Source organism: Ornithorhynchus anatinus, chromosome 1, assembly GCF_004115215.2.
Source record: "Ornithorhynchus anatinus isolate Pmale09 chromosome 1, mOrnAna1.pri.v4, whole genome shotgun sequence".
NCBI lineage: Eukaryota > Metazoa > Chordata > Mammalia > Monotremata > Ornithorhynchidae > Ornithorhynchus > Ornithorhynchus anatinus.
Genome location: NC_041728.1, coordinates 132247337 through 132315879, shown reverse-complemented (window position 1 = coordinate 132315879; position 68543 = coordinate 132247337). Strand labels below are relative to the sequence as shown.

The 68543-nt window shown below is 57.3% G+C and overlaps 3 protein-coding genes and 1 long non-coding RNA gene across 7 annotated transcripts in view; 1 reads left to right on the top strand and 3 right to left on the bottom strand.

The window, feature by feature from the left end:
* The window catches only part of AP2M1 (adaptor related protein complex 2 subunit mu 1), a 10768-nt gene extending 5309 nt beyond the window's left edge, over positions 1–5459 (bottom strand). The window contains exons 1-3 of one of the 3 annotated variants that reach the window (XM_029071996.1): positions 5355–5459; positions 1586–1706; positions 136–141 (exon numbers count right to left, since the gene is read on the bottom strand). In XM_029071996.1, coding sequence (XP_028927829.1) covers positions 136–141; positions 1586–1659 — 80 coding nt within the window. In that variant the 5' untranslated portion in view covers positions 1660–1706; positions 5355–5459. Of the gene's footprint in view, positions 1–135; positions 142–1585; positions 1707–2540; positions 2645–5354 lie in introns of those variants that run through there. The other 2 variants (XM_029072005.2, XM_029072013.2) reach the window with 2 other exon arrangements.
* Positions 5460–16659: 11200 nt separating this feature from the next.
* DVL3 (dishevelled segment polarity protein 3) lies at positions 16660–48429 on the bottom strand. 2 transcript variants are annotated; one of them, XM_029061871.2, is made up of 16 exons: positions 47965–48429; positions 38628–38697; positions 38219–38340; positions 38019–38125; positions 37734–37869; positions 37506–37599; positions 36649–36718; positions 36081–36220; positions 35465–35541; positions 35159–35226; positions 34625–34774; positions 34176–34307; positions 33848–34015; positions 18670–18885; positions 18157–18573; positions 16660–16956 (listed from the first exon to the last, which is right to left on the bottom strand). In XM_029061871.2, exons 1-16 carry the CDS (start codon positions 48123–48125, stop codon positions 16925–16927), a joined length of 2160 nt encoding a protein of 719 aa, XP_028917704.1. In that variant the 5' UTR covers positions 48126–48429; the 3' UTR covers positions 16660–16924. The 2 variants fall into 2 exon arrangements, with proteins under 2 accessions (XP_028917704.1, XP_028917705.1); XM_029061872.2 differs by having other exon boundaries at positions 37524–37599.
* LOC114811012 lies at positions 47991–53257 on the top strand. The gene is made up of 2 exons (XR_003758697.1): positions 47991–48074; positions 52989–53257. It is a non-coding gene; the product is annotated as an uncharacterized LOC114811012 (long non-coding RNA).
* Positions 53214–68342, bottom strand: EIF2B5 (eukaryotic translation initiation factor 2B subunit epsilon). The gene is made up of 16 exons (XM_029061873.1): positions 68019–68342; positions 64667–64791; positions 63239–63424; positions 62966–63143; positions 62432–62512; positions 61562–61639; positions 60611–60923; positions 59356–59498; positions 58526–58667; positions 58067–58168; positions 57594–57701; positions 56605–56695; positions 55988–56111; positions 54615–54740; positions 53883–53993; positions 53214–53724 (listed from the first exon to the last, which is right to left on the bottom strand). The coding sequence occupies exons 1-16, from the start codon at positions 68190–68192 to the stop codon at positions 53659–53661; spliced, it is 2148 nt and encodes a 715-aa protein (XP_028917706.1). The 5' UTR covers positions 68193–68342; the 3' UTR covers positions 53214–53658.
* Between the last annotated feature and the right edge of the window lie 201 nt (positions 68343–68543).

The window sequence follows — 68543 nt, the reverse complement described above, 5'->3', positions numbered from 1 at the left end:
CCCCCTCTCACCACGCTCACCCGGGAGCCGGATGGGGAAGGGGGCGGGGGGCGAGAGGGGAGAGACAGAAGAGGGTCGGGGGCCTTCCCCCGCCCACCTGTCCGGGCCCCGGGCGGCAGCTGCCAGGCCGCTTACCTATTGCTATGGCAGCCAATGAGATGGGATGAGAGAAATGGCGTCAGCGAGGAAAGGAGGAGAGTGACAGCAACAAGAGAAAGGGTTAAACACGTAGAGGAGGCACACACCATGAGTCAGAGAGACAGACAGACAGACAGGCCCCGGGCCGGCCAGAAGACGAGGCCCAGCGACATGCAACGGGCGCAGCCGTCGGGGGTGGCCCCTGCGTCCGACCCCTCCCCCGGCCGAGCCCGTCGGCCCAGACGGCGCCCTCGGGAGCGCAGAGCGCCGCTCGGGCGAGGCCGGGGGACCGCCGTCCTTCCGGCCCCTCGGCCCCCCGCACGGACGCCGTACTGGAGGGAGGGTTCATGCGATCTGCAGGAAGCTGCATTCGGGCGGCAGTGGGCCGGAGGCGGCCATGCCCCGCGGCCCTGCCCCGACAAGCTTCGGTTAAGGAGGAACGAGATGGCGGGGGCGGGAAGCCACGGGAAAGTCCGGCTCGGACGCCGGTATCGGCACGGTTCAGCTCAGGGGGCGGAAGGCAGTGCCGCTCGGGGTGAAAGAAAGAGAGGGGGGATCGGGGGAGAAGGGTGAGGACAGGTCGGGTTCCCTCCCCGGCCCTGCGCCCCTAGTGAAGGCAGTGGGAGACGGTGAGGATGGGGAACCCAGGTCCTCTTTCCTCCTGCTCTCCTGTCAATTTTCCCAGGCGGGAGTGGTCCCGCTCACCCCCTCCCCACCAGGAAGCCTCTCCATTCCCTTCTGCCCCACAGTGACTTCGGGCCGGGCTCACCGGTAAGCTCCAGTCCCGGCAGAGAGACCCAGAGAGCAGAAAGCCTTTGGGCCAGCGACCCCTCCGAGGACCAGGTGAGGCAGCTACGGGGGCGCGCGGGGCGGCCGGACAACTGGGATGCTCCCCGTTCGGAGGTTCCCGGGGGGAGCCCATCCCCTCGGAAACGCCAAGAGAGGAAAAGGGCGCACACGGCCTCTGGAGAGGCCCTCTTCTTCCTCCCCCTCCTCCTAGTGCCCTGCCGCCCAGTCATCCGGGTGGGTGGATTAGCGGGCCACCAGCCGTTTGGTTTCTCCTTCCCCAACGGGTAAAGCCTCTCCGGGTCATCAGGAGAGGGGCGGGCCGAGGCCCAAATTCCACGGTCGACCCGGTCTGGGACCTGGTTCCCCGTGGCGACAGTGCCGAACTCCCGACCGTCCGAGGGGGCGAAGGTCAAGGTAGCGAGGAGCCGGTGGAGAGGCAGTTCCCACATAAATCGTTCAACCAGCCAGAGGCCCAGCCGCGTGACGGCCGAGTCGCGGGGGGAAGGGGGTCCCGGGCTCCCTGGGCCACACGAGGCGGGACCGGGGGCCGGGGGGGGGTCTCCGCGAAGGAGGCAGGGGCCGGGGGAGCTCCCGATAGGCACGGGGGTGCGGTCCGGCCCCTCATGCAGGGGGCGGAGGCCACCGGGGGAGGACTCACCCGATGTCATCCCGGTAGACGCGGGAGATGAGCACCTCCCCCTTGTGATTGTAGATGAACAGCCCTCCGATCATGGTGGCGGCTCAGCGTCCTCTGCCCATGGCGTGCCTGGAGATGAGACCTGGGGGGTGGGGAGGCGGAGAGAGAGGACAGGTCAGGGGGGCGGCTCCCAACCGGGGACACGGGGCCGCCCCGGCGTCGATACGGCAGAAGTCGCTCCGGGGTGGGCGGCGGCAAGGGGTCTCGTCGTCCCCGGCCCCCCGCCCGGGCCCCGTGGGGGACCCCGGACTCTAGATTAGTTCGTGAGCTTGCACGGCTCCTCTCCGCCTAACCCTCCCCCACAGCCGGGGCTCCAGTTCCTGTTTATCCCGTGGGGGGAACGGGGAAGAGGGAGGGAGGGAAGGAGGGGGAGACGAGAGGAAGGGAGGAGGGGGTGGGGGGCCTCGCGGAGACTCCGGATTCCAGGCCCGGGGTCAACCCTCCTTCCCGCGAGAGACGGGGTCCGGCGGCTGCAGCCGACCCTCCGGAGGGGTGGGGAGGGGCAGGGCGCGGACCCCCGTCCCGGCTCCCTCCTCCTCCGGCCAGCGACTCACTTGGTTCCCCGCCGGCACGGGGAACACGGTCGTTTTGGGTGCAGGGGCCCAGGGGGAGGGACCCTCACCCCCCACCGCCTCTCCGGGATCTCCCCTCCCGGCAGCGGTGTGGCCCGGAGACCAGGACGGCCCGGGGGGCAGCTTAATTCGCGTCTCCCTTAAGGACGCCCCTTCCCTGACCCCGGGCAAAGCCAGGGGAAAGACCGAGGGCCCGAGGAGGCGGCGGCCTCCGGGACGCCACCCCGAACGAGGCGTCCTCCAGCCGATAACACCAGCCCTGCGAGGCAGATTAGAGAGGCCTCGAGGGAGAGGGAAGTTGAGGCCCCGGGAGTCCTCCCCCGGTCCCCGGACGCCTCACTGACTTAACGTTCCTGTGGTTCGTGGTTCACACGGGAAGGGTCCCCGGCCCCCATCTCTTCGTTCGGACTAGAAAACGCCCACCATTGCGGGGCAGAACAACGGGCCGGGGAACAGCTGTGCGTGTCTGTTGTGTGTGTCTTCCGGGGGCGGCTGACTGCTGCGGCTGAGAGCGAGGATGGCTGTACGGTAGGCCGTTGACAATAATAAGAATAACACTATTAACTGTAACAACATGAAAAGAGAAGCGGCGTGGCCTAGTGGACAGAGCACAATCCCGGGACTCAGAAGGACCTGAGTTCTGATCCCGTCCCAGGACTCGGAAGGACCTGCGTTCTGATCCCGTCCCAGGACTCGGAAGGACCTGCGGTCTGATCCCGTCCCAGGACTCGGAAGGACCTGCGGTCTGATCCCGTCCCAGGACTCGGAAGGACCTGAGTTCTAATCCAGGCTCCACCACTCATCTACTGTGTGACCTTGGGCGAGTTATTTCACCTGGTCACGGTTACCTCATCTGTACGATGGGGATTAAGAGTGTGAACCAGTGGGACAGTGACTGGGTCCGACCTGATTAAACTGTATCTAACCTAGTGCTTAGAAAGGGGCTTGGCATGCAGTAAGCGCTTAATAAGTGCCATAATCATTATATTATTATTATGTCACGACTTATCTCTGCCCCAGTTCCTTCTCTGCAAAATGGTGATGTAGACTGTGAGGCCCATATGGGACATGGACGGTATCCAATCTGATTAGCTCATATCTACCTCGGCACTTAGTTCTGTGCCTGGCACACAGTAAGCACTTAAATACCATGACTGAAAATAATAAATAACAGTTCAGCGCTCACTTTGTGCCGAGGATTGTGCTAAGCCACCGGGATGACCCTGGAGTCCACCCGGCCAAGCGTGAAAGGGAGAAATGCCGACCACAGTCGCACGGTGTAGATTTCCCTCGCCTCCCTTCCACCACCTGGGATGATTTAACCGAGGTTTAGGGAGCTAAGAGAGGCAGCTTTGAACCCTGGGCCGGCAGAATTCCACCGCAGGGGCTTCAAATCTGAAGTCCAGTAAGGTATAAAAACCCAAGGGGAGGCCCAAGAGCAGGGGAAATAAGAATAATGATGATGATGATGATGATATGGAAAGAGCCCGGGCTTGGTAGTCAGAGGTTGTGGGTTCTAATCCCCCTCCGCCGCTTGTCAGCTGTGTGACTCTGGGCAAGTCACTTCGCTTCTCTGGGCCTCAGTTTCCTCATCTGTCAAATGGGGATTATGGCTGTGAGCCCCGCGTGGGACAACCTGATCACCTGGTCTCCTCCCAGCGCTTAGAACGGCGCTTTGCACATAACATGCGCTTCACAAACACCATCATCATCATTAATAACAATGCTACGGCATTTCACTTCTCTGTGCCTCAGCTCCCTCATCTGTAAAATGGGGATGCAGACTATGAGCCCTAGGTGGGACAACCTGATGACCTTGTCCCTACCCCAGTACTTAGAAGAGTGCTTGGCCCATAGTAAGCGCTTCGCAAATGTCATCATCATTATGATTAATAATCATGCTAACTGTGGTATTTGTTAAACGCTTACTGTGTGCCGGGCACTGTCCTAAGCGCTGACCACCCGGGCGACGACCGACAGGCCCCCGGAGGAGCTGACACGGGGACCAACGAGAGGAAGGAAGGGAAATGCAGCTGGGAAAGGGAAGGGAAATGCAGCTGGGAAAGGGAAGGGAAATGCAGCTGGGGAAGGGAAGGAAATGCAGCTGGGGGAGGGAAGGGAAGGAAATGCAGCAGGAAAAAATGGAGGCAGGGCCCAGGCTTCAACCCCGGGGGACGGCAGGGAGGAGGCGGCCTGGGACCAGCAACTCACAGAGGGGCTGCTGATGGGAATGGAAAAAACAAAAACAGGAAGAAAAAGGGGAGAGGACATCCCGGGGAGGAATGCCCGACGTTCCCGGGGGGAAAGGGGTAACCCCCTCGACTGTCAACTCATTCACTCAATAGCATTTATTGAGCGCTTACTCTGTGCAGAGCACTGTACTAAGCGCTTGGGATGGCCAACAGATAGAGACCATCCCTGCCCACTGACGGCTCGCAGTCTCAGCGGGGGAGACAGCAGAGCAAAACAGAACAGGATCATCAAGATAAATGGAATCATAGACATATGCACGTCATTAACAAAATAAATAGGATACTAAATTATACAAACCTGCACAGTGCTGAGGGGAGGAGGAGCAGAGGGAAGGGGGGGGGGGGCTCAGTCTGGAAAGGCCTCCTGGAGGAGGTGAGCTCTCAGTAGGGCTCTCAGTTTACTGCTGCACTGCCCTCTCCCCAGCGCTTAGGGCAGCGCTCTGCACCCCTTAAGGGCTCAATAAATAGGCCTGAAGACACACCGTCCACACTGCAAACCCGTCGCTGGGCAGGGCTCATCTCCGTTGCCGAATTCAACCGCGTTTATTGAATCGCATTGACTATGTGCAGCGCATCCCCTCCTTCAGCAGTATTTCCATCCCAAGCGCTTAGTGCAGAGCCCCTAGGAAGCGCTCAAAATCAATACCCCTGAATGCACGCGTATTTCCTGAGCGCTCGCTTAACAAATGCCATCGTGACGATTCCCCGTGCAGAGCACTGTACCCAGGCGCTCAGCTCAGTGCCAACTGCAAAGGGGGGGGGGGGGAGGTCAAGAAATGCTCCCGCACCCAGGCTCGGCACGACGCCCTGCACCCGCCCAACCCATCAGGAGGAGGGGGGTGAGGTGCAGGAGGGGTCAGTCAGGGTGGCAGAGGCCCTGGGGTCAAGGGTCAGGGGGGTCCTCACCTCGGCCCGGCCGGCGCCGCCACGGCCGCTCCCAAAATGTCCGTCCGTCCGCCCCTCCCCCGTCCTTCGCTTTCACTGCAGTGCCGGGCTCCGCCCCGCCGCGCACTGCGCAGGCGCAGCCCTGGCCCTGGACTACAATTCCCAGCAGGCCCTGCGCCCCCGCCGGCCTACATCTCCCGGCAGCCCCCTCGCTCCGGCGGAGAACTACATATCCCAGCATGCTCCGCTCGCCCGGGGAGGGGGGGGGCCGCCTGCCGCGGAGCATTGTGGGAAAGAAGTAGTAATCACAGTCATGGTGGCCTTTGCTCAGCCCTTAGTGATCACGAAGCTGGGGCTTGTTAAGCGCTTACTATGTGCCAAGCACTGGTCTGAGCGCTGGGGAGGTCAGCAGGTTGTCCCCACAGTTTCAATCCCCATTTGACAGAGGAGGGGACTGAGGCCCAGAGGAAGTGGATAATACTGTTGGTGCTTGTTAAGCGCTTGCTATGTTCTAAGCGCTGGGGGAGATCCAGGGTCATCAGGTGGTCCCACGTGAGGCTCACAGTTCATCCCCCGTTTTACAGAGGAGGCAACTGAGGCCCAGAGAAGTGAAATAGTAATAATAAAGCCGGTACTTGTTAAGCGCTTACTATGTGCCAAGGACTGTTCTAAGCGCTGGCGGGGATAGAAGGTCATCAGGTTGTCCCCACATGAGGCTCCCAGTCTTCATCCCCATTTTACAGATGGGGGAACTGAGGCCCTGAGAAGTGAAGTAGTAATAATAATGCCGGTACTTGTTAAGCGCTTACTATGTGCCAAGCATTGTTCTAAGCTCTGGGGAGGGATACGAGGTCATCAGGTTGTCCCATGTGGGGCTCATCCCCATTTTACAGGTAGGGGAACTGAGGCCCAGAGAAGTGAAATAATAATAATGCCAGTACTTGTTAAGCGCTTACTATGTGCCAAGCACTGTTCTGAGCTCTGGGGAGGGATATGAGGTCATCAGGTTGTCCCATGTGGGGCTCACAGTCTTCAACCCCCATTTTACAGATGGGGGAAGTGAGGCCCAGAGAAGTGAAGTAATAATAACGCCAGTACTTGCTAAGCGCTTACTATGTGCCAAGCACTGTTCTAAGCTCTGGGCAAGGATATGAGGTCATCAGGTTGTCCCATGTGGGGCTCACAATCTTCAACCCCCATTTTACAGATGGGGGAACTGAGGCCCAGAGAAGTGAAGTAATAATAACGCCAGTACTTGCTAAGCGCTTATTATGTGCCAAGCACTGTTCTAAGCTCTGGGCAAGGATATGAGGTCATCAGGTTGTCCCATGTGGGGCTCACAGTCTTCAACCCCCATTTTACAGATGGGGGAACTGAGGCCCAGAGAAGTGAAGTAATAATAACGCCAGTACTTGCTAAGCGCTTATTATGTGCCAAGCACTGTTCTAAGCTCTGGGCAAGGATATGAGGTCATCAGGTTGTCCCATGTGGGGCTCACAGTCTTCAACCCCCATTTTACAGATGGGGGAACTGAGGCCCAGAGAAGTGAAATAATAATAATAATGCCGGTACTTGTTAAGCGCTTACTATGTGGTTGGTATTTGTATTTGTTAAGCGCTTACTATGTGCAGAGCACTGTTGTAAGCGCTGGGGTAAACAGAGGGGAATCAGGCTGTCCCACGTGGGGCTCACAATCTTAATCCCCATTTTACAGATGGGGGAACTGAGGCCCAGAGAAGTGAAATAATAATAATAATAATGCCGGTACTTGTTAAGCGCTTACTATGTGCCAAGCACTGTTCTAAGCTCTGGGGAGGGATACGAGGTCATCAGGTTATCCCCACATGGGGCTCACAGTCTTCAATCCCCATTTTACAGAGGAAGGAACTGAGACCCAGAGGAGTGAAGTAATAATAATGCTGGTACTTGTTAAGCGCTTACTATGTGCCAAGCACTGTTCTAAGCACTGGGGGGATACGAGGTCATCAGGTTGTCCCACATAGGGTTCACGGTCTTCATCCCCATTTTACAGATGAGGGAACTGAGGCCCAGAGAAGTGAAGGGACTTGCTCAAAGTCGCACAGCTGATAGGTGGCGGAGCCGGGATTAGAACCCATGACCTCTGACTCCTAAACCTGGGCTCTTTCCACTGAGCCACGCTGCTTCTCTAATTATGCGCACAGGACTATACTAAGTGCTTGGGAGGGTACATTCAACCCTGATTCGGACACAAAACAGAAAACAGCGCTCTTAAAACGTGGGGGGCATGCACGTTGAGCATGCTCGTAGGTTGGCCAACGCGCCACATACCATGTGTACAGCGACTTCTTCCCACATATTCTTTCCAGGTAGTTGCAACTTGTGAGAAAGATGTTCCCACCTGGTCCAGTGGGAAGAGCGAGAAGCAGTGTGGCCTGGTGGATAGAGCACGCGTCTGGGACCTGGGTTCTAATACCAGCTCTGCCATTTGTCTATAATGTATAATGTATATATTTTCATGACCCTATTTATTTTGTTAATGAAATGTACATCGCCTCGATTCTATTTATTCGCTATTGTTTAAATGAGATGTTCATCCCCTCGATGCTATTTATTGCTATCGTTCTCGTCTGTCCGTCTCCCCCGATTAGACCGTGCGCCCGTCAGAGGGCAGGGACTGTCCCTATCTGTTACCGAATTGTCCATTCCAAGCGCTTAGTACAGTGCTCTGCACATAGTAAGCACTCAATAAATACTATGGAATGAATGAATGAATTTGTCTGCTGCATGACCTTGGGCCAGTCACTTCTAGGCCTCAGTTTCCTCGTCTGTAAAATGGGGATTAAGACTGTGAGCCCCATTAGGGACACGGACTCTGTCCAACCTGATTATCTTTTACCTAATCCAGTGCTTAGTACATTGGCTAGCCCCAAGTGGGACAACCTGATTATCCTGTATCTACCCCAGGGCTTAAAACAGTGCTTGGCACATAGTAAACACTTAACAAATACCATAATAATTATTATTATTATCATCCTAAGGATTTAACAGATACCATCAAAAATTTAAAAAGCATGGGATTCCAGGGATTCCAGTCCTGGTTCTGCCGTTTGTTTGCAGTGTGATCTTGTGCCAGTTATTTAACCTCTCTATACCTCAGTTTCCTCACTTTAAAAATGGGGATAAAAAATTGCATCTTGGAGCAGAAACTGGGTCCAGTCGGATGACCTTGTATCCTTCTGGAGTGTAAGATCTTGGTGGGCAGGGAATGTGCCTACCAACTCTGTTAGATTGTTCGCTCCTAACCATTTAATAATAATAATAATAATGTTGGTATTTATTAAGCGCTTACTATGTGCAGAGCACTGTTCTAAGTGCTCTGGCAGATTCAGGGTAATCAGGTTGTCCTACATAAGGCTCACAGTCTTAATCCCCATTTTACAGTGAAGTGACTTGCCCCCAGTCACACAGCTGACAAGTGGCAGAGCCGGGATTTGAACCCATGACCTCTGACTCCCAAGCCCGGGCTCTTTCCACTGAGCCACGCTACTTCTCTTAATAATAACGATGATAATGATGGTGGTATTTGTTAAGCACTTACTCTGTGTCAAATACTGTTCTAAGCACGGGGGTAGATACAAGATCACCAAGCTGGACACAGTCCCTGACTACAAGGGGCTCACGATCTTAGTCCCCATTTTACAGAGGAGGTCACTGAGGCATGGAAAAGTAAAGTGACTTGTCCAAGTCACAGAGCAGACAAGTGGCAGAGCCAGGATTAGAACCCAGGGCCTTCTGACTCCCAAGCCTGTTCTCTATCCACCTGGCCATGCTGCTTCCATGGGTGCAGATCCATGTAGTTGTTTAGCAAAAACATGCTACAACCTGGTCGTCAAAACACGGAAGGACCGCGTGTACCCTCCTTTGCTGCCCCTTCTGAGCATGAGCCTCAAGCATCCCCTCCCCTCAACACTGTGCTCATTTGTATATATTATCTATTACCCTATTTATTTTGTTATTAATGAGGTGTCCATCCCCTCGATTCTATTTATTGCGATTAAGTTGTCTTGTTTATGTCCGTCTGTCATCCCCCGATTAGACCTTGAGCCCGTCGATGGACAGGGATCGTCTCTATCTGTTGCCGAATTGTCCATTCCAAGCGCTTAGTCCAGTGCTCTGCACACAGCAAGCGCTCGATAAATACTATTGAATGAATGAATGAGCCACGGGGAGCCATGGGCCCGCCTGTAGCTTTCCAAGGCTGCCGCGATTCAACCAAGTCCACCAATCTATAAGCAACTCTCCTTCCCCTTCCCCCTGCCTCTCCCACTCCATTTCCCCTTTGTTTCCCTCATTTCCTCCTGCCAGAATGCTCTCCCCTCTCAGTTCAATATAATTAATAATAATTATGGTACTTATTAAGCGATTACTATCTGCCAAGGTAGTCGGGTTGGATCCGGTTCCTGTCCCACATGAGGCTCGCACTCTTAAACCCCATTTCCCAGATGAGGCAACTGAGGCCCAGAGAAGCAAAGTGACTTGCCCAAGGTCACACAGCAGACGAGTGGCGGAGCCGGGATTAGAATCCACGACCTCTGACTCCCCAGCCTGTGCTCTTACCACTAGGCCATTCCGCTTCCCAGTTTCACCCAAGGGCCCTCCGAAGTCACCTCCGCCCCCCACCATCCCAGCTGTCATTCCCTGTTTAATCCCCCTCGCTTCCTGGCCAGCTCATCTCCTCCGTCTGCTCGGTATCCCTTCGTTTATTCACTTACATCTATTATTTAATAATTACGGTATTTGTTAAGTGCTTTTAGTATGTATCAGGCGCCGCTCTAAATGCAGGGGAAGATATCAGTTAATTGGGTTGGACACAGTTCCTGTTCCACGTGGCCTGCGACCTAAGCAGGAAGGATAACAAGTATTTAATCTCCAATTTACAGATGAGGAAACTGAGGCCCAGAGTAGTGAAATGATTGGCCCGAGATCTCACAGCAGGCGAGTGGTGGAACTGGGATTAAAACCCAGGTCCTCTGATTCCCAGGGCGGAGCTCTTTCCACTAGGACCACGCCGCTTCTCTGTTATCTAATCCATTCGATCCTATTTATTGAGCGTTTACCGTGTGCAGAGCACTGTACTAAGCGCTTGGAGAGTTCAATTCGGCAACAGATAGAGACAATCCCTACCCAATAAGGTCTCTTCCCACTCAATTTCTGTATATTTGTTGATTTCCTACCTGTAATTTATATAATGATGATGTTGGTATTTGTTAAGCGCTTACTACGTGCCGAGCACTGTTCTAAGCGCTGGGGTAGACACAGGGGAATCAGGTTGTCCCACGTGGGGCTCACGGTCTTAATCCCCATTTTACAGATGAGGTCACTGAGGCCCAGAGAAGTGAAGTGACTCGCCCAAAGTCACACAGCTGACAAGTGGCCGAGCCGGGATTCGAACCCATGAACTCTGACTCCAAAGCCCGTGCTCTTTCCACTGAGCCACGCTGTTTTTGCTCACCCCCAGTAGGCTGTAAACTCTTTGTAAGCAGGGATCAAAGCTACCGACTCTCTTACACTGTACTCTTCCGAGGGCTTTGTACAGTGCTCTGCACACAGTAAGCATTCTATAAATCAATCAGAGGTTACATACTGTACTGTAGAGCACTGTACTAAGTGTTTGGGGGAGTACAACAGAGTCGGTAGATATGTTCCCGGATTGATTGGATGATAGATCTATCACCCATTATTATCATTCATTCAATAGTATTTATTGAGCGCTTACTATGTGCAGAGCACTGTACTAAGCGCTCGGAATGGACAATTCGGCAACAGATAGAAACAATCCCTGCCCACTGACGGGCTTACAGTCTGTCGGGGGAGACAGACAAAAACAATATCATCATCATCTTCCATCATTAGAGAAGCAGCGTGGCTCAGTGGAAAGAGCCCGGGCTTGGGAATCAGAGGTCACGGGTTCTAATCCCACCTCCGCCACGTGTCAGCTGTGTGACCTTGGGCAAGTCACTTCACTTCTCTGTGCCTGAGTTACCTCATCTGGGGTTGGAGACTGTGAGTCCTACGTGAGTCCTACCTTATACCCCCCCAGCGCTTAGAACAGTGCTTGGCAAATAGTCAGCGCTTAACCAGTGCCATCGTTATTATCATCTATGTCCGGGGCTGGGATTGGGTCTTATTTTCTATGCTCTTCCAAGCTCCTAGTAGAGTGCTCTGCTAAGTAGTGCTCAGTAAATGCTGTTAATAATGATACTGAATCAAACCCTGTCCGAATAGTTAACCAATGAATGGTATTTATTGAGCATTTACTAGGTACAGAGCACTATAATAAGCCTGTGAGCGAGCAAGATAGGCTCCGCCTCAAGGAGTTGACAGTCTAATGGGGGAGACAGACGCTTAAAATGAATTACAAGTCTGGGGAAGCAACAGAGCTCCACTGGAACCACAGCTCCGCGAGGCCTTCCCTCATTTCTCTTTCTCCCTCTCCCTTCTGCACTGTCTTACGCTTGGATCTGTATTCTTCAAGCACTGTGAATCCCTTTTTTTAATTATATCTGTCATGCACTTACTACGTGCCCAGGCACTGTTCTAAGCGCTGAGGTCAACACAACTAATCAGTCCGTTTCTCCACCTGGAGGATTTAATCCCCGTTTTACAGATGAAACAATTGAGGCGCAGAGCAGTTAAGTGACTTGCCCAAGGTCACACAGAAGACGGAGCGATGGAGTTGGGATTAGAACCCTGTCTGTAAGTGTGTCTCTCGCCTGCTAGAACTACGAGCTTCTCGAGGGCAGGGATCGTGCCGTCTCTTTTTTTGTCCCCCCCCAAGTGCTTAGTTCAGTGCTCTGCCCGGAGTAGACGCTCAACAAATGCTCCTGACACTGATCGGGAAACCGAGATTCGCCAGGGCCCCGGGGGCCAAAGGGAGAAAGTGCCTGGCAACCAGCAAAGCCCAGAGCTCCGGTTTTCCATCCCACCTTTCCACCCGGCCACTTCCAGGGTCCAGAGAAGCCTCCGTCCGGCCCATCCCGCAGTCAGGCAGGGGCAAGAACTCTTTGAGTTCTAGGACCAGGTAGCCACACCACTTGCCGACAAAGAGCCCCAAACTTCTAGCCCCCAATGGTTCCCAAAGGTGGGGCGGACTAACCTCTCTCCCTCCCCTTAGGGAAGCTGCGTGGCTCAGTGGAAAGAGCCTGGGCTTCGGAGTCAGAGGTCACGGGTCCGACTCCCGGCTCTGCCACTTGTCAGCTGTGTGACTGCGGGCGAGTCACTTCACTTCTCTGTGCCTCAGTTACCTCATCTGTCAAATGGGGATTAACTGTGAGCCTCACGTGGGACCAGCTGATGACCCTGTATCTCCCCCAGCGCTTAGAACAGTGCTCTGCACATAGTAGGCGCTTAACAAATACCAACGTTATTATTATAACTTCCACCGACCTTGGTTTCACTGACCCTGGTCTCCTGGTTCCCTTCCTAGCCGTCTGCCTGCTCCTTCTCCGCCTTCTCCCTTTTATAGTGTGCGTGAGCATTGTCCTCTTCTGGGTTCTCTACTCCTGCTCTCCGCCCACTCTCTGGGGAAGATCACTGCTCACCGACTGTAAGCTCGCTGTGGGCAGGGAACATGTCTACCGACTCTGGGGGTCGGAAGGAGCTGACCAAAGCTACACACCCTCTGCTCTCCCCCCTTCCCCTCCCCTCAGCACTGTGCTCATTTGTATGTATTATTTATTACCCTATTTATTTTGTTAATAAGGTGCATATCTCCTTGATTCTATTTATCTTGACGATGGTGCCTTGTTTTTGTTTTGCTCTGCTGTCTCCCCTGTTTAGACCGTCACTGGGGAGGGATTGTCTCTATCTCTGGCCGAACTGTACATTCCAAGCGCTTAGTACTGTACTGTGCACATAATAGGCGCTCAATAAATACTATTGAATGAAAAATACTATTCAACAGCAGGCACGCGATGGATCCAGATTTAGAACCCAGGTCCTCATGCCTCCCAGGGCCATGCTCTATCCTCTAGGCCACACTATTTCTTGCTATTCTCCCTCCTACTTCCACCGTGTGGGGCGGGGACTGTGTCCAACCTGATGATCTGGTATCTACCCCAGCACATAGTAGTGTTTGGCACATAGTAAGCATTTTACAAATACCGCAATTATTATCAGCTGCTAGGCTTTCCAGCTCCCAGCCCTGGGTGCCTTTCTCCTTCTCCCATCTGAGCTGTAGGGTCTTTACTTACTGCATCTCTCTGCCAGTGTCACGTCACCCAGGTGACAAAATGTAGCAATCCTCATTTTGTTGCTCTAGAACAACTATAAACTCGTTGTGGCCGGGAATGTGTCTACCAACTGTGTTGTACTGTATTCTCCCAGGTGCTTAGTAGAGTGCTCTGCACACAGTAAGTGCTAAACACGTTATCCAATCTTGGCTTCAGTGACTCCGTCCACTCCTCTCCTGGTTCTCCTCATCTCTCTGGCCGTTGGTTCTCGGTCTCCTTCGTGGATTCTTCCTCCCCCTCCCATCCTCTAACTGTAGGTGTCAGTTTTTGGTCCCCTTCTGTTCTCCATCTACACTCACTCCCTTGGTGAACTCATTCGCTCCACGGCTTCAACTGTCATCTCTACGCGGATGACCCCCAAATCGACATCTCCTCTCCTGTTCTCTCTCCCTCCCTCCAGGCTCAAATCTCCTCCTGCCTTCAGGACGTCTCCACCTGGATGTCCGCCCGCCACCTAAAACCCAACATGTCCTATACTGAGCTCCTTATCTTCCCTCCCAAACCGTGTCCTCTCCCGGACTTTCCTGTCCCTGTAGAAGGCATCATCATCCTTCCCGTCTCACAGGCCCGCAACTTTGCTGTCATCCTTGACTCTGTTCTCTCATTCACCCCACACATCCAATCCGTCACCAAAACCTGTCTCACCTTCACAACATCACCAAGATCCACCCTTCCCTCTCCATCCAAACGGCTACCACGCCAGTACAGTCACTCATCCTTTCCCGACTGGATGACTGCATCAGCCTCCTTCCTGACCTCCCAACCTCCCGCCTCTCCCCACTCCAATCCATACTTCACTCCGCTGCCCGGGTTATTTTTCTACAGAAACGTTCAGGGCATGTCACCTCACTCCTCAAAAATCTCCCTTGGTTGCCTATTCAACTCTGTATCAAACAAAAACTCCTCACCCTTGGCTTCAAAGGTGCCCATCACCTTGCTCCCTCTTACCTCACCTCCCTTCTCTTCTCCTCCAACCCTGCTCGCACACTCCGCTCCTCTACTGCCGCTAACCTCCTCACTGTGCCTCGTTCTCGCCTGTCCCACCGTCGACCCCTGGCCCACGTCCTACCTCTGGCCTGGATCACCCTCCTTCCTCAAATCCTCCAGATAATGACTCTTCCCCCCTTCAAAGCCCTATTGAAGGCACACCTCCTCCAAGAGGCCTTCCCAGACTAAGCCCCGCTTTTCCTCAGCTCCCTCTCCCTTCCACGTCACCATGACTCGCTCCCCTTGCTCTTCCGCCCTTCTCCCTGCCCCTCTTAAGTATATATGTACATAGCTATAATTCTATTTATATTAATGCCTGTTTACTTTTTTTGATAGGTATATATCTATAATTTTATTTATTTATATTGATGTTATTGATGCCTGTTTACTTGTTTTGATGTGTCTCCCCCGTTCTAGACTGTAAGGCTGTGGTGGACAGGGATTGACTCTCTTTATTGCTGAATCGTACCTTCCAAGTGCTTAAGTACAGTGCTGCGCACACAGTAAGCGCTCAATAAATACGATTGAATGAATGAGTATATAATATGATTGATCGATGTGCATAAATATCTGAGGAGGGCAGGTGGGGTAGGGGGAGTTGAGCATTCAAGAGCTTAGGTGATGCCAAAGTGCCGAAGCGGCAGTAACGGTGTGGCGGAGGATAGGGTGCAGAAATGAAAAGATGGAAAGCCGGGAACACTTCCTGGAGGAGACACGATCACAGAAGGGCTTTGAAGGGGAGACCAGCAGCCGGGGGGATGTGAAATAACCAGCCCCCACTGCATCCTATTCGGCTCCTCCCTAGGCCTGGAGCTCTTAAATCTCTTCAATCTAGATTTCTGCCCATTTCTGAGGCTCTACGCTCCAGCACTGTGAAGCGGCGCCGACCGAGCCTCTTCCAGATGCCTCGGTAAACCTGTTTGGCCCATCAGCCCTGGGAAATCAGGAAAGGAGAGCTGATGGCACGCACCCCACGCACCACACACCCCAAAACCAGCAGAATGAGACTCCTCGCCAGACCAGTTGGTCCCAAAGAGCCCCCCACTGAATTTTCTGGACACGGCCGTCCCTCAGCCAGCACGCTGGGCTCCTCCGTGGGATCGGGCAGCCACTTCCCCATTACCGGACCTGCCCGTCTCTCCTTTCCGACGCTTCCTTCGCTCTGGCCGCTCCCCGGGTGACGTCCGGCTTCTCGACGACCTCCTCCCTCCCGACCTTTGCCCGAGGAAATCCCCCTCCCCGCAAACAACGCCTAGGAAGAGGAGTCCCCAACTGCGTTCCCATTCCCCTCGCCTTTCCGTGTGGTTCCCGGGTGTTTATTGTAGAGAAAATAGTTGTAGTTTGCATACATTGGGGGATTAAAGTTGGGTACGAACCAAAGCAGAGAGTCCAAGGAGTGGGAGAGAGACAGGAACCCCAAGCGGCTCCTTTTGCCCCACCTGCCAGTACCAGTAAGGGGGATCCTGTCTCGTGTCTCCAGCGTTCCTCTCATTAAAGCTCAGTGCGCCCAAGGGTCCTGAGCAGGAGGGCTGGGGCTCGGTACCCTTCCCCCCAGGAGGCCGGGGCTCCTCCCTCTCAGCTGGGTTGGAGTACCAGGGGCAAGCCCAGGCTGGCCGGGCTTCCTGAGAGCAGAGCCCAGCTTGGAGGCCGGAGAAGGCCAGAGCCTTTAGGTTGGGGCGGACAAGCTTCAGGGCAACGGTGGGGAAGAGGAGGGTGCCTTTCCAGAGGATGCGGGGACTTGGCATCCTCTCCTTCCCTGGATGGGGAGGGGCAGGGCCAAGGACTGCAGAGAAACAGCAGAGTTAGGGCAGGGGAAGAATGTAGAAAGTGTAAAAGGGACCGGCCCCTTAGGCTGAGGACAGGGAGAGGAGGCTCAGGAGAGAGGGGCCCAGCCCCACAAGTGGCCATCAGGAGCGAAAGACCAGCCTTGCCCCTGACATGAGTCTGCCTAGGAGAGGTCTGGGAGAGAGAGAGAGGGAGGGACGGATGGAGGATGGAGGAGGGAAAGAGAGAGAGAGACGGAGAGAGGGCGGGGGGGAGAGGGGAAGGCAGAGACAGAGAGAGAGGGGAAAAAAAGAGAAAGACAGGGAAGAAGGAGAGATTCGGCTCAGAACAACGAAGGGAACTGAGGAAAAAGTGGAAAGATGAGAGGTGTCAGAAGGGTGGATTCTCTCCAAGGCGGATGGGTGGGTGGGAGTTGGAGGTCCCCCCCCGGGGACTCTGCCGAAAGCCACCGAGGGCATCTTCGGGGAGCACGGAGGGGGCCCCAGTGTGGTGGCTGCGGCGGGGGCTCCTGGTCTCCTCTGGGGCCACGCTCCCCACGCCGGGGGCTCACAGAAAGTCAAAGAGCCCAAAATTCTTGGCTGCTCCAGGCCCAGGGGAGGTTGGGGAGGAAAAGAGAAAGAAAAGAGACATTTAGGCCACGGGGAGAGAGAGAGGAGGCTCACCGGTTAGTGAGGTTAGGGGGATGGCGAGACAACCGGCACACGGGACCGAGCAATAGGGAGGCGGGGCGGTGGGGATGGGGGAAGAGGAGGAGGGGCGGCCAGTAGAACAGGCTCATTACTCAGCAGGCAGGTGGGCGGGCGGGCCCCGGGCACCTCCGCCCGGCGGCTCTCCGGGGCCAGGCTCCGGCAGGAGGCCCCGAGGGGTTGGCGGGGACCACTCCGACTCCGGGAGGCGCGACGGGCCGGGGCGACAGGCGGCCTGACGCTTCCCGGGGGCTCTCACCGCTCTGAAGAGGCCAGAGGGGCGCAGAGAGATCCCGGAGCTGAGGCTGCCGGGCGGAGGGGTGGGAGGGCGGGGAGGGCCGCGGTCTGCCGGGCCCAGAAAGCCGGGGCGAGGGGGTGGCGGCTGCTGCTGCGGCTACCCTGGGAGGAGTCGGGCCGAGGAGGCCAGAGAGGGTGTCCGGAGGGGCCGGCCAGAAGGGTTCGGTCGGAGGGAGGGGAAAGGGCAGGACCACCGGGGAGGCGGGCGAAGCGGGCAGGGACGGGGCCGCGGCTTGGCCTCAGGTCGCTCGGGGGAGAGGAGGCCGCCTCCACGGGTGTAGGCTGCGGGCCGGGGAGAAGGAGGGGATCCCGGCTGTCCCGGGGAGCCGGGGGGGGGACCCCGGCGAGGACGAGTCAGGGGGCGAGGGACCTCTAGTCCAGAGTGAGGATGCCGGGGAGGCCGGGACGGCCCCGGGGTCGCGGCCGGGAGTCGGGACGGAAGGGAAGGAAGGAACGTCGGGTCGCGAGAGGCGGGTTAGGGGGCGGGGGCGGCAGCTCCGCGGAAGCACCCTCCCGGGGCCCCCTCCCTCCTCACGAGCGGTTAGCCTTTGTGTTTAGTTCAGTTTATTTTCCCTCGGTTTAGTCGTCAGACAGAGTAAAAAGAGACACGGAGGGCGGCGCGGGTCGCGGGCCGACCCGGGGGCCGGAGCCGGGGGGCGGTGGGGAGGCGGGACGGGCGAGGAGGAGGAGGACGACGGACAGGAGGAGGAGGAGGAGGAGGACGGAGGGGGGACGAGGAGGCGGAGGAGGAGGAGGGAGGAGAGCCTGCTCACATCACATCCACAAAGAACTCACTGGGGTTTCCCATGGCCATGCGGAAGGACTGTCTGCTGGCGGTCAGTTCCGGGGGCACCGAGGCCAGGTCGCGGCCCGGGGGCGCCCCGGGGGGGCCCATGGAGGCCGGCGGCGGGGGCGGCATCACGAGCACGGGCGGGCCGTAGAGCGGGGGCAGCCCCGGGGGCCCGTAGGACTGGTGCGTGTGGTGGCTGCGGAGGCTGTGGGCCAGCGAGTGGTGGCTGCGGTGGCTGTGGTGGCTGTGCTCGCTGGGGGGGGCCGAGCGCTCGCTGGGGGCGGCCCGCTCCCGCCTCAGCCCGCCGCGGGTCGTGTGGTCCGACTCGCTGCCGCTGCCGCCCGACTTGGAGTCCCCGGCCTTCGGGTCCTTCTCCTTCCGCCGGTCGCTGCCGCTGCGGTTCGACCCGCTGCTCCGACTGCCTGCGGGGAGGGCACCGGGCCCGGCTCAGCCCCCCGGCCCGGACCCGACGGGCCCGGCGCCTCCCCCGTCCCCACCGGCCGGGGCCCGTTACTCACCCTCGCTGTGCTGGCTGCCCGCGCTGCCCCCGCCGTAGCTGTAGCCCGGCTCGGGGAAGCCCGGGTGCGGGTTGTAGGGGTGCGGGGGCGGCGGATACTGGTACGGGAAGGCCACGGGCCACGGGGCGGCCCCCGGGTGAGGGAGGGGGGCCAGCGTGTCCTGGTCCGAGGCGCCGCTGGATCCGTCGTGGTCGTGCAGGGAGAGGTTGGCCATGTCTGTGGGGGCGGGGCAAAACGCCACGGTTATCATCATCATCATCATCATCGATAAGACTAATGTTGGTATTTGTTAAGCGCTTACTAGGTGCCAAGCACTGTTCTGAGCGCTGGGGGGATACCAGGTGATCAGGTTGTCCCACGTGGGGCTCACAGTCTTCATCCCCATTTTCCAGACGAGGTCGCTGAGGCCCAGAGAAGTGAGGCGACTCGCCCCAAGTCACACGGCTGACAAGCGGCGGAGCCGGGATTAGAACCCATGACCTCTGACTCCCAAGCCCGGGCTCTTTCCACTGAGCCACGCTGCTTTATTAGATCGGGTCCAAGCCAGAAGCCGCACGGCCCCACCCAACTCGGGGAACCCTCTTCCCGTGACCCTGGGCAAGTCACTTCACATCTCCGGGCCTCAGTTACCTCATCCGGAAAATGGGGATTAAGACCGTGGGCCCCACGTGGGACAGTGACCGCGTTCGACCCAGTTTACTCGTGCCACCCCAGCGCTTGACACGGTGCCCGACACGTAGCCGGCGCTTCGCGAATATCACAGTTATTATCCTCGTTACTATTATCCTGACTCTCGCTCCCAAAAGCCTCCTTTCCCGAAGGCTCGGAGGGGGCCGGGGGGCCCGCTGTGAATCCTGGGCATCAAGGAGAGGGACCAGAGGGTGAAGTGGGGGGAAAAAAATGAGAGCTGGAGCTGGAGGAAAGGGAGGTGCTTCTTCAGCCACAGTATTTCCAAAACCCACCCCTTCCTTTCCTTCCAATCACCCCCCTAGTTCGGGCGACTGCCTTATCTCAGCCTCTTCACCCATCACCCTGCCGCTGGTCTCCCCGCCTCCTCCAGTCCACGCTTAAAACTAAACGCTGAGGTAGATACAGAATAATCACGTTGGACGCAGTCCCCGTCCTGCCCGAGGACTCGCAGTCTATAAGGGAGGGAGAACAGGTACTGAGTCTCCATTTTATGGTTGAGGAAACTGAGGCACAGGGACATTCAGTGACTTGCTCGAGGTCACACAGCAGGCAAGAGGCGGAGCTGGAATTAGGTCCCAGGTCCTCCGGCTCCCAGGCCCGGGGTCTTTCCACTAGGCCGTGCTGCTTCTCAAGTAATCTAGGCCTTCCCCAAGTAATCTCTCATCTCCCCTTCCTAATACTCCTTTTATATCCCCTAACTGCCACTTCAGACCTTCAAGAAACATAAGCACTTAAGTTTCCCCAATCCTTGCAGTCCTTAGAAATGTATCTTTCAGTCTCTATTACAGGGACTCTATCTTCAGACTCTGTAAAATACCGTACCATAATCATTATTAGTATTATTATTATCCTGACTCTTGCTCCCAGAAGCCTCCTTTCCCTGCCCCTCAACGGATAATAATCACGGCATTTGTTAATCGTTTATTATGACACACGTCTCCGTTCTAAGAGCCGGAATAGATACAAGCCCGGAATAGATACAAGTTAATCAGGTTGGACACAGTCCAAGTCCCACATGGAGAATTTAATGCCCATTTTACAGATGAGGTAACTGAGGCACAGAGAAGTCAAGGGACTTGCCTTAGTTCACACAGAAGGCAAAGCGACAGAGCCAGGATTGGAGCCCTATCTTTACCGTCTGTCTCTCCAGCGGACAACGAGCTCCTTGCGAGCACGGATCGCACCACCTCACGTTTCTGTACCCTCCCCAAGTGCTAAGTCGAGTGCTTTGCACAGAGTAGGTGCTGAACAAAGGCTCCTGATTGACTGATTGGAAAACTGCGATTCCCCAGGGCCCAGACGCCAAACGGAGGGAGTGCCTGGCACCCAGCAAGGCCCCGAACTCCGGTTTCCCATCCCTCCTTCGCTTTTGGACAGGCCAACTGGAGAGGCAGCATGGCCTAGCGGACACAGTACCTGTCTGGGAGTCAGAAGGTCATGAGTTCTAATCCCCGCCCCATCGTTTGTCTGCTGTGGGACCTTGGCAAGTCCCTTCACTTCTCTATGCCTCAGTTCCTTCTATAAACTGGGTATTGAGACTGTGAGCCCCACACGGGACCGGGACCGTGTCCGACTCGATTTGCCTCTAGTCGCCCAAGAGCTTAGTACAGTGCCCGGCACATAGTGAGCGCTTAACAAACGCCACCATTACATTTCCTGGGGCCAGAGAAGTCTCCGGCCCATCCCGGAGTCTGGCGGAGGCAAGAGGAAACCCTTTTGGGTTCGAGGTAGCCACACAATTTGCCAACAGAGGAACCCAAACAGGGCCACCCTCTCGTCTCTATTACTAGCCCCATCTGGCTCCAAAAGGTGGGGCAGGCTAGCCGCTGGGGCCTTGAACATGGCGGAGATCCCTCTCCCTCCCTTTAGAAACTCCCGTTGACCGTGGCTCTGCCGGCCTACTGGTCTCCTGGTTCTCGTCCTGCTCCCTCTCAGCCCTCTCGCTTTCACGACGTGCCGGGCGGTGGTCGGTCTCCCAGTTCTGTTCCGGGTTCTCTGCGCTCCTTGCTCTCCGCCCACTCTCTGGGGAAGATCCCTGCCCAGGGACCGAGAGCTCGCTGTGGGCGCGGAACGTGTCTACCGACTCTGGGAGTCAGAAGGAGCTGGGTTCTAATCCGGGCTCAGCTGCTTGTCTCTGTTTTACTTCCCACACTGCCGGTCCTCCCTCGACAATATTTCATGGATCCTCCTGCTTCTCTCCGCCCTACGGCCACCACCCTGGTCCAAGCCGTCACCGCCTTCTGGCTGGCTGGCTTTTTTTCTTTTCCGATGGTATTTGGTAAGTGCTTACTATAATAATAATAATGATGGTATTTGTTAAGCGCTTACTATGGGCCAAGCACTGGGAAAGACACGAGATAATCAGGTTGGGCACAGTCCCTGTCCCACAAGGGGCTCACAGTTTCAACCCCCATTCTTCAGATGAGGTAACTGAGGCGCAGAGAAGTTAGGGTACATGCCCAAGGTCACACAATTGGGTGAGCCACGATTAGAACCCAGATCCTCTGACTCTCAGGCCTGGTCTCTTTTCCATTAGGCCACACTGCTTCTCGATGCCTCTGTTTTTTTACTGGTCTCTACTTGTCAGCTGTGTGACTGTGGGCAAGTCACTTAACTTCTCTGGGCCTCAGTTACCTCATCTGTAAAATGGGGATTAAGATTGTGAGCCCCATGTGGGACAACCTGATTCCCCCGTGTCTCCCCCAGCGCTTAGAACAGTGCTCTGCACATAGTAAGCGCTTAACAAATACCAACATTATTATTATTATTATTATTATAAGTTGTTTCCTCCTACGGTCTCGTCTACAAACCTGATGTCTCTCAGGAAGCATCAACCCCTCCCATCAATCATCTGTATTTACTGAGCGCTTACTGCACACAGACCACGGAATTAGGCGCTCGGGAGAGTACAGAGCCAGCAGACGTGTTCCCTGCCCACAACAAGCTTTCGAGTCACCCGTTTCCCTCCGCGTTAAACCAAAACTCCTAACCGTTTGGATTTCATTCGTTCATTCGATCGTATTTATTGAGCGCTTTCTGGGGATTTAGGGCTCTCCGCCTGCTGTTCCCTTCCTGCTTTTCTGCTGTCATTATTTTATTCACATTTGCTATGTGCTTACTCTGTGCCGATCACGAGACTAAGCTACAAAGACGTCGATTCGGACTCACCCTTGACCTACGGGGCTCATGTCCACAAGTGGGGAAAGGAGGCAGGTGAACTGGTGATATTTAGCCAAAAAATAAAATAGGCAAAATAAGAAATGATAACAAGGAGCGGCTGAACATCACTAACTCTTAAAGGGAATCGTCTTTAGGCTCCTCGATCAACGAATCGATCAATGGCATTTATTAAACACTTGCTGTTTGCAGGGCACTGTACTAAGCGCTCGGGAGAGAAAACGGTAAAGTCACGTTCTCTGCCTGCAAGGTGCTTACAGTCGAAAGATGCTATTTCTAATCCAACAGCCCCAAACTTTCCAATGCCGGTTTCCCCTCGCTCGCCTCTCTTTGCTCCCCAAAACAAATTTTTTTTTGGTTGTGCTTGTTTCGCTTCTCTTTTAAATGATGTTTGTTTAAGCACTTACTACGTGCCATGCACTGGGATAGATACAAAGTAATCAGATCACACAGAGTCCCTGTCCCACATGGGGCTCACCGTCTAAGAGGAAGGGAGGACAGGTACTGAATCCCCATTTTACAGTTGAGGAAACTGAGACCCAGAGAAGTTAAGTGACTTGTCTAAGGGCACACATCAGGGATCAGAAAATCTTCACTACTTTCTCCAAGTTCTAACGGTTTCCCTCTCACAACTCGCCACTGTTTCCTATCAATCAATCAATGGTATTTATTGAGTAATGTGTGCTGAGCACTGTACTAAGCGCTCAGTACCAGCTCTGTCAGCACAAGGAACTCCCTTCTCAAATTTACCAAATCACACTCCCTTAACCCCATCTCCTTCAAATCCCCCCTAAAAAAGCTACTCCTCCAAGAAGCGAGGCCTACGCCTGATGACTTCACCCCTCCCTTTTCGTGTCATCCCGGTCCCGACGGCCACCCTCCGCGCTCGGGGGGCTAACCAGTAGGAAGAGAAGTTGTCCTATCTACTGAGCGCCCACCTGGGGGAGGTGCGCTCTACTAACCGCTTGGGAAGTACAAAATTAAGATGTAACCCATTCACTGCCCATGCAAACAGCTTACAACCCTTACTGGGGGAGGTAAAATTATTTAATGAAATAGTCAAAAAAAAAAAAGCTTGGTGTAGTGGATAGAGCCGGGCCTGGGAGTCAGAAGGTCCTGGGTTCTAACCCCACCTCCACCACTTGTCTGCTGCGTGACCTTGGGCAAGTCACTTTACTTCTCTGGGCCTCAGTTCCCTCATCTGTAAAATGGGGATTAAGACTGTGAGCCCCACGTGGGACAATGTTATGACCCTGTATCTATCCCAGCGCTCAGAACAGCGGTGGACACATAGTAAGCGCTTAACAAATACCATCATTATTATTATTATGAGTACAACCCCCCCTCCCATCACATCCACTAGCATATTGAGAATGCGTACAAAATGAGTTCATAAGGGGTAGAGGTGGTTCATCATTTTAGAAAGCATAAGATGCTAGGAAATTAACTGGGGGAAGGCTTGTGGAGGATAAAGGATTTTAGGAGGGCTTTGGATGCGGGAGAGCTTTTGTTTTTCTTGTTTTTATCATCACTATTAATGCTTACTCTTTCACCTGTTGTGCCTACTTGTCTCCTCCATTAGACAGGAAGTTCCCTGAGGGCAAGAACTGTGTCTTTTACTCTTTTAAAAATGTTATTAAGCGCTCACAATAAATAAATGTTCTTCATTAAGCATCGTGCCAGGTCCTGTATTAAGCGCTGGGGTAGATATAAGCTACTTGGGATGGGCCCAGTCAATGTCCCAGATGGGGCTCATGGTCTTAATCCCCATTATATGGATGAGGTAACTGAGGCACAGAGACTAATAATGATGGTATTTGTCAAGTGCTTACTATGTGCCATGCACTGTTCTAAGCGCTGGAGTAGATACAAGGTCATCAAGTTGTCCCAAGTGGGGCTCACAGTCTTAATCCCTATTTTACAGATGAGAGAACTGAGGCACAGAGAAGTGAAGTGACTTGCCCCAAGTCACACAGCTGACGAGAGGCGGAGCTGGGATTAGAACCCGTGACCTTTGACTCCGAAGTGAAGCGACTTGCCCGAGGCCCCACAGCAGACGCGTGGCGGAGTCGGGATTAGAACCCAGGTCCTCAGCCTCGCAGGCTGTACTCTTTCCACTAGACCATGCTGCTTTTCCCTTTCACTTCTTTTGGATGTTCCTAAGGAGCTGGTTCAGAGCACCGCACCCAATATGAGAAGCAGCACGGCTCAGTGGAAACAGCCCAGGCTTGGGAGTCAGAGGTCATGAGTTCGAACCCCAGCTCTGCCGCTTGTCAGCTGTGTGACTGTGGGCAAGTCACTTCACTTTTCTGTGCCTCAGTTCCCTCATCTGGAAAATGGGGATTAAGACTGTGAGCCTCATGTGGGACAACCTGATGACCCTGTATCTCCCCCAGCGCTTAGAACAGTGCTCTGCACACAGTAAGCGCTTAGCAAATACCAACATTATTATAAGCACTCAGCAAATACTGCTGCCTACGTCCTGCCAAAAAACAGCAGGGCTTAAGCTGTGATCTCTGCTCCCAGAATGGGATAGGGACTGTGTCCAGCCTGATCCACCCCGGCGCTTAGTACACTGCCTGGCATAGAGTAAGCGCTTGACAAATATCCCAATTATTATTATTACGGGGTGACGGTCCTCCTCACTGTCATGGCACCGGAGCCCCTGAACGAGTCAGCCCGCCAAGCTGGGGCCTGATGGTGTGGTGAGTATAAGGACAGCGGATGGACGACCTGGTAGCTTTTTGGTTGGGGGAGAGAGGTATTATAATAATAATAATAATAATAATAATGGTATTTGTTAAGCGCTTACCATGTGCCGAGCACTGTTCTGACAGCTGGGGTAGATACAAGGTAATCAGGTTGTCCCACGTGGGGGCTCACCGTCTTCATCCCTATTTTACAGATGAGGTAACTGAGGCCCAGAGAAGTGACTTGCCCAAAGTCACACAGCTGACAGGTGGCGGAGCCCGGATTAGAACCCACGACCGCTGACTCCCAAGCCTCTGCTCTTTCCACTGAGTCACGTCGCTTCTCTGGGAAGCTGTGGGATCTAGTGGAAAGAGCATAGCCGTGGGAGTCAGAACACCGGGGTCTAATCCCGGCTCCGCCCCCTGCCTGCCGTGTGACCTCGGGCAAGTCGCTTCACATCTCTGTGCTTCAGTTTCCTCATCTGCTAAATGGGGATTAAATACCTCTTCGTTTTTCTGGCATTTGTTAAGCGCTTCCTATGTGCCGGGCACTGTACTAAGCACTGGGGTAGATACAAGCTAATCAGGTTGGACAGAGTCCATGTACCACCTGGAGCTTACAGTCTGAATCCCCATTTTCCAGACGAGGTAACTGAGGCAGACAAGCGAAGTGACTTGCCCACGGCCACATGGCAGACACGCAGCCAAGCCACAATTAGAACCCAGGTCCTCACGACTCCCAGGCCCTTGCACTATCCGCTACGCACCCTACCTGTCCTCCCTCCTACCAAAACCGTACGGGGTGGGGACTCTATCTGATAACGTGACTATCTGGTATCTACCCCAGCGCAGAGTACAGTGTTTGGCACATAGTAAGCACTTCACAAGCACCGTAATTATTATGGGCTGGCTTGGTTTCCCTGCTGCTAGGCTTTCCGGCTCCGGGTACCTTCTCCTTCTTCCACCTGAGCTCTAGGGTCTTCCCCTACTGCCTCTCTCTGCCACAGTATCTTGTCACCCAAAATGTGCGACAAGTTGTGGCAATCCTACCACTCACGACCCCTCTTCCCACACGATTCATTCAGTCGTATTTATTGAGCGCTTACTATGTGTAGAGCACTGTCGTTGGGGGGTTCTTCCCACATCCCTGTGCTGCGCGCTCCCCTTCTTTCCGCTGGAGGAGAGCATCCGCGGGAGCCCGGACAACCTCATCTGCCCCGCTCCTGGCGGCAAGGGGCCTGGGAGTCGGAGGGATCTGGGTTCTAATCCCAGCTCTATCACTTGTCTGCTGTGTGACCTTGGACAAGTCACTTCACTTGCCCGGGCCTCAGTCAGCTCATTATGATCACGATGATGATGGCTGCGGGCATTAAGTGCTCGCTATGTGCCAAGCGCTATTTTAAGTGCTGGCGGAGATACAAGGCAACCAGGTTGGACACAATCCCCGTCCCACATGAGGCTCACAGTCTTAGTAGGAGGGGGAACAGGTATTTAATCCCCATTTTACAGTTGAGGAAACTGAGGCCCAGAGAAGTAAAGTGACTTGCCCAAGGTCGCCCAGCAGGCTACTGGCAGAGGCAGGATCAGAATCCAGGTCCTCTGACACCCAGGCCCATGTTCTTTCCACTAGGCCATCTGTAAAATGGGAATTAAGACGGTGAGCCCCACGTGATGCCTGAATTGTGTCCTACCTGACTGGCTGTATCAACCCCAGAGGTTAATACAGTGCTTGGCATATAGTAGACGCTTAACAAATACCATTAAAAAAGCCAATAAATCTTACTGACACTGACACCCCCACCCAGGCCCCCCGGAAGTACTTCTCTCCCTTACCCGAGGGTAGGAACCATGCCTCCTAACTTCTTTGTACTCTCCCAAGAGCTTAGCACAGTGCTCTGCGCACATCTTTTTCCAATGGAATTTGTTAAGCACTTACTATGTGCCAGGCATTGCACTAAGCACTGGGGTAAGATACACGGTAATCAGGTTGGACACAGTCCCGAGCCTACATTGATTATCCTGTATCTACCCCAGCTGATGACCCTGTATCTACCCCAGCGCTTAGAACAGTGCTCTGCACATAGCAGGCGCTTAACAAATACCAACATTGTTATTATTACATTGGGCTCAGAGTCTTAATCCCCATTTTACAGATGAGGCACTGAGAAGTGAAGTGACTTACTCAAGGTCACACAGCCGGCACCTGGCAGTGCCTGGATTAAAACCCAGGTCCTCCCTACTCTTTCAACGAGGCTACACTGGTTCTCAACACTCCGGGCACTCGATAAATAACGCATTATCCGGGGCGGGGATTTTCCATGCCCTTGGCCCCCGTCCCTCCCGAGGCAGCCGGCTCCCTCTGGCCACATCCCAACCTATTAGTACGTCCTGGAAGAGAAGAAACCCCATCTTGTTCCCCGTTAGCAGATGACTAAAGCGAAAAGACCGAGTGGGGAACGAGGGGGAAACTCTTCGCTATAATGGCTAAGGATCCTCCAGAGTTGGCTGCCTTTTCTGCCTATCCGGGCAACTTCCATCCCACCCACCGACACGAGTGCCTTTCCAGGAACAAAAGCCGGCACTGAGCCAGCGTACTATTCTAACGGCAGGTGACAAAAACCAGGCATTCCCGAAGACCCTAGTTCCCCTGGAGACACGACGGTCATTTTGAGGGAGGGCTTCGGGCTTTGACGCGCCTTTTTCGTCTCTGAGCCGTTCCTCAATATGTGGTACTTACTGAGCGCCCAGGGTCAGAGTTTGGGAGTGCAGTACTGGCCTTAGTTTTTAATGGTCTTTGCTGAGCGCTTAGTACGTGCCTCGTACTTTAAGCCCTGGGGTAGACCCACGCTAACGGGGTCGGACGCAGCCCGCGTCTCACGTGGGGAGTCACAGCCTTAATCCCCATTTTACAGATGAGGGAACTGAGGCACAGAGAAGTGAAGCGTGTTCCCCGATGTCACCCAGAAGACAGGTGGCAGCGTCAGAATTAGAACTCAGGTCCCTCTGACTCCCAGGCCCACGCTCTATCCACCACGCCACGCCTGTGTCCTCCAAGAGGCCTTCCCTAACTAAGCCCTCATTTCCTCTTCTCCCTATCCCTTCTGCAACCCCCTTCCACTTGGACTTGAACCCTTTATTCACCCCTCCCTCGGCCTCCCGGCTTACATCCGTATCTGTAATTTATTATTATATCGGTAATTTACCGATTTATTAATTGTAATTTATTAATGTCTGTCTCCCCCTCTAGACTGTAAGCTCATTGTGGGCAGGGAACGTGACTCCTAACGCTGCCGTATGGGAGTCTCGCAAGTGCTTAGGACAGTGCTCTGCATCCACTAAGCGCTCAATAAACATGACGAACTCATTGATTGGGGCCGAGTGGGGACAGGAGTGAGGGGGATGGGGATGTTTTCCCTGGAAGCCGGCAGTTTGTTGCCCCAAATACTTCCCCGCTTCCTTCCTGATTGGGCCCTTCCCCGATATGTGTCCTCTAATAATAATAATGATAATTGTGATATTTCTTGGGCGCTTATTCTGGGCAGAGCACTGTAATAAGCGCTTGGAACGTACAATTCGGCAACAGATAGAGACAATCCCTGCCCAATGATGGGCTCACAGTTGTGGGCAGGGAATGTGTCTGTCTGTTGTTATATTGTCCTCTCCCAAGCACTTAGTACAGTGCTTTGCACACAGTAAGCACTCAATAAATATGAATGAATGAATGAATGCTCTGCACACAGTAAACACTCAAAAAATCCCACTGATAGATAAGCGTGGCTTGGGAGTCAGAGGACGTGGGTTCTAATCCCAGCTCTGCCGCTTATCTTTTGGGTGACCTTGGCAAGTCACTTCACTTCTCTGTGCCTCAGTTACCTCATCTGTAAAAAGGGGCTCGGGACTGTAAGCCCCAGTGATAACTTGATTAGCCTGTATCTACCCCAGTGCTTAGAACAGTGCTTGGCACATAGTAAGTGCTTACCATAATTATTATTATTATTATTATTATTGGCCGATATGTGGGGTTTGGGCAGTCTTGTGCCTGGCCCCTGGCTTCTCCAGCACCCGGATAGAGAGAGAGATGCAATCACCAGCAGCTTCGCCTGGAAAAGGGCCACAAGGGAGCTACTGAAATGGCTCAACCGCAGACCCGCAAGACCCCTGGCGCCCAGCTCCCTGCTCTCCGCGGCCGCAAAGAGAGGCATCACGTTCTAGTGGAACGACCCTAGGCCTGAGAGTCAGAGGACCCGGGGTCCACTTCTGAGCCTGCCCACTTGTCTGCCGGGTGACCCTGGGCAAGTCACTTCAATTCTCTGTGCCTCAATTTCCTCAACTGCACAATGGGGCCTCAGTATCTGTTCTCCCCCCTACTTAGGCTGTGAGCCCCATGCGGGACAGGGTCTGGGTCTGACCTAATTACCCTGTACCCACTCCAGGGCCTAGTCCAGTGTTTGTCATATAGTAAGTGCTTAACAAATACCATTAAAAAAAAAATAATAAGAGGGGCCTCTGGATTCAGCCCAGGGCTCCCAGGAGGAAATCCCCAGGAGTGTGGCCTAGTGGCTAGAGCACAGGCCTGGGAGTCTAATCCTAGCTCTGCCACCTGTCTACTCCGTGACCTTGAGCAAGTCACTTCGATTCTCTACGCCTCAGGTCCCTCATCTGTAAAATGGGGATTACGACTGTGAGCCACATGTGGGTTGCAGACTGTGCCCAACCTGATTAGCCTGCATCTTCCCCGGCACTTAGTACAGTGTCTGGCACATAGTAAGCGCTTGACAAAAACCATTAAAAAAAATCATAAAAACCAAGACTCTGGGGTCAGTGCTCCATCGCTGCCCCTGTATCTCATCCCCAGGGGGAATCAACCCAGACCCAGAAAGGACCCCGGAAGGGTCACCTCTCCTGGCACAGGAAGGGATGGGGGGGAACCACTCCCAGGAGTCCCTAATAATAATAATAATAGTGATATTTGTTAAGTGCTTACTATGTGCCAAGCACTATACTAAGCGCTGGGGTGGATACAAGCAAATCGGGTTGGACACGGTCCCTGTCTTATGTAGGATTCACAGTCTCAATCCCCATTTTACAGATGGGGTAACTGCAGCCCAGAGAATAATAATAATAATAATATTGTTGGTATTTGTTAAGAGCTTACTATGGGCAGAGCACTCTTTTAAGCGCTGGGGTAGATACAGGGTAATCGGATTGTCCCACGTGAGGCTCAGAGTCTTCATCCCCATTTTACAGATGAGGTAACCGAGACCCAGAGAAGTGAAATGACTTGCCCACAGTCACAAGGCTGACAAGTGGCAGAGGCGGGATTCAAACCCATGACCTCTAACTCCCAAGTCTGTGCTCTAGCCACATGCTGCGAGCAGGAGGGGCGGCTCCCGGGCTTAGGACAAGATGACCCAACGATCCCGGGTGCCAGGTGTCGGGATCCTGGCACGGAACCCAACTCAGCAGGCCGAGACCGGGGGGGGGGGAGTACCGCCTTGCCCCTCAACCCCTGGGCAAAGTGAACGCCCACGGGCAAAGCGGAAAAGAACACCGGGTCAGGCCCACTGGTCTCTCCGAGGTGCACGCGCCGCCCGGACCGCCTTTAGTTTCTTCCGGCGGCCGCGAGAAACACGGTGCCCTCCGACTGCCCCGGGCAGAGACAGCCGACACCTGCGGGGACGGTCCCGGCCCACGGTGCCGGGTGACGGCTGGCACGGAGACCTTCCCTCTCGCCTAAGCTGGGAAAGAAAGAGAGCTGCTCAGGGGATTGGCCCTTCAGGCGGCCCAACGACCACTGGGCCACCTGTCCGCCAGTTAGGAGCTCTGGAATGGCTCTGGGAAAAAGCCACCCGAGTCACCAGACCCAGGTCCCTCGACCCAGGCTGGCACCGGGGCGACAGGACCTGCACAAAGAGACCGTCTAATAATAATGTTGATATTTGTTAAGCGCTTACTATGTGCAGAGCACCGTTCTAAGCGCTGGGGTAGACACAGGGGAATCAGGTTGTCCCACGTGGGGCTCACAGTCAATCCCCATTTTACAGATGAGGTAAGTGAGGCACATAACAGTTATGCCAGGCACTGTACCAAGCGTTGGGGTGGATACAACCTGATACAACCGTGTCCAACCTACGCCGTGCTGCTTCCCCGTGTGCCTTCTTGCAGGCATTCAGGGGAGAGAAGCCTCAGGGAGCTGTGACGGCAGGCCAGCGGCTCTTACTTCCCCCTCAAGGCTCACAGGATCTGGTCTAATGGAAAGAGCGCGGGCCTGGGACTCAGAGTACGTGGGTTCCGATCCCGGCTCCGCCACCCGTCCACCGAGTGACCTCGGGCAAGCCGCTGCACCTCTCTGTGCCTTAGCCACCTCGTCTGCAAAATGGAGATTCAAACTGGGAGTCCCATGTGGGACGGGGACTGTGTCCAACCTATCGTGTACCTAAGGTACAAGGGGAAGGGCTTAACAAATACCACAGTAATTATTAGTGTTATTATGAAGATTTCCCAGGGTTTCAACCGAAGCCCAAATCCACTTGCGCAAGGAGTTCGCCCAGCCCCCGCTCCGGGCCGCAGCATCCACAGCATCACCTCACGCTTCTGGAAATCAAGCCCAGATCCCTCCTGGCATTCAGACCCCCAACACCCGCGGGCCTCGGCTTGATGGGGAAGCTCGTCCTCTTGCTCTAGACTCTAAGCTCGTTGAGGGCAGGGAACGTGTCTGCCAACTGTGTTGTACCGTACTCGACCAATAATAATAATAATTGTGGTGTTTCTTAAGCGCTTATTATGTGCCAAACGCTGTACTAAGCGCAGGAGTGGATACAACCAACCAGTTTGGACAGAGTCCCTGTCCCACGTGGGGCTCACAGTCTCACTCCCCCATGTTACATATGAGGTAACTGAGGCACGGAGAAGTGAAGCGACTTGCCCCAGGTCACACAGCAGACAAGCGGCGGAGCAGCGACTAGAACCCATGACCTTCTGACTCCCGGGCCCGTGTTCTATCCACTACGCCGTGCTGCTTCTCTAAGCTTCCCAAGTGCTTAGCAGAGTGCTCTGCACACAGTACACGCCCGATCAGTGCCACTGACTGACTGATGGCCACGGAGGTTTCCAGAGGGAGAGACAAGCTCTGCTCCTGGGGAACTTTCCGCTCCAGGGCCAGACAGCCCTGAGAAAGCTCCTGGCCCGGCCGGGGCCCCTGGGGTGGATCCTTGGTTGAGAGGCAGCGTAGCCCGGTGGAAAGAGCCCGGGCCTGGGAGGCAGAAGAGCCAGGTCCTACTCCCGGCTCTGTCTCTGGCCTCCCGAGTGTCTTGGGGTAAGACACATAATCTCTCTTTACCTGTTTCCTCATTTGTAAAACGGGGATGAAACACCCGTTTTCTCTCTCCATTTTAGACTGGGAGCTCCACGTTGGGTAAGGAATGGATCTGATCTGATTATCTCGTACCAACCCCGGGGTTTAGCACAGTGCTTGACACATAGGAAGCACCTAATAAAAACTAAGAGTAATAGTAATAATAGCATCAGTTAAGGACTTACTATGTCCCGAGCACTGTACTAAGCACTGGGGTAGATGCAAGATGATCAGGTCCCACATGGGGCTGACACTCTATGTAGGAGGGAGCACAGGTATTGAATCCCCATTGGGCAGACGAGGTCACCGAGGCACAGGGAAGTGAAGTGTCTTCCCCAAGGTCACAGAGCAGACAAGTGACGGAGCCGAGATTAGAACCCAGGTCCTCCGACTCTCGGGCCCATGATCTTTCCACTGTTTTTCCTCTCACCGGCCCCACACTGGCCTGCCCGGTGGTGACTGACTGCTTCCGGCCAGGAGCCTGGAGAAATTCCTTCCTGGGATTGCTTGCTGGCCTCCCAAGCGGCTCATGGCCCAAGTGACTACCCCTGCCACTGACTACTGAAACCTGGCCATGTGGCTCAACCCCACCCTCTCGTTTTATGCCACTTGGAGGCCGAATAAAAAGTCCGGGGGGTTTCCTTGCTCTCTGCCACCCTGCCAGGCCCAGGGGAAAAGGAAGTGTTCCCCAGCCGTATCCTCGAGTCCCAGAACGGGCCCTGACCTCACCCGCCGGGATGGGCCCGGCCACAGCACGCCGAGGAGAGTTCCGCCATCTGAGCCCCACTTCTCTGGAAGTGGCCGAACGAGGCCACTCCCGATTTCTGCACACTCCGTCCCTCCCACCCCCCGTCACCTTACGTTGGCCGACTCCTTCCGCTGGCACCTGGGGGAGAACCTGCCAGGCCCCAGACCCAAGCCCCCGCGTTTCCTTCGACTCCACCTGGGGACGCCTGCCGGCCGTCCCTCACAGACAAAATGGAAGGACCCGACTCAGGGCTCGGCCATCGCCCCGGCCACTGACCCGGCCCTGCCCGCCCGGGGCCGAGGCATCGGGTCCGCTCTCCGCCCGCCGGGACTTTACGGGGGCATAGCTGGGGAGGGACGAGGCCGGGCCCCCCGGCCAAAAGAGACAGGAAGACCCAGGAGTGAGACGCTCACTCCTCACACGACCTCGCCGCGGCCCCCGCCGCCCGGCCTGTCGGAGGGGGAGCGGGTGCCGGGGCAAGGAGCGTGGAGGCTAGGAGGAGAGGAAGGAAGGACGTACTTCCACAGAGGTCCCCGAAGATATAGTAGCACTGCTCGGAGAAGGTGATCTTGTTGACGGTGTGCCGGATGAAGCCGGCCTTGAGCAGGTTGCTGGCGTATTTGCGGGCCTCGCGCCGGTCCGTGAAGCCCTCCACGTGGTGGTACAGCCAATCCACCACGTCCGAGCCTGGGGACGACACAACCGCCCAGTGGCTTCTTCCCGGCCCGGCTCGGGGCGCCGAGGGCAGCCGGGCCAGGACGGGGCCGCTGCCACTCCCGCGGCGACCCCGGAGACAGCCGAGACCCTCTCTCCCGCCCGCCGCCGCCCCACCGCGCCCGGCCCTCACCGATGAAGGCGTTGGGGATGGTGATCTTGAGCCACATGCGGTCGCGCACCTCCAGGCCTGACTCGGGCGAGGCCATGGCCTTCACGATGGCGGCCATGTCACTGTGGATGGACAGGTGGAAGTCGTCCAGGCCTGAGGGGGAGGGTAGAGAGGTGATTCAGAGCATAGGTCGCGGGGAGGGGCGGGGGGCAGGGAGAGCTGCGGGTGTTCTCTCACCCCGGCGGGATGGGGATGCCGGGGTTGGGGAAAACGGGACCCCCCTTCCACCTCCACCCCTGCCCTCCCGGGAAGACTGGAGCCACTCGACTCCGACTCTGCCCCTCCGCCTGGCCCGATCCTATTCCTTCCGAAAACCTGGCCCTCCTCCCCTGCCCCACTCAGGACCCCCCCGACCCCGTTTCCCCCGGTAGCGAGACGGAGAGGGGGCGGAGAGCCGTGCAGACACTCACGCTCGGTGTCGGGGATGGAGCTGGTGATGGAGGAGCTGGTGGAGGTGATGGTGCTCAGGGATGGGCTCATGCCATAAGCTGGGAAGGTGCCCGTCATGGCCGCCGTGTGGGACACCCAGGCTGCCGGGTCGATGGGCCGGATCGGCTCGCCTACGGAGGCCAAGGGGTGTGGTGGGGGGGGGAAGGAGGCCGGAGGGAGAAGCGGGGAGGTCACTGCCACAGGCCGCTCTTCCCTGCTCCCACCCGTCCCAGGCCACGGGTCGGCACCAAGGGAAAGCCGTGGGAAGGGAGCGGAGAGGAGGGAGGGAGAAAGAGATAGAGGAAGGGAGAGGAGTGAAGGCAGTAGAAGGAGAGAGGAGGGAGGCTCCTGCTTGGCACCTGAGAAAGCACGACATCCCTGGGGGAGGACCCCAGCCAGGGAACCGGGGTAGCGGACCCAGAAGTCAGGAGAGAGGCGGGGTCACCCATGTGCCGGGCACCCGCTTTAGGGCGGACTCTCCCTCTTCCCCGCCCCCGGAGCGCCCGCACACTTACTCCTGGGTAACGTGAAGCAGCCGCGGGGGCTGGGATCCCAGCACTTGGCCACAGTCAGAGTGATGGGCCTGGAACCGAAAGACGGCGTCACCCGGGAGGGCAGGGAGACGGGACCGGACGCTACGCTGCCCCCGGCCTGCCCCTTCCTGGGGCCGGGCCGGGGAGGTCAAGCCCCTTCCCGACGGCCGGAGGACCGGCGTCCCCGGCCCCCGCCGGTCCCCACCTCGGGGGTCTGTCGGACGAGGCCGCCCCTGCCCCACCTGGGCCCTCGGGGCCTCCCCTCCCCGCTCCGCCTCCGTCACTCACCCCGGTTTATGCACAATCTCCCTTAGCACCCGCACGGCGTCGTCGTTGCTCATGTTCTCAAAGTTGATGTCGTTCACCTGCGGGCGACACCGGGAGGGTGGGGAGGGGTACAGACTAAGCCCCACTTTCCCAGATTAAGCCCCACTTTTCCTCAGTTCCCACTCCCTTCCGCGTCACCCTGCCTCGCTCCCTTTGCTCTCCCCCCGCCCCACCCTACGGCACTTGTGGAGATATCTTTCGTTTTATTTATTGATATTCATGTCTATTTGTTTCGATGTCTGTCTCCCCACCTCTAGACTGTGAGCCCGCCTTGGGCAGGGATTGTCTCTCTTTATTGCTGTATTGTGGTTTCCAAGCGCTTAGTACAGTGCTCTGCACACAGAAAGAGCTCAATAAATACCACTGAATGAATGCATGAATGAATACGGGGGTGGGGGGGGGGGGGTCTCCTCACCAAGAGGACCGGGACCTAGGGCTGCCCACCTCCCTGAATGCTTCCCTGGGCACCGGTCAGCTCTCGGGTCTGTCCGGGAACGCGGGGCTGCGGATGACTGTGTCTGGGCCATGACGGGTGGGGGTGAGGGGTGCCCGGCTGCCCCTCGCCCGGGGAGGATACCTGCAGCAGCATGTCTCCCGGCTCGATGCGCCCGTCGGCAGCCACGGCTCCCCCTTTCATGATGGAGCCGATGTAGATGCCCCCGTCGCCTCGCTCGTTGCTCTGCCCGACGATGGAGATGCCCAGGAAGTTGTATTTCTCTGTGGGGGAGGGGGGAGGCGAGAGGGACGCCGGTCAGGCTCGATCGATCAGTCGTATTTTGAGCGCTTACCGTGCGCAGGGCGCTCGGGAGAGGACGACGCAACAATATAACGGACCCGTCCCCTGCCCACATACGTTCATTCAGTCAATCGTATTCACTGAGGGCTGTGTGCAGAACGCTGTTCTAAGCTCTTGGGAGAGTACGCCATAATAACAGACACATTCCCTGCCCACAGCGAGCTTCCAGTCCAGAGGGGGAGACGGACATTAATATAAAGAAATAAAACACGGATACGGACGTAAGTGCCGGGGGGCTGGGCGACGCAGAAGGGGGGTGGGAAACGTTCTCCAGAGGGGTCCCGAGAAGGAGGGGAAAAGCTTCCAAAGGCGAGCTGGGGGCCGGTGAGGCTCCCCCGCGTTGACTCACCCATGTTGAGGGTGACGGTGATGATGTTGAGCGACATGGTGGAGTCGGTGATGCTGCTGAAGGACGAAGACTGGAAGGAGAGGAGGTCCCCGCTGAGAGGCAGGGCCGGACCCGCCCCCGGCTCGGATCGCCGTGCTTCATTCTCTTGCCTCTACCCCCAGCTCGGGGGTGGGAGTTGGGGGGGCGGGCGGGGGGGTCCTTCCAATAGGACCCCAGAGTGTCTCCCAACCCTCTCCCCGCCACCACCAGCACCGCTCGCCATTCTGAGGCCCCGGGGACGAGAGCTAGGCACGTCGGATGGTCCGGCCCTACTGTGAGGACAGCCGGCCAGGCGGGCGAGCACCCCACAGTTCCTCCACGTGGCCCGGATCCCGGCCGGAGACAGAGCCTCGGGCTCAAAGGACCGCCAGTCCGACCCAGTAACGACAATAATAATAGTAATGACTCAATGAGTCGATGACCGTTATCATCGCGGTACTTGTTAAAGAGTGACTTTGTGCCAAGCGCTGTAATAAGCGCTGGGGTAGATACAAGATAATCGGGTCGGGGCTAGTCTCCGTCTCACGTGGGACTCCGGTCTAATGAGGGGGGAGGACGGGGATCGAATCCCCATTTGACAGATGAGGAAACTGAGGCTCAGAGAAGTGAAGTGACTCGCTTCAAAGTCGCCCGGTAGGCAGGTGGCAGAACCGGGATCGGAACCCAGGTCCTCTGACTCCCAGGCCCGGGCTCCTTCCTCTAGGCCCCGCGGCTTCTCGCTACTCGACCGCGGGGAACAACCCGGGAGGTCTGGTCTCCGGCCTCAGTCTCCCCCAAATGCCCGCGTCGGCCGCCTGCCTGGCTAACAGCCCCCATACCCGCTCGATCCGTGGCACCTTCTGTTTCCGCCGCCGTCGCTTGTGCCTCCTCATGAGTCGCGAGGCGCTGCTCTGCTCCGTGGAGCTGCTGAACCTGCAAGAGGAGGGGGAGTCTCACTCCCTGCCTGCCCCACGCGGCCTGGGAGAGGCTGAGGGCGGCCGGCCCGGCCTCGTCCCCGGCTCAAGGAGCCCCAGCCCCTCCGCCCGGCCGGCTCCCCTCCGCCCTACCTGCTGGTGGAGTCGTCCTCATCCGAGTCGAAGAAGCTGGTGGTCTCGAGCTCGCTGCTCATGAGGGTGGAGGAGCTGTCGTAGCCTCCCGGCTCCCGCCGCCGCTCCCCTTTGGCGGTCCCGTTCACCCGAGGCACTGTGGGAGGGCGGAGGGGTCCGGCTGAGGACCCCCGGGGAGGCGCGAGCGGGGAAGGCGGGGGTGGCGGGGCGACAGGAACGAGGAGAGTGAGTGGTCGGTGGGGTTGCGGCGGGTGGGCCCGGGGGTGGGGGGCCGGGGGCACGCACCATGCTCGGGGCCGTCCCTCCGGCGAGGCCGCTCCCGCTGCGCAGACACCAGCGAGTCCGTCTCCGTGTCGTTGTCCAGGTTCTCCTGGCTTCCCCCGGTGTGGGGGCTGCAGGGCAGAGGCGCCACGTCGGAGGATTCCCGGGGACCCCTTCCCCCCCCGGCCCCCTCCTCCCCCGGCCTCCCCGTCCCGGGCACTCACTGGAAGGAGGGGGGTCGCGAGTCCCCGATGCCCCCCGTGCGTTCCATCGGGGGCGGCAGCTCGGGCGGGTTGTCGGGACCGACCGAGCCGGGTTCCGGATGCGAGCCCTCGGCTGACACCAGCTGGGGACCAAAATGGGGTCGGCGGGGGTCGGGGCAGGCCGGTTCCAGTCCTCCCTCCGGCCTCCCTTCCTCCCCGGGCCCAGGAGGGAGCGGGGGTGGCTCAAGCCCGGCGAGGGTGGCTGGGGGTGGCGGGCGACAGGCCGGCCTGGGGACCCCGGCGGAAGCCCTCAGGTGTTCCCAGCTTTGGGGCCGGGGGCGAAGAGGGGCCGGGGAAGCAGGTAGGGGACGTAGGGACGGGGGGTGGGGGGAGAAAACAGGAGAGCCATGCCGCGAGGTCCGCCCCTTACCCACGACACCACGCGGCCATTGAAGCACGGCAGCCTGGCGTTGTCGTCCGAGATCTCCTCCTTCACCACTCTGGCGGGAGGATGGGGAGGAGGGAAGGAGAAAGGATAATAATAATAATAACTGTGGTATTCGTTAAGGGCTTACTGCGTGCCAGGGTGGGTACAAGCAAATCAGGTTGGACAAAGTCCCTGTCCCACACGTGGGGCTCACAGTCTCAGTCCCCGTCTTACAGATGAGGGAGCTGAGGCCCAGAGAAGTGAAGTGACTTGCCCAAGGCCACAGAGCAGCCAAGAGGCCAGGCTGGGATGAGAACCCATGACCTTCTGACTCCCAGGCTCTACCCACTAGGCCGTGCCATATCCCACATGGGGCTCGCACTCTTAATCCCTATTTTACAGCTGAGGCGACTGATGGGTGACCTTCTCTGTGCCTCAGTTACCTTATCTGTAAAATGGGGATTGAGACCGTAAACCCCACGGGGAACAGGGATTGTGTCCAACCTGATATGCTCGTATCCACCCCAACGCATAGTACATTGCCTGGCACGTAGTAAGCGCTCAACAAATACAATAATAATAATAATTATTATAAGAGATGTGAAGCGACTCGCCCACGGCCACAGAGCAGACAAGTGCCACGGTCAGGATTAGAACCCATGACCTAATGACTCCCAAGCTCGTGCTCCATCCACTAGGCCGCGCTGCAAGGGGGCAGTCATGGAACTCCCTGCCTGCTCCAGGACCGCCCCTGGCCAAAACTCTCCAGGAGCCAGGCGGGCCGTGAGGTCCTGCAGCTCGGGCCCCCCGGGCCCCTCGCCCTACCTCAAGCCAGGCGGCGGGTCGGGGGGAGGCCGAGGGCTTCCGGCAGCTCCGGCCTCGAGGCGGGGGCGGCAAGCGGGGGGATCGGACGGGAGAGAGTTCCCCTCCGAGTCCCGGGGGCTCCGGCTGGGCCGAGCGAATGGGTTTGGCTCCTTGCGACTCCCACATTCCTGGAGCCGCAGCCAAGTCTGGAGGACGGGCCCGGGCCTCCACCCCCGCCAAACCCCTGCTGCCTCCATTCCCCCGCCGGCGGGGGGTCCCCCCTCCCGGACCCCCGCCCGGCGGCCCCCGGAAGCCAAGGCCCGGGGCAGGGCCGGGAGAAGGAGCACACCGGCTTGGTTCCAAGCCAGGAGAACAAGACCCTGCAGGAGGGAGACGCATGCTAGCCGGCCGGAGGCAACGGAGTCCGACCCGGAGAGGTCCCAACGAGCCCCCCGCGCTCCGTCCTCAGGGCCTGCTCCCCCCGGGAGAAGCCCCCGCCGACACCCCCTCCCCAGCAGCTCTCGGGGCAGGGGAGGCGCAGAGGGGAGCGGCTGAACCGGGGCACAGCCACAGGGATCAATCCATGGTATCTATTGAGCGCTCACTGTGTTCAGAGCGCTGGACTGAGCGCTGGGGAGAGTACACGATAAGGGATCCAGGGCCACGGGGAGGAGAGGAACAGCTCTCTCCCCGTGGGTCTTCCCGAAGCCCCCGTCCCCCGCCCCGGAGCCGCCCCCTCCCTCTCTCCCGGGAGGCCGAGTGGCTCCAAACTCCAGATGTTTTCACTCCTCCCGGGGGTCACCATCAGGTCCCCTCGGCTCTGCGGATGCAGAAGACTCGGCTCCTCTCCAAAGAAATCGCAATAACTGTGGTGATTGTTACGCGCTCACTACGCGCCAGGCACTGCACTAAGCGCTGGGGTGCACGCAGGTAAATCGGGTTGGACGCAGTCCCAGGCCCACACGGGGCTCACGCCCCTAACCCCCATGTCACAGATGAGGTAACCGAGGCACAGAGAAGTGAAGCGACCTGCTCAAGGTCACAGAGCAGGCAAGCGGGCAGGGTTGGGATTAGAACCCAGGTCCTTCAGACTCAGATCTGTGCTCTACCCACTAGTCCACACTGCTTCTCGAAGGAAGAAGGAAACTATCGCCCTCCCGTTGCTCCCCTCCTCAATCAGCCCCCAAGCTTCCCTGGTGCGGAAGGGTCTGTGTTCCTGGGGAGACAAAGGTAGGGGGCTGCGGGCGTGGGGCGGGGAGACCCCGAACTCCGAGCCATCTGAGCCAGAGGACCGGGGTTCTAATCCCGGCGCCCCACTTGTCTGCTGGGTGGCTTTGGGGAAAGTCACTTCACTTCTCTGGGCCTCAGTTCCTTCAACGGTCAACGGTATATATCGAGCGCTTACTATGTGCAGAGCACTGTACTGAGCATTTGGGAGAGTACCATCGATACACGCTTGTCTCATCTATAAAATGGAGATTAAGACTGTGACCCCACGTGGGACAGGGACTCTGTCCAACCTGATCAGTGTCTCTCTACCCCAGCGCTTAGTACGGTGCCCGGCACACAGAAAGCGCTTACAAATACTATAAAAAAGGAAAATAGGCCGTATGGGAGAGGAATGAGGTCTGGCTCACTCTCCTCTCGCCTCGCCCCTCACTCCCGTCTGGTTCAGAGGGTCTCTCTCAACCAGAGAAGAGGGGGGGGGTCTCCTTTCTCCCACTCCGGCGGTCATCGGGGCCGAGCAGACTGTAAGCTGGTCGTGGGCGGGGAATGTGGCTGTTATCGTACTGTCCTCTCCCAAGCGCTTAGTACAGTGCTCTGCAAACGGTAAGCACTCATTAAATAGGCCTGATTGAATGAATGAGCAGAACTAGTGGACATGTTATCAGCCCCTTACGAAATGGGGCTTAAGCTTGTGAACCCCATGTGGACAGGGACTGCATCCAAACCGACCATCCTGAATTATTATTATTATTGTATTTGTTGAGCGCTTACTACGTGCCAGGCACCGTACTACGCGTTGGGGTGGATACAAGCATATCAGGTTGGACACAATCCCTGTTCCCCGTGGGGCTTACAATCCCTGTTCCCCGTGGGGCTTACGGTCTCAATCCCCATTTTACAGATAAGGTAACTGAGGCACAGAGAAGGTCACCCATCAGACAAGTGGTGGAGTTGGGATTAGAACTCACAACCTTCCGACTCCCAGGCCCATGCTTTATCGATTACCCCACGCTGCTTCGCAATGCTGCCGTATCCTGTATCTAACCCAGTGTTTAGTACAGTCCCTGGCACATAGTAAGTGCTTAACAAATACAAAAGCAATATAAAAAACAATATTAAAAAAGGAAGCTCCCTGTTTCGGAGAAGGTGGAATGACGGGGAGGGCCGGAGCGATGGAGGCCAGGGAGAAGAGGATACGTCCACCCCGGGGAAGGATAGAGAAGCAGCGTGGGTCACTGGAAAGAGCCCGGGCTGGGGAGTCAGAGGGTATGGGTTCAAATCCCGGCTCCGCCGCTTGTCAGCTGTGTGACTCGGGGCAAGTCACTTCATTTTTCTGTGCCTCAGTTACCTCATCTGTCGAATGGGGATTAAGACTGTGAGCCCCACGTGGGACAATGAGAGGCGTTCATCCCCTTGATTCTATTTATCGTGATTATGTCGTCTTGTTTCCGTCCGTCCGTCTCCCCCGAATAGACCGTGAGCCCGTCATTGGGCGGGGACTGTCTATCTGTTGCCGAACTGTACATTCCAAGTGCTTAGTACGGTGTTCTGCACATAGTAAGCGCTCAAATACTACTGAATGAATGAATGACAACCTGATCATCCTGTATCTACCCCGGCGCTTAGAACAGTGCTTTGCCCAAAGTAAGCGCTTAACAAATGCCATCATTATTTATTTATACCTGGCTTGGGAGGACTGTGACGTCTCTCCTCCAGATCTCAGACCACCAGCAGGGTTTTCCTCCCAACATCCCCTTCCACCCCCATTCCAAGCCCAGCAGATAGCATCTTCCCAACCTCCCAAAAACACAACTCAGGGATCACCTTCTTCCCCAACCCACCACTGCCACCGAAGGCCCCTGTACAGCACCTCCACACCACCGCAAAGACTCGTCAATAGAGTACTCAGTAAGCGCTCAATAAATATGATTGACCGGTTCCTCCCTCGAAGCCAGGCTCTGTGCTCTGGTAGCGGGGCCTTCTGCAGCTCCTCCGCCACCCTGGGTCACGGTGTATCAGACGGAAGCGGGTACGAGGAGGCTCGCTCTTCCCTCCCTTGGGATTCCCCTACACTGTCACCTTCCTGTGGGCTGGGAGAGCATCTTCCGACTGTATTGGACTCTCCCAAGCGCAGTGCTCTCACCCCGATGAGAAGCAGCGTGTCCTAGGGGAAAGGGCCTGGGAGTCGGAAGACCAGGGTTCAGAAGCAGCGCGGCTAGAGAAGCAGCGCGGCTCAGTGGCAAGAGTCCGGGCTTGGGAGTCAGAGGTCATGGGTTTGAATCCCGGCTCTGCCGCTTGTCAGCTGGGTGACTGTGGGCGAGTCACTTCACTTCTCTGGGCCTCAGTTACCTCATCTGCAAAATGGGGATGAAGACTGTGAGCCTCACGTGGGGCAACCTGATGACCCTGTATCTACCCAAGCGCTTGGAACAGTGCTCGGCACATAGTAAGCGCTTAACAAATACCAACATTATTAATCCCAGCTCCACCCGGGTCTCAGTTCCCTCATCTGCCAAATGGAGAGTCAAATACTTGTTCTCCCTCCTAGACTCCGAGCCCCACGTGGGACCTAATCACCTGGAATCTACCCCAGTGCTTAGAACGGTGCTTGGCACATAGTAAGTGCTTAACAAGTACCACAATTATTATTAAGAACCACCACCACAACAAGAATAATAATAATAAATTCCATTGGATTGATTGGTTGATTCTGGGATTGGCCCATGTGGGACCTAATCACCTGGAATCTACCCCAGTGCTTAGAACGGTGCTTGGCACATAGTAAGTGCTTAACAAGTACCACAGTTATTATTAAGAACCACCACCACAACAAGAATAATAATAATAAATTCCATTGGATTGACTGGTTGATTCTGGGATTGGCCCATGTGGGACCTAATCACCTGGAATCTACCCCAGTGCTTAGAACGGTGCTTGGCACATAGTAAATGCTTAACAAGTACCACAGTTATTATTAAGAACCACCACAACAACAATAATAATAATAAATTCCACTGGATTGATTGGTTGATTCTGGGATTGGCTCAGTTCAACAACAATAATAATAAACTCCATTGATTGACTGATCGCTTGATTCTGGGGGTGGCTCAGTTCAACGACAACAACAACAATACTAATATATTCCATTGATCGACTGATTGGCTGATTCTGAGGTTGGCTCAGTTCAACAACAACGACGATAATAATAATAATATATTCCATTGATTGACTGATTGGTTGATTCTGGTGTTGGTTCAGTTCAACAACAACAATAATAATAATATATTCCATTGATTGATTGGCTGATTCTGAGGTTGGCTCAGGGTTGGCCCCAAATCCTTTGTGCTCAAGCCAGAATTTATAGCTCCGCCCAGGTGGAAGATTGAAGTCGAAGACCCAACTTTTGCTCCACCGACATCGGATTGAGCGGGCTCAGCCGGAATCCGACTGGATTAAAAGGTGCCCAGCTATGAATTCCAGGGAAATCTGTGCTTGGTGACCGCCCCTCCCTACCGAGAACACGGGCAAAGGGAACCCAGCAAGGAGACTGGTCGATTCTCCCTCCCCCCATTCCCCCAAACCTGCAGTGCAGAGAGCGGTGGGTTGGGGAGACCGTCTCCGTCATCTCGGGTCACCCCTGCCCCAAGACCCGCACCTCTCAGAAAGAATAAAAATAATAATAATTATGGTATTTGTTGAGAGCTTACTATGTGCCACACAGTATTCTAAGCTCTGGGGTAGTTACAAGGTAATCAGGTTGGACACAGTCCCCGTCTCACATGAGGCTTAATCCCCAATTTACAGATGAGGTCACTGTGGCCCAGAGAAGTTAAGTGACTTGGCCAAGGTCACAGCAGACACGTGGCCGAGTCGGAATTAGAACCCACGACCTCGGACTCTCGAGCCCGGGCTCTTGCCACCAGGCCGTGCTGAAGAAGTGGCCTGGAGTCCTCGACTTTGGGAAGACCTGGGCTAGGCCGGACCCATGGGGAACCTGCACACGGGCCCAGGGCCTTCCTCCCTCCGGGAACTCCCCAGGCAAGACCGGACACAGAGAATCCGCTACACGGGGCTCAGGGCTCTCCTCCCTCCAGGAAAACCCCCCACGCAAGACCGGGGGGCTCACGGGCCCGGAGTCCTCTTCCCTCTGGGGCAGCCCTGGGCTTGACCTGAACCTAACAGGCTTGGGCAGAACTCGACCTTTATGTGAACCCCCCCCCAAGGATGGAAATAGCAACCAAACGTGATTTGGCCATCTATTTCTGGCTCCGAGTCAAGCAAAGGCTGGGCCGTGTCCCCTCCGTTGCCGTTTGCATGAAATCTAACCTCCCCAGCCGCCCCGGACCCCGGCGGCCCCAAGAACCTGGGTCTGGATGCAGAGCCCGGGTCTGGTTGGGGGCCTGCCCGGCCTAGAGTGGCCCCGGGAGAGTTGGCCTGCTCCTCGGCTCTGGCCCGGGGTGGGTTTCAACCCCGGGATGACTTTAGGGCAGAGCTGGCCTCCTGGAATTTGCCCGGACGGGAGCCGCAGGGGTCAGTCCGGTCTCAGACCGGCCTCACACGCCTGGTGCCACTCTAGAGCCAACCTTTGGCCTTACGTCGGCCTGGCCGGTCGGTCCATCACGTGGCCGACGCCTCTCTCCCCGACACTCTTTCCAGGCCCGTCCCCGCTCTGCTGTGCCCAAGCCCGGCCCCAGTGGGCTCTGCCCCTCCGACCCTTTTGTAATCATAATAGTAATGGTGGCATCTGTAAAGCGCTTACTAGGTGCCAAGCACCGTTCTAAGCGCTGGGGTAGATCCAAGGTAATCAGGTTGTCCCACGTGGGGCTCCCAGTCTTCATCCCCATTTTCCAGAGGAGGTAACGGAAGTGAAGTGCCTGGCCCAAGGCCACACAACAGCAGACAAGTAGCGGAGCCGGGATTAGAACTCACGTCCTCTGACTCCCAAGCCTGTGCTCTTGCCACCAAGCCACGCTGCTTCCTATATTGTTCTTATCCCGCCCATCAGTCCTGCCCTCATTAACCGGCACTGCTCCCGGGAAGAAAATGGGGATGAAGACTGGGAGCCCCACGAGGGACAACCTGATGACCCTGTATCCTCTCCAGCGCTTAGAACAGTGCTAGGCACATAGTAAGCGCTTAACAAATACCATCATCATTATTATTATTGGGACAAGAGAGCCTCCCCACGGGACACCGGGCATCAAGTGGTCACGGGCTCTTTCTCCCAGGGCAGTAGAGTCCTAAAGGACCGACTGCTCTGTACAGGACCGACCCAAGATGACCCCACGCCTAGTAATTGGTCACTAAGAGTAGCCCAGGGCAACTCTCTCCCCCAAGGGGATGGGGAAAGGGGGGAGAAGGCACAGAGCTGGGTACAAAGGGTACATGGCATCAGTCGACCCATCAATGGGATTTATTGAGTGCCAGAGCACTGTACTAAACACGGGGAAGAGCAGAGTACCGCAGGGCACGGGCCTAGGAGTCGGAAGGTCATGGGTTCCAATCCTGGCTCCGCCACTCGTCTGCTGTGTGACCTTGGCCGGGTCACTTGACTCTCAGTGAAAAGAGCCCGGGCTTGGGAGTCAGAGGTCACGGGTTTGAATCCCGGCTCTGCCCCTTGTCAGCTGTGTGACTGTGGGCAAGTCACTTCACTTCTCTGGGCCTCAGTTACCTCATCTGGAAAATGGGGATTAACCGTGAGCCTCACGTGGGACAACCTGATTACCCTGAATCTACGCAGCGCTTAGAACAGCGCTGTGCACATAGTAAGCGCTTAACAAATACCAACATTATTATTATTATTCTCTCTGCCTCCCTTACCTCATCTGTAAAATGGGGATGGAGACCGTGAGCCCCACGTGGGGCAGGGACTGTGTCCGACCCCATTTGCTCGTCTCCACCCCAGCGCTTAGGACAGTGTGCGGCACCGAGTAAGCGCTTAACAGAAACCCCAATTATTATCATCACACACAACCCCCGCCCTCAGGCATCTTACAGTGTAGGGGGACGGTGGGCTGCGGAAGCACGGGATTGGACCTCCCCGCCTCAGGGGGAGATTCCGGACTCTGGGGGGAACAGGGGGATGGGTCTGGGACTTTTCCAGCAGTCTAGATGAGGGGAAAAAAAACCCCCCCAGCCCACAAAATGAATAACCAAGACGATCCTCACTCCCCCTGTCATCTTCCCCATCTTAAGGAGGCGGAAGCCCACAGTGGGGATCAGGGGCTGGGGGCCTGGCCGGTCCTCGGGCCTAGCTAGGGGCCTCCAAGCCAGGCCCTTCGGCCTGTGCCAGACGATGTGGGAGCCGTCCCCTCCTCCCCTTCCCCCGGCCCCTTCCCCAGGGGTGCTGGGGGGGGGGGGGGGCTCCGGCGCCGCCCCCCGCCCCCCCAGACCAGCTGCTGCGGCTCTAACATTCCAGCCCCTCTTAAAGGGGAAGTGGCTTTTCCCCAATTCTCCCCTTTCTGGGCTTTCGGGCTGGCTCTGGGACAGGGATTGGGGGCGGGGGTGGGACGGCGAGACCCCCAGAGTGGGAGCGAGGGATGGAGGGGGCTGAGGGGGGGGACGGACCCCCTTCTGCCAGGGAAGAGGTGCCTTTCCCCAACAGGGTTCCAAGAGGTGCCTTGGAAAACAGGCCTTCCCCGGGACCCTCTTGATGGCAACGGTGGAGGCCTGAGCTGAGGGGGACCCCAAATGCTCAATGGCCTGTATTGGGCAGCGCACTGTACTGAGCGCTCGGGAGAGCATGATACAACAGGGTTTAGCCCCTTCTCTCGTCCACGGTCCAGAGCTGCCGCTTCGGCGGAGGGACCTCCCACAGAAACAGATGTCCACGGGTGCTCCTGGGCGGTGAGGGGGGGGAGAGTATTCTCTCTTGCCATTCCCCACCCTCTTCCTGGGGGTGGGCCGACACCCCACCACGGAGAGTTCGGGGGGCTGGAGGTGCGTGTGGAGGGGAGAGGTTAGACCCCAGGGGGTAACTGAGGCAGCTCCAAGGGTCCCCGCACTCGAGCCACGGTGTGGGTTGGTCACACCCACACACCGACACCCCTTCCCCAGGGAACCCCCAAACTCGTTCTCGGGGCGGGCGAGGCTGGTCCCCAATTGGTGGAAGGTCCCGCGCCCGGCCCTGAGCGGCGATGAATCTGGGGGTCCCCCCCGGAGGCGGTGTTCTGGTGGCACAGTGTGTGGAGGGGAGAAGACCGGACAGAGGTCCAGATCGGAGGGGGAAGGGCGGGGACCCCCTCTGAGCGGCTCCCTGAGAAATGGGGGGGGGGGAAGAGGGGGTCCCCCCCCCCTCGGGCGCGCTCACCCGAAATCATCGTCCATCGACTTGAAGAAGAACTTGTAGCTGGGCCGCTGCAGGACGCCCTTGAAGTCGGCCAGGGTGACGCGCTCGGCGGGCAGGGGCAGCTTCACCAGGTAGGGCGTCTCCTGCCCGTCCAGGTGGTAGATGATCTTCGTCTCCCCCATGGTCCCGGTTGGACTAGCGTTGGCCCGGCTGGACTGGTCCCGGTCGGGCCGGTCCTGGCCCGGCTGAACCGGGGCCGGTTGGGCTGACGTTGGCCCAGCTGGGCCGGTCCTGGCCCGGCCGGTGGCTGCGGCCTTCTCCTCCCGCCGCGGCCCCGGCCTTTCCCAGCGGCGACGCCGGCCCGGCTGGCTTCTCTCCCGGAGGCGGGAGGATGGGGATGGTGGGGATGGGGATGGGGATGATGATGGTGGGGCCGGCGAGTCCTCTCCCTCGTTGCCCTGCCCGGCCCGGCCCGGCTGCCCCTCCCCCGGCCCGGCTGGCCCGGCTGGCCCGGCTGGCCCGGCTCCCCTCCGGCTCCGGTTCCCCCGGCTCCCCCGGCTCCCCCGGGCCCGGCCTGGCCTCGCCCCCCGCCCAGCTCCTCCCTTCGGGACCCCGCCTCCTCTCCGCCTCCCCTCTCCCCACCCTCCGGCCAAACGGCCTGCAGGGGCGGGGGGCTAAGATGGGGAGAGCTGCTGCTCCTGCTCCTTCTCCTCCTGCTCCTGCTTCTCCTGCTCTTGCTCCTCCTGCTCCAGCTTCTCCTGCTCCTTCTGCTCTTTCTCCTCCTGCTCCTTGTGCTTTTGCTCCTCCTGCACCTCCTACTGCTCCTGCTCTTGCTCCTCCTGCTCCTCCTGCTCCTTTTGCTCTTGCTCCTCCTGCTCCTGCTTCTCCTGCTCCTTTCACTCTTGCTTCTCCTGCTCCTCCTTCTCCTGCTTCTCCTGCTCCTTCTGCTCTTCCTCCTCCTGCACCTCCTACTGCTCCTGCTCTTGCTCCTACTGCTCCTTCTGCTCTTGCTCCTCCTGCTCTTGCTCCTCCAGCTCTTGCTCCTCCTGCTCCTCCTGCTCCTTTTGCTCCTCCTGCTCCTTTTGCTCCTGCTTCTCCTGCTCCTCCTGCTCCATTTGTGGCCTCTTTCTGGAACTGCGTGTGTGGCTGTTTGTTGTTGTGTCTGTTGTGTGTGTGTGGGGGGGGGGGACCCTCCCTCAGGGCCTGGGGTCCCATTAGGTGGGCCTGAGGCTCTTCGACGACAGGCAGCCCCCTCCACGGCTTGGGTGGAGTCCGTGGAGGGTCTAACCGAAACAGCCAGATCCGATGGCCGTGCCTCACTCCGGTGAAGGGGGCCGAAATGGTGGGGCAAGGGGGCTGGGCCGAGCCCGGGGAGGGGTCCCTTGGGCCTGAGGGGGTGGCAGGAGGGCAAGCCGAACCCCGAGGGAAATGGGCTGAGACAGAGAGAGGGAGAGATGGAGGGCTCTTCGCACCCCCACAGCCGCCCTAAGCCACAGCGTTTGGATTGGCCTGGCTTCTTGTTTACTCGTTTTCCTTCAGAAAAAATCTCCCCCCTTCCTTTCTTCCTTGAAATCCCTTCCATGCCTTCCCTCGCCGGGCCACACCCACAGGTCTAAAGCCAGGCGGGAGGGCTGAGGAAGAAACTTACCCCACTTCGGGGGACCCAAGAAGCTCCCGGATGACCCAGGGGGCAGGAAACCCCATTCTGCACCGCAACAATTAGGACCTTGTGTCTTTCCAGCTAACCAAGCGTGGCAGAAGGGAAGAGAGACGGGGCGGTCGGAGAGAAACTACCCCTTTTGGGGAGAAATTCATTCTGGGGGGGACGGCATGGTGAAGGGGTGGCGGGGACGGAGAAGCCATCTAAGGGACTACTCCACACTCCTTAGTCCCGAGCCCTACTGAGAGCTCACCTCCTCCAGGAGGCCTTCCCAGACTGAGCCCCCCCTTTCCCTCTGCTCCCCCTCCCTTCCTATCCCCCCCCCCCGCTCTTCCCCCTTCCCCTCAGCTCTGTGCTCATTTGCATATATTTATTACCCTATTTATTTTGTCAATAAGGTGTCTATCTCCTTGATTCTATTTATCTTGATGATGATGTCTTGTTTTTGTTTTGTTCTGTTTGGCTTTGCTGTCTGTCTCCCCCGATTAGACTTTGAGCCCGTCGTTGGACAGGGATGGTCTCTGTTGCCCAATTGTCCATTCCAAGCGCTTAGTCCAGTGCTCTGCGCAGAATAAGCGCTCAATAAATAATAATAATGTTGATACTTGTTAAGCCCTTACTCTGTGCAGAGCACTGTTCTAAGCGCCGAGCACTGTTCTAAGCGCCGGATACGATTGAATGAATTCCCCCGAGCTGGTGCTAAAGGGCGGCCTCTTTAAACGCTCAGGCTAACCTGGACCCGGGTAGGCCTAGGAGCCACTTGCCCTCCAAGGCTGGTCACCCTGGGGGCCCAACTGAGCTTAGGCAGGGGGAGACTTATTTTGTTAATGAAATGTACATCGCCTCGATTCTATTGATTTGCTATTGTTTTAATAATAATAATAATAATAATGTTGGTATTTGTTAAGCGCTTACTATGTGCCGAGCGCGCTGGGGTAGACATAGGGGAATCAGGTTGTCCCACGTGGGGCTCACAGTCTTAATCCCCATTTTACAGATGAGGGAACTGAGGCCCAGAGAAGTGAAGTGACTTGCCCACAGTCACACAGCCGACAAGTGGCAGAGTTGGGATTCGAACTCATGAGCCCTGACTCCGAAGCCCGTGCTCTTTCCACTGAGCCACGCTGCTTTTAATGAGACGTTCATCCCCTCGGTTCTATTTATTGCTGTTGTTCTTGTCTGTCCGTCTCCCCCGATTAGACGGTAAGCCCGTCCAAGGGCAGGGACTTGTCTCTGTTACCGATTTGTCCCTTCCGAGCGCCGAGTCCAGTGCTCTGCACATAGTAAGCGCTCCATAGATACTGTTGAATGAATGGATGAGACGAAGGGCCAGGTCCACAGCTTTTTAGGGGAGCAACGTAAAGGCTCCTTTCCTTCTAACTGGACGAAGATTTGGGCTGGAGAAATAAGCCAGGATTCGTCTCAGACGTGGCCCAGCCGTTCCCAGACTTTGAGCCACATCAACACTCTCCTCCTACACGGCCCTGTGGCGCCACCTGGCGGCCGCCTCCCTGCTGGGGAAAAACCCTGATATTCAATAAAAAGGACGGCATTTGTTATTAATAATAATAATGATGGTACTTGTTAAGCGCTTACTATGTGCCAAGCACTCTTCTAAGCGCCGGAGAGGAGACGGGGTCATCAGGTTGTCCCACGTGCCGCTCCCAGTCTTCATCCCCATTTTCCAGACGAGGGAACTGAGGCACCGAGAAGTCAAGTGACTTGCCCACACGGCTGATAAGTGGCGGAGCCGGGATTCGAACCCATGTTAAGCGCTTACTATGTGCCAAGCACTCATCTAAGCGCCGGAGAGGATACAGGGTCATCAGGTTGTCCCACGTGAGGCTCAGAGTCTTCAGCCCCATTTTCCAGACGAGGGAACTGAGGCACCGAGAAGTCAAGTGACTTGCCCACAGTCACATGGCTGACGAGCGGCGGAGCCGGGATTCAAACCCATGTTAAGCGCTTACTATGTGCCAAGCAGTCACAGAGCTGACAAGTAGGCAGAGCCGGGATTCGAACCCATGTTAAGTGCTATGTGCCAAGCACTCGTCTAAGCGCTGGAGAGGATACAAGGTCATCAGGTTGTCCCACGTGGGGCTCCCAGTCTTTATCCCCGTTTTACAGATGAGGGAACAGAGGCAGAGAAGCAAAGTGACTTGCCCACAGTCACAGAACTGACAAGTGGCGGAGCCGGGATTCAAACCCATGTCAAGCGCTTGCTATGTGCCAAGCACTCTTCTAAGCACCGGAGAGGATACAAGGTCATCAGGTTGTCCCACGTGGGGCTCCCAGTCTTTATCCCCATTTTCCAGAGGAGGGAACTAAGGCACCAAGAAGTCAAGTGACTTGCCCACAGTCACATGGCTGACAAGTGGCGGAGCCAGGATTTAAACCCATGTTAAGCGCTTACTACGTGTCAAGGACTCTTCTAAGCGCTGGAGAGGATACAAGGTCATCAGGTTGCCCCACATGGGGCTCCCAGTCTCCCATTTTACATATGAGGAAACTGAGGCCCAGAGAAGTCCAGTGAGTTGCCCAGAGCCACACGGCAAACAAGCGATGGAGCGGGGATTTGAACCCATGACCTCTGGCTCCCAAGCCCAGGTTCTTTCCACTGAGCCAGAACCTCCTCCCTCATGAGGAACTGTCTCTATCTGTTGCCCAATTGTACATTTCAAGCGCTTAGTACAGCACTCTGCACATAATAAGCACTCAATACTATTGAATGAATGAGAGAACTTCCTCCTCCCTGATGACCCCACAGCCTTCTGCAGGCTAAAATGGGTTGGGGAAGGGGTTTCTCTTCAAAGTAATCTAAGAAGGAACATGTCTTCTGAAAGCCAGGTCTCCATTTTCACTCATTCTCAAATTCCTACTGAATAATTCTACTCACTCATGACCGTATTTACTGAGCACCTACTGGGTGCTTAGCGCCTGATAAGTACAATTCAGCCACAGAGACTTTGCCTGCCCACAATGAGCTCTGCACACACCCGTGACCTTGAATCGGACGTCAACGTTTTCAAAAATCCCCCCGTCGTTGCCTTAAAGGATGAGGAGGGTTTTGTATTTTTAGTTCTTTTAAAATCCATATGGTCTTCCTCTTGTAGAAAGACTATCTCAGGCGCTAAATAAAAATCTTATCACAATGACAGATTAAAAAAGGTCACACGGATTTCTATTGATATCTATATACTCCTTTTCCCTCCACCTGGCCTCAAGGATTACCGGGACCCCCTTCTCAGGCAAGGGCCCTGGACTTTAAGTTCCTTGAGGGCAGGGGCTGTGTCTACCAATTCTATTTGGGGATTTTTTTTTAACTTTAAAATTTTGGGGGGCTCAAACTTATTTCCAGGTTACAAGACGTATTTTTCTTTTCCAGATCTCTCACTGAAAAATACTGGGATTAATGAAGTTAATTGGCGTGGGAGGAGTGATGCCTGGAAACAAAAAATGGATTTGAGGTGTTGATTTACAAGCCGGAGACGCACAGCTTCCGCCTCGCTACGAAAACCTCCCTCCCCACTCCAAGGGAAGCAATGAGCTGTAATTTTTTTTTTTTTTTCCCACAGGGCCCGGCCTGGGGAAGGGGGCCAAAGTAATAACAGAAAGTCTTAAAATTTTTATTAATAAATACAAGCAGCAAAAGGAGTCGGTTGCTCATATCAACTGAGAGGGCGAGTGAGATCGTAAGGGCCGCGAGCAGCCACCTGGCTTCCAGGGACGGCCTTCTCAGGCCAGGACCCCGGACTGTAAGTTCCTTAAAGTCTACCGACTTTATTGGACCCTCCCATGCCCTCATTACAGTGTGCTCCGCACACAATGAGCACTCCCTAGCGCTGGTCGATCCCCCCTCCCCTCAGCCCACATCCCCAGTTAACGGGGGTCTGTAAGATGAGGATGGGAGGGGGGGGTTCCCACCACTCCTCCGATCTCTGCTTCCGGGATTTCCAGCCGGGCGGTAGCGGCTCGGACTCCCGGTTCTTCCCCGACCCTTCCCCGGGGACTGGGAAAGGCTCCGGGGCCAGCCCGTGGGAGGTCCCGGCACGGCTTCAGTCCCGGTCCTCCTCGGACGATTCCTCTTCGGCCTCCTTCAGCCACTGGATGAACCTCTGGAGCTGGAAACACACGAGAGCCGCTGGGGGAGGATCCGGACCCCTCCGCTGGGTACATCCCTACCAGGAGAGCTGCCCGACGGCCTAAGGGGAGGCCCGGGGGCTCGGGCCGTGGATTTAGTCAGCAGGCCTGGCGAGAGGAGGGCCGGGGGCTGACTCACCCGCTGGTTCTTGCGTAACTGCCGGCCCTTGTCGGTCGTGTCCTTCTGGCAGAACCAGCTCAGGATGGTCTCCTCGGCCAGGATCTCCAGCTGGTAGAAAGTCATCAGCACCTGGAGGAGCCCGGGTGGGTGAGCGAGCGTGGGGGGGGGGGGGGTGTGCCTCGATGAGGACACAAACCCAACGTCACCAGTTTCCCTCCCTTCCTCCTCTTCCCCAAGGCAGCCCCTTCCCTTCTCCCTCCAGCTCCTGGCCAGCTTGAGGGGCTCTCAGAGAAGGCAGTGGCGGGAGAGTTGCGGGAGCGTCACTCGACGCCGCTCCTGGTCCAGATTCACGCCAGCCAGGGCTGAGACTATTTTTCCGTTTTCAAGTGGGATCTGTTAAGCGCTCACCGTACCCCAGGCACTGTACTAAATGCTGGGGTGGACGTGAGCTAATCAGGCTGAACAGAGACCGGTTAAACTGCACCTGTTGAGGGCCCACTGGGCAGAGGGGCCAACTTTTCGTGGTTTTGAGCACGGGCGCTTCAGAGTGCTACTGGGCTAGAAGGCCGCCATTCGGGGTCTTTGCGGCCCTGACCGGGAAGTCTCGGGTCTTTGTCGGAGACCTGGGACGGGCAGAGCCGGGAGCCCGGTCCCCCGTCGGGGGGGAGGGTCCGGCACTCCCGCGGACTGGGTAGTTGACTACGGCGTCGGATGGGAGCTGCGGGGAGCCTGTGGGAAGTTAGCGCTCGCCTTGGCCAGGGAGGTGCCGAGCGGTTCATAGTCCAGGAAGAAATCCTCGATGGCGGCCAGGGCCTCCAGATGGTCGGCTGCACGCTTGATGTAGTTCTTAAACACGGGGCTCCAGGCCTTTAACAGCTGAGAGGGGAGAACAGGCTGTGAGGGGCCCGGGACGCGGCGTATACGGATCGGGGGAAGTGATGATAATAATACTACTAATAGTGACATTTGTTAAGCGCTTACTACGTGCCAGGCAGGCACCGTTCTAAGCGCTGGGGTGGATATAAGCAAATCGGGTTGGATGCCGTCTCTGTCCCACGTGGGGCTCACGAGCTCAATCCCTATTTTCCAGTGAGAGGGCCAGACACCTGGACAGATTCACAGGACCTTGTTGAGAAGCGTGGGAGCTGCTTCTGGTCTGGGAAGGCGAGAGATGTGGCCGGCCCCCCTGGGAGGAGGGGAGAAATGCTGCCTTGTTCCCTCACTCGCTCTGACGAAGCACCGAACGCCACGGGACGAAAGGGATATCGCCTCCCTACCCCAGAGACCGGTTAGATTCCGGGCCGTCCGAGGAGCGTCGGGTCCCCTGACGGCCAGGTGTGCCGGCCTCGTTCTGCCTGGGTTCCCTCAGGCCATCCGAAACTCGCCCCGCAGTGGCCCGACCCTCCGAACGGAGCCAGCCTCCTGAGGACCTTCCCGACTGGGGGGTGCTCAAGACCTCAAAACTGGGTGCAACAAGGCGTCTCAGGGAGCTCGCTCTGGCTTTTGCCCGCCCGAGTCCCGAGCTTTAATGCGAGTGGGTTTATGGTGGAGGAATGGTCGAGCTCAGGAATGCAGAATACACCCAGTGCCCTCTGAGGAATTTCTGCTTCTCTCCAGGGGTACTGGGGTGGTTGGGCGTGTGCAGTAATAATAATAATAACGTTGGTGTTTGTTAAGCGCTTACTATGTGCAGAGCACTGTTCTGAGCGCTGGGGAGATACAAGGTAATCAGGTTGTCCCCCGTGGGGCTCACAGTCAGTTACTTCATCTGAGGCCCAGAGAAGTGACTTGCCCAAGGTCACACAGCTGACAAGTGGCAGATCCGGGATTCGAACCCGGGACCTCCGACTCCCGAGACCGGGCTCTTTCTACTGAGCCACGCTTGGGGGACGGTGGGGAGGGAAAGAAATGAGGCGAGGCTGGGACCCTCTCTGGCTCTTCAGAGCAAAACCCAAGGATCCCGGCAGGGCCTGCATCCAATCCCTCCTTGAAGAGGAAACACGGCGATCCTCGAGGATCTCCCAGACCACGGGAGGTCTGGTGAGGGGTCGGACAGCCCCGGAACTCTCCCAGAGCCCACGCCACCCTCCTCCGGGTTGCCCCCAAACCCAGGCCTCGCTCACGGGCAGCAGGAGACCACAGTAGCGGTTGGGGTCTAGCTGCGAGTCGAGCTGCTGCAGTGGGAACTCCAGGACCACGCGGCTGAGCACCTGCATCACTTCCTTCAAGCTGATGTTGTAGGCGTATCTGTCGGAGGGAAGGGAGGGGAAAGGAAGAGAAGGGGAGGCAGCCCTCAGGACTGGAACGACGCCTCTGCCTTCCCTCCCTTCGTTCCATCCCCCCGAAGAGCTCCCCGGCACCGAGTAACAGTGTGAAGTATTAAAGTGACGATCGAGGGGTGACCGGTGAGGACCACAGATGGCCAGAAGCGGGGGGAGGTCTCCCCGAACCCGCTACCCTCCAGGCCTAACTGCCGAAAGCCCGGCCGTTCAGGCTTGGCCTCGGGAGCTCCGTTTGGGAGGGGTGGAGAAGAAGACGACGACGACTAGGCCGGGAGCCCGTTGTTGGGTAGGGACCGTCTCTCTGTACTTTCCAAGGGGTCAGTACAGTGCTCCGCGCACAGTGAGCGCTCGATAAATACGAACGAACGAACGAACGAAGGGGACGGGGCGAAGAGACCTTCTGGGGTCAGGGGAGGAGCAGGGGAGGGGCCCGAGGGCAACGAGGGCCCGCTCGTTACTTGAGTGAGTTGATTTCCAGGACCAGGTTGTCGCAGGAGATGTTCTCCTCTTCGCCCCGCTGCAGGGTGCCCAGCACCTCGTTCTGGAACACTGCAAGCCAACCCGGGGCGGGGAGGGTCAAAGGAGGGAGGTGGACGGACCGCCCCATCGCCAAATGAGAAGGCCGCTGGGGGTCCCTTCCCCAGCCCCCGCCGGATGACTGAGGGGAAGCCCTGAGGCCCCTCTGCACTGATGTCTGTCTCCCCCCCTCTAGACTGTGAGCTCGCTGAGGGCAGGGATTGTCACTCTTTACTGTTGTCCTTTCCCAAGCGCTTAGTACCGTGCTCTGCACACAGTAAGTATTTAATAAATAATATTGAATGAATAAGAGCTTAACCCTGGAGGGGGAGCTGTGCTTATGGTGCCTTCCAGCCCCTGGCTGCTCTTTGCCTCACCTCTGATGATGATAACTGTGGTAACGGTAAAACGCTTACTACGTGCCAAGCACTGTTCTAAATGCTGGGGTAGACACAAATTAATCGGGTTGGAGACAGTCCCCGTCCCACATGGGGCTCACGTCCTTAATCCCCATTTTACAGATAAGGTAACTAAGGTCCAGAGAAGTGAAGTGACTCGCTTAGGGTCACGCAGCAGACATTTGGCAGAGCCAGGTCCTTCTGACCCTCAAGCCCCAGCTCTAGGCACTAAACCATGCTGCTTCTCTTTGATGATGATAGTTGTGGTATTTGTTAAGCGCTTACTAAGCGCTGAGGCAGACGCAAGCAAATGGGGTTGGACACAGTCCCTGTCCTGCACGGGCCTCTCGGTCTTCATCCCCATTTTACAGATGAGGTAACTGAGGCCCAGAGAAGTGGCCCAATGTCACAAAGCAGACCCGTGGCGGAGCCGGGATCGGAACCCCCGACCCCCAGCCCCACGGCTCTTTCCGACGTCACCTAGTTGCGGGGCGCGTCCCCGCTTCCCGGCCCCTGGCTGGTCTGCGCCTCACCTTTGATGTCGTCTAGTTGTGGGGAGCCCCCCCGGCTGTCCAGCTCCTCGGAGCCGAGGCTCTGCTCGCTCTCCGTCTCGCTCTCCTCCTCTGGGTTGAGCGTGAGGCCTGGGGAATCCAGCCGTGACGGGAGGGCGGAAGGAGAGAGGGAAAGCGACCTTGGTGGCGGTGACTCTGGGGCCAGGTGATCTGCCCGCCGAGCCGGTGCCCTAGAGGCCGGCGACGTCCTCGGGGTTTGCCGCCGTGACCGGCAGGGAGGAGGGGGGAAGGGGCTGGAGCCAGGGACGGGTGACCCTGGCCGGACCGCGTCGTTCCCCACCCCCGCCCCAGGTTTAAGGCCCCCTCCCCAGGCCTTCCACCCGCTAGCAGCCCCATTCCTCCCCTCCCGGGAGAAGTTCCCCCTCTTCCGTGCCTCGCCACATCCCCTCCCACTCCAATCCATCGGGGCCGGGAAGAGCGGGGCCCGGCCTCACCCCACAGGCTGTGCCGCAGTTCCTCCTCTTCTTCCCGGTCTGCGTCGGCAGCTTTCCACAGGTACCCCTGGCCCGCCGTCCCCACTTCCGTGGGGTTGTAACCTGGGAAGAGGTTCTGGTCGTTAGGGTGGCGGGCTTCTGGAAGCGCCCCTGGCATCCACGAGCTGGTTCCGCCCAGGGATGCCGGGAAGCAGCGTGGCTCGGTGGAAACGGCCCGGGCCCGGGAGTCAGAGGACGTGGGTTCTCATCCCGGCTCTTGCTGCTTGTCTACCTCATCTGTAAAATGGGACAAGCTGATTACCCTGTAGCCACCCCCTCAGTGCTTGGCATACAGTGAGCACTTAAACACCACGATTATTATTATTCCGACCCAGGAGCTCCGTTGGGCCGACTAGAAGCCTGGGGCAGGCAAGCCGGGGGTGTGAGGGAGAGTCTGGAAAACCAAGGAGGAGGGCCAACCTTTCAGCTTCGCTTTCTCTTTCTCCTTGTCAGCTCCGGAGTCGTCACTGAACTGGTCATCGTCTTCGTCCTCCTCGGCGTCTGGAGGGTGCAGTGAGATCACGGAGCCCTCGGGCAGTGTCAGGTCCGGGCCCACCACGACCTAGCGGGGAGGAAGAGTGGGGAGGCCCCGAGGGCTGATGGCCGGCTAGTCGCTGAGGGAGAAGCAGCTCGGTGTAGTGGACAGAGCACGGGCCTGGGAGTCAGAAGGTCGTAATAATGAGGAGGGTATCTGTTAAGCGCCTACTGTGTGCCGAGCACTGTTCTAAGAGCTGGGGTAGATACGAGCTCATCGGGTTGTCCCACGTGGGGCTCCCAGTCTTCATCCCCATTTGACAGGTGAGGGAACTGAGGCCCAAAGAAGGTGACTTGCCCAAGGTCACACAGCAGACAAGTGGCGGAGCCGGGATTGGAACCCCCGACCCCCGACTCCCAAGCCCGGGCTCTTTCCACTGAGCCACGCTGCTTCTAATCCCGGCTCCGCCGTCCGTCTGCTCTGTGACCTCGGGCAGGTCGCTACTTCTCTGGGCCTCGGGTCCCTCATCTGGAAAATGGGGATTGAGACCGGGAGCCCCACCCGGAACAAGGACCGTGTCCCACGCCATCTGCTCGGATCCACCCCTGCGTTCAGGACGGTGGCTGGCACGTAGTCGGCGATTAAAAAAAAAAAAAGAGCCACCGGCACATTATTCATCGGTCCCCGGTCGGAGCCGACCGGTGGGGAGCGGGCCCCTCCCTCGGAAGCTGGGCCTGCGGGGGAGGAGGGGAGGAGAGGGAGAGTTGGCGCTCACGTGGGACGTGAGGACACAGCGTTTCAGCGTGACTTGCTCCTTGACCTCGGCGAAGTCACACAGCAGAGACTGGTGGATCCGCGCCCCCGTGGCCACCTGCACGCCTTGCCAGAGATAAGCTTGATCCAGCACCACGTTGTCACCTGGGCCGGGGGACGGGACAGGGGGGCGTCGGCTCATCCCAACCCTGGCCCAGCTCGCTCTGCTTCTCCTCCTCCTCCTGACAACTCAAAACTACCTCGAGGAAACCCTTCGGCCGCCCTCCCGCCAAGATCCAATCGAGAGAAAGACCCATCGACGTTCCTTACTACGCCTGCCCTGGACTGAGGAAAACGTCATCATCTCCGGGGTCTCTGATACCCTGCAGGTCCCGGAGCCACCTCGTTCCCCAGCCCGGCCAAACTGGGGCTCCTCAGAGTTGAAGGGGAGAGAAAGGAGGGGAGCACAAGTGGCGAGACCTACTGGATAGCGCCCGGGCCTGGGAGTCAGAAGGACCTGGGTTCTAATCCCCGCTCCGCCCCTTGTCGGCCGTGTGACCTCGGGCAAGTCACTCTGCTTCTCTGGGCCTCAATTACCTCATCTGTAAAGTGGGTATAAGACTGATCCCCAGATGAGACATGGACTGCGCCCAACCTGATTAGCTTGTATCTACCCCAGCGCTTATACACACACACGTCTATTCGTGTATCCACACATATATATACACGTGTACACGCGCATAAACATGTTACATACACACACGTACACACCAGTGTCTACTTCCATAGAAAGGACATCGATCGGACCAAGCTCTGCTTCTGATTCTTACAGCATTTTAGAATGAGTTTCATGAAGGGGGCATCCCCGGCGCCCTCATATCTCTACCCAAGGAACATCTCCGGACTATAAGCTCGTTGTGGACAGGGAGAGTGTCCGTTTACTGTTGTACTGTACTCTCCCAAGCGCTTAGTGCAGTGCCCTGCACACGGTAAGTGCTCAAGAAATAGGACCGAATGAGTCAAGGAACAAATCCGTCTCCAGCCCCGAGTGGGTGACTGACTCGCTATTTCCGCCTATTAACCTAAGGCTAGTTCCCCAGAGAGGCTCCAAGTTGGCCGCCCAGAGATGGTTTCCAATCCAGAATTATAATAAAAGAACAAATCGCTGCCCTGGACCCCGTCCTGTTCCTCTCCCCCGAGTCACTCCCGAGGCTCACGCCTCGCCTGCCCCTCGCAGCTCCTCCGGACCCTCCCCGCTCCGCGGCGGGGGGTCTCACCGATGCGACAGTCGGGGCCGATGACGCTGTCGGTGACGGAGCAGTTGCGGCCGATGACGGCCCCGGGGCCCAGGAGGACGTTCTCTACCAGGACGCTGCCGTGGCCCAGGCTGACCTCGGGCCCCCGGTAGATGTTGTGTCGGGAGTGGGTGCAGCTGCGGGCCGGGCTGTCGGTGAAGTTCATCTCTGGGGTCAGCGGGTAGACCCAGCGGCGAACCACGTCGGCGCAGACGGCCTCGTACATGAGGAGGTTGGAGACGCGGGCCCCGTACTCCCCTGAGGTCACGTGCATGTGGATTTGGTTCCCCAGGACCTGGGGGGCGGGGGGGGGTCACCCAAGCCACCAGAAGAGTCAGTGCGGCCTGTTCCCGTCGGCCTGCCCTGGCCCGCTGACAGCCTGGTCGTCTCCAAGCGCCCCGTCCTTACCCGCTGCCCTCAATCCCTCTTCTCCCTCCTACCTAGACCGTGAGCCTGAGGGATTGGGACTGTGTCTGACCTGATTAGTTGGAATCTACCCCAGCACTTAGTACAGTGCTTGGCACACAGTAAACCCTCCACAGATATCACGATCGTTATCATCACCACCAGCCCCGCATCACTTTTCCAAGGGCTGGAGTGAGGCCAACGTCCCACCCTGCCCCTCCCCGGCAGAAGTCATCAAGGCGAAGAAGAACGGTAAATCCCCTCTCACCTCTTGAGAAGGAGCTGGGGAGAAGGGCACGGGGCTGGGAGCCGGGGGGACCTGGGTCCCACTCTCGGCTCGGCCCCTCGCCTGCCGTGTGAACTCGAGCAAGTCACTTCACTTCTCTGGGCCTCAGTTCCCTCATCTGTACAACGGGCGTCACATCCCTGTCCACCCTCCCCGCTAAAATGGGTCCCACCTAAGCGACTCGTGTCTGCCCACGGTGTTGCGCTTCGCCGCCACCGCCATTCCTTTTTCGTTAGGATTACCTCTTCGTTCACCAAGAGGCCTCTCACGAAGTCATCCCTGGTTTGGTAATCAAAGTTGTCCGTGAAGAGTTCAGCCACCTGCCGGGTGAGGGGGATGGCGTGAGGAACTTTCTCTGGGGGCAGCGGGGTGGCCTCCCTGTTCGGCCCAGGGATCCCATCCCCGCTCAGCTCGAACCTGAGCCTGCCCAGTCCGCCCGGGCCACACGGTGGTCTCGTTGACCCGGATGGGTTGCCCTCTTGGCTAGTTCCTTCTGGGCCACTTCCAGGTTGCCACCGAGCGCCACGTCCTCGCCCCCTGCCCTCCCAACCTGGGACGGGACTGAAGAAGGGGCCGCCCGAAGCCGGCCGCGTTCGGTTCCGAGTCGAGACGGCTCAGCCGTAGAGCCCGGGCCTGGGAGTCGGAAGGACCTGGCTTCTAATCCCGGCTCTGCCACTCGTCAGCTGTGTGGCTGTGGGCAAGTCACTTAACTCCTCTGTGCCTCAGTTCCCTCATCTGTAAAATGGGGATGAAGACTGTGAGCCTCACGTGGGACAATCTGATTACCCTCTATCTACCCCACGCTTAGAACAGTGCTCTGCACACAGTAAGCGCTTAACAAATACCAACATTATTATTACTCTTATGAGGGACAGACATTGGGTCCAACCCGATTACCTCGTATCTACCGCAGCGCTTCGAACGGTGCCTGGGACGTAGTAAGCGCTTAGATACCACCATTATTATTATTGTTATTGTTCAGAGTGATGACGTGGGGTTCCACGGGCTGAGGGGCCTCTTGGCTCCTCCTCCCCTCGGCGCCTTCCAGAACCCCGCGGGGCAACAATAACGCCTCCTCCACGAGGGGGTGACCCCCGTCTCGGGGAGCTCACCTGCGGGGAGCAGATGCTGATGTGACAGTCCAGCAGGTCGTGGCGGATCTCCACTCCATCGCCGCTGCCCTGGAATAGGCTCTGTGAGAAGGTGGGAGGGGGCAGGCGGTCAAGACTGGGATGCAGCACTGAGGTCTTGGGAGGAAAGCACCTCCTCCGAAGGCTCATCTCCTCCAAGAGGCCTTCCCCGATCGAGCCCTCCTATCCTCTTCTCCCACTCCCTTTTGCATCGCCCTGACTTGCTCCCTTTCTTCATCCTCCCCTCCCAGCCCCACAGCACCGTCCGTATCTATCATTTATTTATTCCCATTAACGTCCGCCTCCCCCTCTAGACTGTCAGCTCGTTGTGGGCGGGGAACGCGTCTGTCACGTTGTTCTGTTGTACTCTCCCAAGAGCTCTGGACGCGGTAAGCGCTCAATAAACAGAACTGACCGACTGACTCCGTAACCCCCACTTTTAGGCACGGGTCAGAAGGGGGTAACATCCGTGGTCCCGCGCGGACCCACCCCCCCCAAACCAGGACGCCCGCACACCAAGGGGAAACAGAAGCGCTGAAGGCCGTGGGTCTTCTGGAAGTGGAGGACCCGGCTCGTGGCACTGTCCATGGCCACTACCACGTCATCCTCGGGGCAGCGGGTGTGATGGCCGGGAGACGACTCCTTGAAGATCATCGTCATCACGGACGCGTTCTTCTCCAGCTTCCGCCGCATCCTGCGAGAGCGGGGCAGGGAAACGGTCCGGACCCCGTCCCCTCCCCGGGTCACCCGGCCAGCCTCCCCTCCCCCGGCTCCGCTTTCCGCCCTCACCTGTGCTCCTCCAGGGCCCGGGCCACGTTGATGTTGGAGACGACATCCCCGTAGACCAGCAGGAAGTCGGAGCGCAGCAAGGCCTTGGCGTCGACGTCCCGCAGCACGTCCCCCAGCGAACGGTACAGCTCCGACGTGACCACCCGCACCGCGTTGGGGGACGTGGGGCGGCACCACTTGGATTTCCTGGAGGGGCGAGTCACGCGTCGGTCCCTCGCGACCCGGGCCTCCCCCGCACCGCCCGTCCCGGGCTTTTACCTCGCTCGCCCAACGCGCACCCTTCTCCCGCGGCTCCACCGCCCGCTTGACTCCACGATCCGGTATCCCCAACTTCAAAGTGGCTTCGTGTACAATAATTAGGGCTCCCGGGGAGCTAGGCATCATCACCCCCGTTTTATGGGTTAGGGAGAAACAGACGCTGCGTGCGACCTCCTCCCGCCCTTCCCTCCCTCCTAGTCACTCGCTGTGGTCAGGGCCCGAAGCCTGCCGTCGAACTCGAACCTCTAGGGCGATAGAGACGGCGGGAGCCGGGGCACACCCCAAGTCCGAAGGCTTGGGCGTCGGTGTCTGTGGACGGGAAGGAAGCCGAGCTGCCCAAATCTCGAACCTGCACCGGGCTCTGCCCGCCGGTCCAAAAATAAATGCGGGCGTCACCGCTGGGAAGGGATACCTCACCAGGAGGCTAGGGAAGGAATGGAGATCGGCGACGGTCCCCCTCCAGCACTCACTCCCTCAAACGAGTCAATAGTAATTGAGCTCCCACTCTGTGCAGAGTGCTGCCCTAAGGGCTTAACAACGAGGGAGGTAAAAGATGCAATCCCTGCCCTATGCGAGTTTAGAAGCGTGGCCTTGTGGATAGAGCCCGGGCCTGGGAGTCAGAAGGTCACGGGTTCTAATCCCAGCTCCGCCACTTGTCTGCTGGGTGACCTTGAGCAAGTCACTTCACTTCTCTGGGCGCCAGTGACCTCCTCTGGAAAATGGGGATAGAGTCTGGGAGCCCTAGGTGGGACAGGGAATGTGTCCAACCCGACTGGCTTGTAGCCACCCCGGCGCTTTGTACGGTGCCCGACACACAGTAAGCACTTCACAAATACGTTACTGGATTATTATTATTAAGCCCAGAAGTGTGGGGGGAGATGGGAAGGCCTGGAAGCCTCAGACCTTCTCAAAAGGTGAAGGAACTGGAATTAAGAGCGCCGCCGCGGATCTGGAGCGGGGCTGCCATTATCCAGCCCATGGGGGACGACATTCCGATATTCCGTGTCACCTCTGACTGCCTCCAGCCCGGGAACAAACGAGCCTCCCGCTGGGACGCTCCCACTGCTGACAGCGCCCGGGGCGGGGACGGAGACCCCGTCGCTCCCAACCCGAGGTTCCTTCTATCATCATACTGCACCCGGAGGAGATGGGAGGAACAGAAAGCCTTACTGAATGTGCTCCTTGATCTGAGCGGCCTTCCAGCAGCAAAAGACAAATGTTTCCTGCACGCCGGTGGCCGTTAGGAACTCCAGAGTATAATCGATCAAGGCCACGTTAGCCAGGGGCAGGAGGACCTAAGGGAGCGGGGAGAGGAAGACAGATGAGAGAGAGAACCCGGGTGGGCACATTGGTGGGAGTGCCCTGGGCCCATCTTCCCGCACCTCCCGCTGCCAACCACCCTAGAATGCCACAACTCCCCGGTCGGGGACGGCGGAGATAAGACACAACTCACCAGAAGGGACTCGGCCGTCACCAGATTTTTCCTTTTGAGACACCCGGGGGATGCCTTTGGACTGAAACTCTTCAGGACCAAAGGGACCCTCTCACCCTTAGTCACAGGCCAATGGGGGTGGGGGCGAAGGGTGTCCCTATTTATTTCCTTACCATCAGGCAGGACTGGTACGGAACACAAAGAGGCTGCTTTCGCCGGGGGGGGGGAGGTCACGTCGCCCACCGAATAAGCACCGAAACGTCAACCGCCCCATTGCCAAGGAAGATCTGGGAGACAGACTGCCAGTCGCCTACTGTGACGGGTCCCTGAGACTTCGCAGAGGATTCCCGGGATGGGATCCGGGGGTCCGTGTCCCCCCAGGGAGAGCCCCCGGCAGTTCCGAGGCGGCACAGAGACCCCTATTTTTCTTCCCGTTTATTGAGACAGACACGGTCCAGGAGACGGCCGGCGGCCCTTAGGGCCGGACCCGCCTAATTCCCAACCACTTGGCTGGCACGGGGGCTGGGGGTGGCCCGCCAGCAAACCCACCCCGTCAGGCCTTCCGCAGGCGGTACCGCTCGTCCCCCGGGATGGGGAAAACACACGACTGTTGCCCGCTATCCCGGGAAAAAGGGTTCCATTTGGTCCTCCTGTCTGGATTAGAAACAACGGCATCCGGAGGAGCGGAGGCCCCCGTGATCCCCTTCATCTTGGGGGGGCGGGGAGGCGAGGGGGAGACGTCCCAGGCTCTTTTGGGGGCGCAGAAAATGCTAATTCTGTTGCATTGCACTTTCCCAAGTGCTGGGTACAGTGTTCTGCACCTAGTAAGCGCCTAATTAACACTATCGTTTGGTTTGAAAACCAGGGCCGAAGGTTTTATACCGTACTCCCCCACGTGCTAAGTACAGTGCTCTGCACACAGTAAGCACTCAGCGAATGCAACTGAGTGATAGGACTCAACCAAGCACTGCACCTGTTTAGACACCCCCCCGCCAACAATGCCCACCTAAGAGCCACTCCCGATGCAACTTGGAGATGCAGCACGGTGTAGTGGTTAGAGCCCACACCCGGGAGCCAGAAGGTCATGGGTTCTAATCCCCGCTCCGCCGCTTGTCTGCTGTGGGGCCTTGGGCGAGTCACTTCACTTCTCCGGGCCTCAGTTCCCTCATCTCTAAAACGGGGACTGAGACCGTGAGCCCTACGCTGGACAGGGACCGTGTCCAACCCGGTTTGCCCGCACCCACCCCGGCGCTTAGTAGAGTGCCCGGCACATAGTAAGCGCTTAACAAATGCCAGAATGGACGAATTAGCTTTGACCCGTTTGGACTGTGCGCCCGTCACTGGGCAGGGATTGTCTCTCTCTGGGGCCGAATTGTCCATTCCAAGCGCTTAGTACAGTGCTCTGCACAGAGTAAGCGCTCAGTAAATACGATTGAATAGATGACCGGGGGGGGGGTCTCTGCCTGGGGCCTGCGACTTGCCCCCCACTCCTGTGGACGGGTCAGATGGGGCAGGAGGGTGAAGGTGCCAGGCTCCGCTTTGCCATCCTGTCCCGCCTCTGGTTGACCCCCCAGGCTCTCGGATGGGCTGGGGGTCAAAGGTGCGTCGGGCCGGGGGGTGTCCCTCCGTCTGTCCATCCTGGGGAGGACCAGGGGGGACCGTCCGTCCGTCTGTCCGTCCAGGGGAAGTCCAGGGGGGTCCGTCCGTCGTTCTGGGAGAAGAGGGAGGGTCCGTCCATCTGCCTGGGGGAGAACAGCGCTCGGCACGTAGTAAGCACTTAACATAGTTAAGAGTTCGTTAGGAGATTAACAGAGTAAGAGCTTAGCATAGTAAGCTGCTCGGTGAAGCAGCGTGGCGCAGTGGCGAGAGTGCCCACTGAGTCCCAGGTCGTGGGTTTGAATCCCACCTCCGCCACCTGCCCGCTGGGTGACTTTGGGCAAGTCACTTCCCTTCTCTGGGCCTCAGTTCCCTCCTCTGTCAAATGGGGATGAAGACTGGGAGCCCCACGGGGGACCACCTCATCACCTTGGATGCACCCCCAGCGCTTAGAACAGTGCTTTGCACATAGTCGGTGCTTAACAAACACCATCATCATCAGCTGCATCACTTCTTTGGGCCTCAGTTCCCTCTTCCGTCAAATGGGGATGAAGCCTGAGCGTCCCAGGGGGGACCAACTGATGAGCTGGGATCTACCTCCAGCGCTTAGAACAGTGCTCTGCACATAGTAAGTGCTTAACAAATACCAACATTATTATTAATAACTTCTTTGGGCTTCAGTTCCCTCTTCTGTCAAATGGGGATGAAGCCTAAGCGCCCCAGGGGGGACCAACTAATGAGCTGGGATGCCCCCCCAGCACTTAGAACAGTGCTTTGCACATAGTCAGCGCTTACCAAATACCAACATTATTAATAACTTCTTCGGGCCTCAGTTTCCCCCTCTGTCAAATGGGGATGAAGCCTGAGCGCCCCAGGGGGGACCAAATGATGACCTGGGATCCCCCCCAGCGCTTAGAACAGTGCTTTGCACATAGTCAGCGCTTTCCAAACACCAACATTATTAGTAATAACTTCTTTGGGCCTCAGTTTCCCCCTCTGTCAAATGGGGATAAAACCTGAGCGCCCCAGGGGGGACCAAATGATGACCTGGGATCCCCCCCCGCGCTTAGAACAGTGCTTTGCACATAGTAAACGCTTAGCAAATACCAACATTATTATTAATAACTTCTTTGGGCCTCAGTTTCCCCCTCTGTCAAATGGGGATGAAACCTGAGCGCCCCAGGGGGGACCAAATGACCTGGGATCCCCCCCAGCGCTTAGAACAGTGCTTTGCACATAGTCAGCGCTTACCAAACACCAACATTATTATTAATAACTTCTTTGGGCCTCAGTTTCCCCCTCTGTCCAATGGGGATGAAGCCGGGGAGCCCCCGATGAGCCGGGATCCCCCCCCCCCCAGCGCTTGGATCAGCGCTTGGCCCAGAGTGAGCGCTCAGCCAATGTTGGCCCGATGATGATGAGCCTTCACAAACGCCGGCGTTAAGGGAATGAATTGATTTAATTGAATTAATGAAGGTGATGCGGAAGGCTCACCCGGGGCCGGTCCTTGGAGATGGGGAAGAAGCGTCGGTCGAAGCTGTCGGCCACCAGCACGGCCTGCAGCGGGGGCGGCGGGTCCTCCTCGGGGCCTCCCCGCCCGCCTCCTCCTCCTCCTCCTCCGCCGCCGCCTCCGCCACGCTTCCCCGGCCGGGGCCATGCCGCCGCCATCTTGTCGGTGGGAGCCCGCGTGCGCGCGCCGGACCCCTACGGCGGCCTAGAAGGCTCAACGCCGCGCGCCCAGCGCTCCTGTCTCCGGCCGTCCTCCAAGCGCATGCGCGCCCGACTCCTTACTCCCCGGCAGGCGTCCAGGCGCATGCGCGTCCGACTCCCTACTCCCCGGCAGGCGTCCAAGCGCATGCGCGTCCGACTCCCTACTCCCCGGCAGGCGTCCAAGCGCATGCGCGCCCGACTCCCTACTCCTCGGCCGTCCTCCAAGCGCATGCGCGCCCGACTCCCTACTCCTCGGCCGTCCTCCAAGCGCATGCGCGTCCGGCTCCCTACTCCCCGGCAGGCGTCCAA

Bases quoted from the DNA above. Each gene is read 5' to 3' on its own strand.
- DVL3 (XM_029061871.2), bottom strand. From the start codon at position 48,125: ATGGGGGAGACGAAGATCATCTACCACCTGGACGGGCAGGAGACGCCC. The intron at 37,870-38,018 runs GTGCGTGCCCCC...GCCCTCCCACAG, and splicing joins GAGGGACGGCCCCGAGCATG to TGCCTCGGGTGAACGGGACC. The intron at 35,227-35,464 runs GTGAGTGACGGA...TTTCGGTTCCAG, and splicing joins GAGATTGTGCATAAACCGGG to GCCCATCACTCTGACTGTGG.
- EIF2B5 (XM_029061873.1), bottom strand. From the start codon at position 68,192: ATGGCGGCGGCATGGCCCCGGCCGGGGAAGCGTGGCGGAGGCGGCGGC. The intron at 63,144-63,238 runs GTGAGGGCGGAA...CCGCTCTCGCAG, and splicing joins CGGGCCCTGGAGGAGCACAG to GATGCGGCGGAAGCTGGAGA. The intron at 58,668-59,355 runs GTGAGCGCCAAC...CCTCCCCGCTAG, and splicing joins GCTGTGTCCTCACGTCCCAC to GTCGTGGTGGGCCCGGACCT.